Source organism: Bos indicus x Bos taurus, chromosome 29 (assembly GCF_003369695.1).
Source record: "Bos indicus x Bos taurus breed Angus x Brahman F1 hybrid chromosome 29, Bos_hybrid_MaternalHap_v2.0, whole genome shotgun sequence".
Taxonomy (NCBI): Eukaryota; Metazoa; Chordata; class Mammalia; order Artiodactyla; family Bovidae; genus Bos; species Bos indicus x Bos taurus.
Window position 1 is genome coordinate 46,437,942 of NC_040104.1, and position 72,089 is coordinate 46,510,030.

Genomic DNA, 72,089 nt, shown 5'->3' on the forward strand with positions numbered 1-72,089 from the left:
AAAACTTCCCAAACTATGTTGAATAGTAGTGGTGAAAGTGGGCACCCTTGTCTTGTTCCTGACTTTAGGGGAAATGCTTTGAATTTTTCACCATTGAGGATAATATTTGCTGTGGGTTTGTCATATATAGCTTTTATTATGTTGAGATATGTTCCTTCTATTCCTGCTTTCTGGAGAGTTTTTATCATAAATGGATGTTGAATTTTGTCAAAGGCTTTCTCTGCATCTATTGAGATAATCATATGTCTTCTATTTTTCAATTTGTTGATGTGGTGTATTACATTGATTGATTTGTGGATATTGAAGAATCCTTGCATCCCTGGGATAAAGTCCACTTGGTCATGGTGTATGATCTTTTTAATGTGTTGTTGGATTCTGATTGCTAGAATTTTGTTAAGGATTTTTGCATCTATGTTCATCGGTGAGGTTGGCCTGTAGTTTTCTTTTTTTGTGGCATCTTTGTCAGGTTTTGGTATTAGGGTAATGTTGGCCTCATAGAGTGAATTTGGAAGTTTACCTTCCTCTGCAGTTTTCTGGAAGAGTTTGAGTAGGATAGGTGTTAGCTCATCTCTAAATTTTTGGTAGAATTCAGCTGTGAAGCTGTCTGGACCTGGGCTTTTGTTTGCTGGAAGATTTTTGATTACAGTTTCAATTTCCGTGCTTGTGATGGGTCTGTCAAGATTTTCTATTTCTTCCTGGTTCAGTTTTGGAAAGTTGTACCTTTCTAAGAATTTTTCCATTTCTTCCATGTTGTCCATTTTATTGGCATATAATTGCTGATGGTAGTCTCTTATGATCCTTTGTATTTCTGTGTTGTCTGTTGTGATCTCTCCATTTTCATTTCTAATTTTATTGATTTGATTTTTCTCCCTTTGTTTCTTGCTGAGTCTGGCTAATGGTTTGTCAATTTTATTTATCCTTTCAAAGAACCAGCTTTTGGCTTTGTTGATTTTTGCTATGGTCTCCTTTGTTTCTTTTGCATTTATTTCTGCCCTAATTTTTTAAGATTTCTTTCCTTCTACTAACCCTGGGGTTCTTCATTTCTTCCTTTTCTAGTTGTTTAGGTGTAGAGTTAGGTTATTTATTTGACTTTTTTCTTGTTTCTTGAGGTTTTCATTTTCATTCATTTCTATGCATATTTTGATTTCTTTTTTTATTTCTTCTGTGATTTGTTGGTTATTCAGCAGCATGTTGTTCAGCCTCCAAGAGACGTGTTTTGATTTTCCAATGTCAAACAATTCTTTAGTGTCAGGGCTAGAACCCAAATCTCCTATTGCAGGATCATCTTGATCCTCACTTAACCTTTTAGTTTGTTTTTTTGAATATAGTCCTTCATGATGTATTTTTTAATTTATTTTTTTATTGAAGGATAATTGCTTTACAGAATTTTGCTGTTTTCTGTCAAACCTCAACATGAATCAGCCATGTGTGTTATGTATGTTATGTGTGGTTGTCACTTAGTCATGTCCGACTCTTTGCAACCCCCCAGAATGTATCCCAACAGGCTCTTCTGAATCAGCCATAGGTATACATATATTCCCTCCCTTTTGAAACTCCCTCCCATCTCCCTCCCCGTCACACCCCTCTAGGTTGATACAGAGCCCCTGTTTGAGTTTCCTGAGCCATTGCAGCACTATTTACAGTAGCTAGAACATGGAAGCAACCTAGATGTCCATTGACAGATGAATGGATAAAGAAATCATGGTACATATACAAAATGGAATATTCAGATTAGATCAGATCATTCGCTCAGTCGTGTCCGACTCTTTGCAACCCCATGAATCGCAGCAGGCCAGGCCTCCCTGTCCATCACCAACTCCCAGAGTTCACTCAGACTCACGTCCGTCGAGTCAGTGATGTCATCCAGCCATCTCATCCTCTGTCGTCCCCTTCTCCTCCTGCCCCCAATCCCTCCCAGCATCAGAGTCTTTTCCAGTGAGTCAACTCATACTCAGCCATAAAAAGGAACACATTTGAGTCAGTTCTAATGAGGTAGATGAACCTAAAACCTATTACACACAGTGAAGTGAGTTAGAGAGAGAAAGATAAATACCAGATTCTAACACATATATATGGAATCTAGAAAAATGGTGCTTCATGATATTTTAAATTAAGAAGCACTACACAGATACTGGGCTTCCCTGGTGGCTCAGTAGTAAAGAATCCACGTGTAATGCAGGATAAGAAAGAGAGGCAGGTTCAGTCCCAGGGTCAGGAAAATCCCTTGAAGGAGGGCATGGCAACTCACTCCAGTGTTCTTGCCTGGAGAATCCCATTGACAGAGGAGCCTGGTGGGCTGCAGTCCATAGGGTCGCAAAGAATTGGACCAACTGAACCCGCAAAAGTGAGCCCGCAAGCACACAGATATTAACAACTTCAACCTTTCAGAAGATTCCAACTGAGAATAGATATGGAGGGAACATGAAAGCCTAAAAGTCTCTCTAGGTAATAATAGCTAGTGATTTTAGCGTTCTTATGTGCAGATGTTTTGAACATAGTTTTGAACCCTAGTTATATTAAATCATTTCTCACAACAATTCAGTGAACTAAAACTATCTCCCCGATTTACAGATAAGAAAACTGAGGCACAGAGAGACTGTATAACTTGCCTTCTGTTTCATAGTGAGCAATAAATCTAAGGATTGAACCTAGGTGGTCTTCCTTCAGAACCCATGTTTTGCCCACTACACCTACTGTCTCTTAAAAACCTTTCCAGGAACCATATCAGACTTCATCTGCCTGAATTTCACATTTCTCAAAGATCTGATTGACGAGAAGTGAAATAAAAAGTGGCTATGATTACCTTATTCAATCGTACAATCGTTTCAACTGCTCAGGTAGGGAACGAGAGAGTTCTAGGTTCAAATGTCATAGGGATTTTTAAAAATTTCATGTGCCATGATTCAAACCATTCTTAATAAAGTAGGATTTGGGAAGTAGGAGATAATATTAAGGGGGGAGCTCAAATACCAAAAATAAATTCTCTCTTATGGTAACCGTTGTGATACTGTCTTAAGACATCCAATATCATGATTGGAGAAAAGCTTTTTATTCCTTTCCCCTCACTGCAGTCCCTGAGATCTCTCAATCCTGGTATCTCTACATGGATAATAAATGATGCCATCTAGGGAAAGGAGACAGTTGAGATTCCACATGTGAGTATTATTAATAGCGTTTTAATTTTTCCTGACAATGGACTCCAAGAAAGGTCTTGTTTGCAAACTTTCTGAATGCTGAATTTCAATTGTGGTCAGATATTAAGGCTTGGGATAGCAAGTCAGTTATGGGTCCTTAAGATTTTGGGATACGTTTAATCAACTACTCTGCAGGGATGAGCTCATCATCTGAGATGCCAAAAAGGAAGCTCAACTTTGTCCCAGCTGTCCAATCCTTTTACTTTTTAAACTGCCTTATTTTGGAAGAGCCCTCCAACAATGGAGGTAAATGCCATTTTATAATGGATTATGAAATGCCGTATGAGAAGAATTGGTGTGATAGTGTGAAGAACACTGACTTTGAATTTGGGTCGATCTGACACAAACCTTAGCACTGGTTCTTATTTCCTATGTGATGCCACTGTAGCTCATATTCTTGAGCTATAAAATGGAAATAATATCTTTTTTCTAAACTTTTCTGGGAATTAAATGCAGCAACTTTGACAAAATGCCTGCTGCTGCTGCTGCTAAGTCACTTCAGTCGTGTCCAACTCTGTGCGACCCCACAGATGGCAGCCCACCAGGCTCCCCTGTCCCTGGGATTCTCCAGGCAAGAACACTGGAGTGGGTTGCCATTTCCTTCTCCAGTGCATGCAAGTGAAAAGTGAAAGTGAATTTGCTCAGTCATGTGCGACTCTTAGCGACCCCATGGACTGCAGCCTACCAGGCTCCTGGGTCCATGGGATTTTCCAGGCAAGGGTACTGTAGTGGGGTGCCATTGCCTTCTCCCTGACAAAATGCCTACCACATGTTAATTTTTAGTATAAGATGTGCCTTGATTTAGGATTGTAAGAATGTTTTTTCTTCTTTAAAATTACTTTTCCTCCAGTTTTAAGGAGATATATTTGCCATATAACATTGTATTAGTTTAAAGTGTACAGCATAATGATTTGATATATGTTTATATTGAAAAATAATTACCACAATAAGTTTAACATCTATCACCTCACGGTTTGCAATTTTTCTTCTTATAAGGAGAACTCTATCTGCTGTTAATAGCCTAACATGTTAGAGATAATGGAATAAGAAGTCTTAACATAGATTTTAATATAATGAAGAAAACTGCAGATTTTGTCACTGAACTAATCTGATTAATTCTAAGCTAGGTAGCCCAGATATTTAGAGCTGTGTTTATCATTATTTAACTTAAATTTCTCCTGCTTATTTAACTTATATGCAGAGTACATCATGAGAAATGCTGGACTGGATGAAGCACAAGCTGGAATCAAGATAGCTGGGAGAAATATCAATAACCTCAGATGTGCAGATGACACTACCATTATGGCAGAAAGCAATGAAGAACTAAAGAGCCTCTTGATGAAAGTGAAAAAGGAGAGTGAAATAACTGGCTTAAAACTCAATATTCAGAAAACTAAGATCATGGCATCTGGTTCCATCACTTCATGGCAAATACGTGGGGAAACAGTGACAGACTTTATTTTTTGGGGCTTCAAAATCACTGCAGATGGTGACTGCAGCCATGAAATTAAAAGACACTTGTTCTTTGGAAGAAAAGTTATGACCAGCCTAGACAGCATATTAAAAAGAAGAGACATTACTTTGCCAACAAAGGTCCATCTAATCAAAACTATGGTTTTTGCAGTAGTAGTTCATGGATGGGAGAGTTGGACTATAAAGAAAGCTGAGCACAGAAGAATTGATGCTTTTGAACTGTGGTGTTGGAGAAGACTCTTGAGTCCCTTAGACTGTGAGGAGCTCCAACCAATTCATCCTAAAGGAAATCATTCCTGAATATTCATTGGAAGGACTGATGCTGAAGCTGAAACTCCAATGATGTCAAGAACTGACTCATTGGAAAAGACCCTGATGCTGGGAAAGATTGAAGGCAGGAGAAGAAGGGGACGACAGAGGATGAGATGGTTGGATGGCATCACGGACTCGATGGACATGAGTTTGAATAAACCCCAGGAGTTGGTGATGGGCAGGGAAGCCTGGTGTGCTGCAGTCCATGGGATCACAAAGAGTCGGACACGACTGAGTAACTGAACTTATCATTGCAAAGCTCCTCAAGTGGGATATATGCTCTCAAGGTTTGTTGCTGTTTTTGTTCTTTTTTCCTTTTCCTATATCAATGGTAGGCAGTGACAGTATTTTGGTTACTTCAGTGTTAGAATTTGTAGAATATTTAATAGTAAGGGTAGTGGAGAAACTATATGAAACACTATATGAGATAGTGTTTCAGGAAATCTGGAGAGGTAATTACCATAACAATAAGCTTCTGGAATTACTTACTCTACCTCATTTAATAAATTTCTAAATCTTTTCTTTTTCCAGATCATATTACATAGTGTCTATTTTTCTTTAATAACTATTTTAGTGACTTGTTTTGACTTAAAAAAAGACCTATTTTATGCCTTGATGTACAGTGTCTCAAAAGTGTTAACATCTGGAGCTAAATGTCATATCCTCAGAAACATGTATCCTGTGTGGCTCTTCTCTCTTATGTTTATTATCTACTTATCAAACTAGGATATATGGCCCTTGCTGCATCTGCTCTTTCCTGTGCAACTGTACTCTTTTATTTCCTACCCAGTTCAATTTTTTTCAATAAATATTTAGTGAGTGCCCATTTATCATTCAAAGTTAATAATCTGGGACAGAGTGAATAAAACTTAGTCAATGCCCATGAGAAAATTTTATTCTACTCTATGTTATTTTTATTTTTAAAGGTTTCATTTCATATTAGATCACAGTTGATTAACACTATTATGTTAGTTTCAGGTTTACAGTAAGGTGATCCAGTTACACACACACACACACACACACACACACACACACACATATATATATGTTTTTATTCTTTTTCAAATTCTTTCCCTATTTATGTTATTACAGAATATTGAGCAGAGTTTCCAGTGCTATGCAGTATGTCCTTGTTGGTTATCTATTTTAAATATAGTGGTGTGCACACATCAATTCCAAGTTCCCAGGCTATTCCTAGCCCCCCAACTCTTCCCCTTTGGTTTGTTCTCTAAGTCTGTGGGTCTGTTTCTGTTTTGTAAATAAGTTCATTTGTATAATTATTTTTAGATTCTACATATAAGCAATGTCATATGATACTTGTCTTTCTCTGTTGGACTTGCGTCACTCAGTATGATGACATCCAGTTCCACTCATGTTGCTGACATTATTTCATTCTTTTTAGTGGCTAAGTAATATTCCATTCTATACACGTACCACATCTTCTTTTCCATTCATCTGTCAGTGAACATCCATGCCTGGCTATTGTGAACGTTGGGGTACATGTATCCTTTGAAACCATGTTTTCTTCGGGTTATGCCCATATATGCCCAGGAATGGCACTGTTGTATCCTATGGTAGCTTTGTTTTTAGCTTTTTAGGGAACCTTTGTACTATTCTCCATAGTGGCTATACGAATTTACATTCCTGCCAACAGTGTAGGAGGGTTCCCTTTTCTCCACACCCTCTGCAGTGTTTATTCTTTGTAGATTTTTTGATGATGGCCGATTCTTACTGGTGTGAGATGGTATCTCATTGTCATTTCAATTTGCATTTCTATAATAATTAGCAATGAGGGAGACAAACAAAGAAAGAGGTAATCAAAATCTAGAGTGATGAATTGAGATACATCTTTTCTGCTTTTATTTTCTTTGCTGCTATGGTACCTAGTTCACACAATCAGTACAAATTCATCAAATTATAATGTAATAATGTATCCATTCCTTTGATGGGGACAGTAATGAATGAGATAAACACAGTCCCTACCCTTTAGGATTTACCTGACTAGTGAATAAAACAGAATTAAAACAAACAACTACAAATACTTAAATAGTTACAAATACTCTATGTCTTATAAAATGGAAGAAACCAACAGATATTAAATAAATGTTTAATTTTAAATCAATTGAATTTGACCAATAGAAAACAAAAGCTCACAAATAGCTGTTTATCTGTAATGTTATTTGTAACTGAGTTTTAGCCTGTAAAGTTAACACATTTGGCCAAAACACATTTTTCTCCTATTGAAAGCAGAAGTTTTTATTTAATGTTGATTATACTTCATGGGTATAAAACTTGTAGGCTTTTTCCTATTAAAATTCTGATTAAATGTTTCATCCCATTTTCTTAGTATAGAACCATCTCATTGGGTTTATAAATGTCATGACAAGTTCAATTTATTTCATATAGCACTTAGTTCTTCCCAAGTGCTCCGATGTTCTTGTGTAATTTGTGAATGGTTTTATATAACATAAAGGAAAAATAGTAACTATATTCAATTCCTGAGTTCCATGAATGGTGCATAGTAGGTTTTCAGTTACTGTGAAAAAAACTATGCCCACTCGATTTTGAATCTTTCCCACTTTTCTTCTATCTCTTATATTTCTAAGAACAGTAGGCATATTTTTAAAATATTCTATTTAAAATTTTTGCCAACAGTAGCTATATTTTTTGCCTTATAGTTTGTGTTATCAGTTTTTATGAATCCTCCATGCTTCCGGTGCTTGCTGTTTTAGAGGTAGCTGTGCTATCATGCCATCATGGAAAGAGAACTGGATTCAGTTTACAAATCAACATTGTAGTTCTGATTCTGTTACTTACCAGCTGTGTGACTTCAGAAAAGCAATTCTCCGGGCTTCAGGTTCATCATTAATAATATAGGCATGGCTATATCTACCATGTTGAGTGTGTTTATATGAGACTTGATTACCTGTAAAGCCAGGTCATCAGTTTCTTTTTTTTTAAATTACATTTCCTATAATGTCTTAAGAATGTTAATAGTTGGTACCACATAAAAAGAGGAAAGAGTGGTATTCCTTTGTATGCGGGACTGGGGTACATTTTAATTGAATTTTACTTTGTATATACATTTTGCAAAAGTTTATAAGAATTCTGTAGTGCTTATGAAGAAGTCATCTCAGAATTATTATTCATGGGTGATGTGTGTGTGTGCTAAGTCGCTTCAGTTGTTTCTGACTCTGTGCGACCCCATGGACTGTAGCCCGCCAGGCTCCTCTGTCCATGGGATTCTCCAGGCAAGAATACTGGAGTGGGTTGCCACGTTCTGGTCCAGGGATCTTCCCAACCCAGGGACTGAACCCATGTCTTTTGCACTGGCAGGAGGGTTCTTTAATACTGGGGCCACCTTGGAAGCCCTGCGTCATAATCATGTCCTGAAAGTGCAAAGAGAAATGTGCATGAACGTAGAGCTTCCTTTCTTCCTTTTGTCTCTCACTCACTTCCTCCTCCTCCTCTTCCTTCTTATTTTCCCTCTCTCTCTCTTTTTTCTCTCTCTTTGTTTCTCTCTTTTCTTAGTCTGTAAAGAAAGCCATTTTCTGCATAAGCATCCATGAGTTACCAAAACCAGTCTTATGCTCATGTGTCCAAGAGAAAGTACTCTTTAGAAAGATTTCTCTCTAGCTATTAGCATTTAAACTCTTATTAATATTAAAAATATAATGTCAAAGGGAATATCTATTATAACTGTGTTTTTGAATGAAAAAGATACAATATTTTTACAAGACTTTTGGGGCTGAGGAAAAAAATATCATGTTTATTCCACTACCTTAAACTACACAATTTTTGTAAATTTTGTGTTTCTTTATAGCACAAACATGCACATATACATATATAATGTGAAAATTTAAATTATTTTAAGCATAATTTACATAAACATTTATATCTTGGGATTTTTAATAAATATATAAAAAATTATATCTGATTTTTTAAAAAAAAATTGTATCCAAGAACCACTTTAATCTTCACAAGGGTTTCCCTTTCAACATGAGGTAATGTTGGAAAGATGAGCTGAAGCTGGATATTTGATAAAGTACTTTCCTAAGTTTAGGAGAGACACTTGACAGGGCACTGGCTTCTCATAGTGATAAATATTTACCTCAAAATATCTCTCTCTAACTTTGCACACTGTGATTATAGTTTAGTTAGACTGTGGTCTGTGTTACCATCACCTCTGATCTAGATAACTTGATTTGCTGCCTACCTGTTTTTTTGCTCTGATTTTTCATTCTTCACAGTATTTATTTCCATAAAGCAACTTATGCTATTTTTTTTTTAAGTTTTAATTGGACACTTTTCCCCCTACCCTCCTTCTGCTTAAAACTCTCTCATGGTTTGGCACCCTAATTAGAATAAATTAAACAGTCATTTCTTTAGTTTGACATGATTCAGCCACTTGTATTTTCTGGCGTCATTTCGTCACATTCTCGGGTATAACTCTACTTCTGCCACTCTGGCTTTTAATTTTTCTGCATGAACCCAACTTCCTCTCACCTCAAGCTGTTAACATTTGCTCTTCCTCCTGCCTTGAACCCTCTTCAGGAAGGTCTTCCCATGGTCTCCCTTGTCTTTTATTTCTCAGCATACAGGTAATTTTATCAGAAGCGTTTCTTGATAAAACAATTGAAAACTAATATCACCTTCATCTGCTACTCTTCCAAAGTATTGGTTTTCTTTCTTTTTTTTTTTTGCCCTGTTAAATTTTAGTTTCTTTGTTTTTCATGAAGAGACAAGTATCAGGTGAATCTTTAGAAAAACATATAATTCCAGATTAACTGAAATAATGATTAAGAGATAGGGACTCTGGACCCAGGCACTGGTTTTGCACTTTTTAGTTGTCTTCCCTAGACTGAATTATTTAACCTCCCTGTCGTATATTTTCCTTCTCTGCGGTCTTTGTAAAGACTGTAACTTTTTGAGTTACTATGAAAATAATACACTATTAAGACAGTGTTTGGGACATATAAGCACCCAGTATATATTGATAATAATTATTGTTGCTTCCTATTACTTAGTTACACTCTCTAGAGTATAAAATCTATGAAGATAACCATCTTGTCTACTTCAGCCCTGCTGTGTCCCCAGCACCTACAAGAGGGACTGGTACATCATAGTTGCTCCACAAATATTTGTTGAAGAAATGAAAAAAAAAAAAAAAAAAAAGATTGAATGATGTTTAGTATCTCAGAGGTTCCTACTAAATTTTGAGAGAATTGACTGGATTATTTATGAATCAGTTTCTTTTTCTCTTATTCTGTGGGAATTCATCATTTATTTTCAATCTGTAAAACTGCTTGCGTGCACGCTAAAGTCGCTTCAGTCGTGTCCGACTCTGTGCAACCCTATGGACTGTAGCCCGCCAGGCTCCTCTGTCCATGGGATTCTCCAGGCAAGAATACTGGAGTGGGTGCCATTCCCTCCTCCAGAGGAATCTCCCTGACTTAGGGATCAAACCACGTCTCTTATATCTCCTGCATTGGCAGGCAGGTTCTTTACCACTAGAGCCACCTGGGAAGCCTGTAAAATTGTTTGGTGCTCTTTTTGTTTTGTTTTTATTGAAGTATAATTGCTTTACAATGTTGTGTTAGTTTCTGCTGTACAACAAAGTGAACCAGCTATATGTGTACATATATCTCCTTCCTCTTGAACCTCCGTCCCAGAGGAATGGGGTCATCACAGAGCACTGAGCTGAGCTCCCTGTGCTATATAGCAGCTTCCCATTAGCTATCTATTTTGCACATAGTACTGTATATATCAGTTCTCCTCTCTTACTTTGCCCCACCCTCTCCTTCCCACTCTGCATCTTCAAGTTCTCTATGTCGAGTTCAGGTTCTTTGATGTATCACAACTGGTTATTTACTCTGTGTTGTTGGATAACTGACCCTCTGATGGTGACCAAGCCAAGCCTTGCAGTTTGCTTCACAGTGTGGTTTTAGCACTGGCTTCCGCAATTCCTGGTACTGAGTGTTGGCTCCACTGCATATACGTAGAATAATGTTGAGTCTTGAAGTTTTTCCTATGTAAAATGATGGTAAAATTTTTTACATAAGACTTATTGAGAAAACTGTCTTCATCACAGCGATTGATGTTTCTCTAAGGAGGGTTGAGTAAATCATTTCAGACAGAAAAAAATATACTACTCTTAAAAATCTACTGTGAAAGGGATATGAGCGCTTTTAAAAATTACCCAAAGTAGTGCTTACATCTTCTCAGGAAATTCTTTCCTTTGCCTGGAGGTGGTTTTGGCATATCCTTTATCAAGAAAGCATTTGTTTAGTAGACCACCCTCTATGTGCATACTCTCAGAGCCCCCAAAGCGGATTTTTTTTTTTTTTTTTTCAAATTCAGAGGGATCATGGATATTTTGAGATGCAGAATCTTTTGCTAAGAGTAGGGTGACCACATTTCCCTTAAGAACCATTTATCTCCTTCCACTCTCAAGTCTAACACTTCTTGTATGGGACTTAAATCCTTTCTAATGCAATTTAAGCCGATTTCCTGAGGTGTATCTTACTAGGGATGAAGAGGTGGCCACAGTTTTCTATATAATAAATCTCTGCATGCTTTAAGTTTGGTTTTTAATTTGCCACTCTTTTTCTAAGCAAACCATGACTGCATTGTTGCTTCCTCCCCCTGGTCTTCTGCCCCAGCAGTTCCAACCTTTTTGGTGCCAGGGACCAGGACAGTTTTCCCATGGACTGGGAATGAGGGGCTGACGGTGTCAGGATGATTCAAGGGCATTGCATTTTTGTGCACCTTATTTCTATCATTGTTGCATTGTGACATGTGATGAAATGATTTATACAGCTCACGATGGTGCAGAATCAGTGGGAGCCCCAAGCTTGTGGTCCTGTAGCTAGAGTCCATCTGCGGTGATGGAGGAGAGGGGCAATCCCTCCCGAAGGCCGGCGTCACTACCCCTCTTCCGCCTCAGATCTTCAGGCGTTAGATTCTCTTAAGCAGCACACAACCTAGATCCCCTGCGTTTGCAGTTCACGGTAGAGTTGGCACTCCTCTGACCACCTAATGCCATGGCTGATCCGACAGGAGCCGGCGTTCAGGCAGCCACGTGAGCGGTGCGGAGCCGCTGTAGATACAGAGAAAGTTTCGCTTGCTTGACCACAGCTTATCTCCAGCCGCGAGGCCAGGTACTGTCAGGCCACAGGCCAGTACTGGTCTGTGATCTGGGATTGCGAACCCTCCTTATACTTCCTGTAGACCTGGGGTTTTTACCTACTAATTTAACTAATTTACCTACTAGTTTAATCCTCATACATTGCCAAATTTACTACTGTGCCCAACAGCTATAGTATTCACATTATATGTGGGTACACACAGAACCTTTCCAAAATCGGCCATACATACTTTACAACAAAACAAAGTTTTAACAAATTTCAGAAGATTAAAAGCCCACAGAATGTATATCCTCTGCTGCTGCTGCTGCTGCTTAGTCGTTTCAGTTATGTCCGACCCGTGTGACCCCATGGACTGCAGCCTGCCAGGCTCCTGTGTTGATGGAATTCTCCAGACAAGAGTACTACAGTGGGTTGCCATGCCTTCCTCCAGGGACTCTTTCCAACCCAGGGATCAAACCTGGGTATCCTGCATTTCAGGCAGATTCTTTACCACTGAGTCATCAGGGAAGTTCCATATATCCTCTAACTATTATGTAATTAATCTAGAAATCAAGCACCAAAAAGCTAATTAGAAAATAAATCCTGAATCCCCAACATTTTGAAACTGTGATAAAAGGCTAACACTGAAGGTTAAATAAAATCACAATGAAAATTAGACAGTGAGAAAATGTACCAATGGATAGAATTTTCAAAATAAGTTGTCAAATAAGGAAGAAAAGTGTAAGTAAAATGGTAAGAATAAGGAAATATACCATATCTATTCACTTTTGCAACCCTCCCCAACAGAAAAAACCCCAAAACGAATCAGAAACAGTAAGTCACAAACATGCTGTTAGTTGTCCATAGAAGGTGTGTAGAAATAAGATCGCCCAGAGGAACAGAGCAGAGGAGGAGTGCTCTCTCACTCCTCTGAGTGAGACTTTTTGTACAATTTTGACTATTAGAGCCAAGTCATTTTTTTTTTTTAAGAAATTAAATCAACAAGGGATTACAAACAGAAACAGATGAATCAGATTGTGTTTCAAATGTATAAATTAGTCACATCTGTAAAGGATGAAGGAAAGACTTGCCCAAGTAACACTAGAGCAAATATTTTTACTATGTACCATTGAGCTAAAAAAGAAAAAGAATCAAACTGTAAACAACATCAAATTTTTAAATAGAGATATGGGTTAGGGATTCTCAAATTAAATATGTACTCTAAGGTGGAACATAGATTCTTATGTAGAAGGAACCGGATTTTTCACTGTTAGAAAAGGGGATTAGAAATATGCAAAGTCTAGAACAAATCTTTCTAGATTTGTGACAGCTAATTGAAAATTTAAGTATCCATATGAATTCATGCTTAGATTGTTAGGTAGATAGAATGATAAAGAGAGAGAGAACAATATAAAATTCTAAATTCCATTCTCTCACATAGGACATCCAAGCTCATTGGAAACAAGGCTGACTCCAGGGCTAGGCCTGGCAGAGTGCATGATGAATGTAGAACATCTTGCTTTATCAGAAAACAAGGAGGCATTTAAAATTATGGAAGCATGTCAAAAAGCACAGAAGCCAGACTTCAAGGGCCACCATTGATCAAATCAAGATCAAAAGAAATAGGTATATTAGTGGGTCATTACCCAGAATAAAAATAGTATAAGTCTATATTAATATAAATAAATGAATAACTAAATTAAATGTAGAGAAAGAAATATTCTCCTTACAATATAATGCAAATTATTAATTGCAGAAGAAATGATGGGACAAAAAAACCATCAGGATTGGCAACCACTATTGCAATACTGGGGCAAGTACTTGCTAAAACTAGAAAGTGAGAGTTTGATGAGAAAAAAGATATCCAAGTAATTTCAAAAGCACCTTCTGACAGGATATATATTAATTAAAAAAAGAAAAAGAGACATATTTTTATGATGGGAAAACTTGACCAATGTCACCTTGACCAAGTGACCGAATGTAACATCACCAGCCATGGGACAGATAGTGTAACACACGCCCCCGACACGTGCGGTCAAGGCACAACATCACTTCCATGGTTGGTATTCCTGCTAAAAATGCATAAAATGAATCTAATCATGAGAAAATTATAGACAGACCTAAATTAGGGAACATTCTATGAACTGTGTTTATCTCTTCAAAAATATCAAGGTCATGAAAGACAACAAGTGACCAAAGTATGTTTCCAGCTATAAGGAGACTAAGGATCTATAACCATTAAATGCAATACTATTTTTTATATAAAGGAAATTAATGGGTTGTCAAAAATTGAATACTATCTGTAGGGTGGAATATTGAACTATATCAATTACACTGTACTAACTTGATGTTCAGTGGTTATATAAAAGAATGTATTTTGCAATTAAAATATGTAGGGAGAAAGGGCATGATGTCTACAGCTTGGACTCAAGGTTTCTTACTTTGGGTATCTCTCTCTCTATTTTTCGTACTTTCTCTCCTGAAAAAACTAATGTGGTAGAATATTAACATGGGGAGAATGTGAATGAGGTATATATGAAACTTTTTATTACTACTTAAGATTGTTTCAAAATAAAAGTAACATATATATATATATTTCATACCTCTTGTAACAGAATCTGTTGTCATCCCTCCCTATATTCCAAAGGGAGTTTACATGTAAATGTAAAAGGGAAAGCAGTAACATTATATAAAAAAAAAAGAGAGTGATTTGCTATAAAAGATAAGATAATTATGACCTATGGAGATACAAGGGGTAGTAATTTGGATTCAAAAGAGGGGAGTTCTGAAGTCAGAAGGTCTCTGTTTCTTGTCCAAGGAGGTGTGTACATGGATGTTTAATTTGTGGTGATTATTTGTTCTACATGTTTTTGCTCAGCATGAATTTTTGTTTGTGTTCTGTAATTCACATTTGAAACTAAATAAACAACAACAAAAAAGAAGATAAAGACAGCATTTAGCATTTGATGCCAGCAGTACTGAAGCCATGGATGGTTCAGAAGCAGTCACTAATACTGCATTCTTACCGTCCACATTCATCCAGATGAATGCTCACATCTGAAAGCAACATGAGCTGAGCCCAAGAGCAAATGTTTAGGGTAGCATGCAACAGGGCTATGCCTTGTCATTTTTTTGATCCGTAGTCACAAATAAACAATCTCTATTAATCTTTTAAGAGCCCAGTATTGCGTGCTTGAATCAATTGGTCTCCTAAGAGGATCAGAAAGGCTTTGAACAAACTATTCCCCATGCTCCTTTTCTTTGAGAAATGAGAGGAGTAAGACTGCATTTCTGAACCCATGTTTTCCTGGTTCCTTCCTCTATGTCTTTTCTATCCCAACAAACCGAAGGTTTGTTAAGTTAGCTTAAAGCTCAACATTCAGAAAACTAAGATCATGGCATCTAGTCCCATCACTTCATGGTAAATAGATGGGGAAATAGTGGAAACAGTGACAGACTATTTTTGGGCTCCAAAATCACTGCAGATGGTGACTGCAGCCATGAAACAAAAAGATACTTGCTCCTTGGAAGAAATGTTATGACCAACCTAGACAGCATATTAAGAAGCAGAGACATTCCTTTGCCAGCAAAGGTCCGTCTAGTCAAAGGTATGGTTTTTCCAGTAGTCATGTTTGGATGTGAGAGTTGGACTAAAAAGAAAGCTGAGTGCAAATAATTGATGGTTTTGAACTATGGTGTTGGAGAAGACTCTTGAGAGTCCCTTGGACTGCAAGGAGATCCAACCAGTCCATCCTAAAGGAAATCAGTCCTAAATATTCATTGGAAGGACTGATGCGGAAGCTGGGGCTCCAATACTTTGGCCACCTGATGGGAAGAACTGACTTATTTGAAAAGACCCTGATGCTGGGAAAGACTGAAGGTGGGAGGAGAAGGGGACGACAGAGGATGAGATGGTTAGATGGCATCACTGACTTGATGGACATGAGTTTGAGTAAACTGTGGGAATTGGTGATGGACAGGGGAGCCTGTCATTTTGCAATCCATGGGGTCACAGAGTCAGACACAACTCAGCAACTGAACTGAACTGACAGATTTTTCACATATTAATGCTCAATGAAAAGGCAAGAAAAAAATTGTACACACATGTATATACACAGCTAACCCTTGATCAGAATGGCACGTGTCCACTTGTATGTGGATTTTTTTCAATAAATAAACACAGTACCACATGATCCATTTTGGTTGAATCTGAGGATTTGGAGCTACAGTGGGATGACTATGGAACTTGAGCATATATGGATTTTGGTATCCATGGTGGGTCTTGGAACCAGGCCCCCACAGACACCAAGGGAGGAATATATGAGTGTGTGTGTATATAATTTCGTAATGCTACCCATATTAGATGACTATACAAACCAAAGTATCCAGAAATTCCTGTTTGTATGTTGTTCAGTGGCTTCTAACCGATTTAGTGTTTGTCGTGAAAGTACCCCAATCTATGGAAAATTGTGACTCCTTCCCTCTATCTTTATGTCTTTAGTTATGCAAAATCTTTTCTGCCAGTTATCCAGTCATTCTTATTGATACTTGCTGTGTAAATAGTTGCAATTTTGGTGTGTGCATGGGAGGAGGTGAACTCAGGGTGTACTTCCCCCAACACCATATACTTGAGATACATAAAAAAATGTGTGCTTTTAATGAAATGACTTGAAGGCTAGAATTTGCTTCGGTTAAATATGAGTGTGAAAAGATGACGGGAGGAGAGATGAAACGAAACGTGCATGAGTTGATAATTGGTGAAGCTGGATGATGACTATATTGAAGTTCATGGTATTTTATCTATTTTGTATATTTGGAAATTCCCCATAGTATCACTTAAGAATCATAGATTGCAATTATCATTGAAAATAGTATTTCATTATTCTTTTAATTTGCTTTCCTCTGAATATTGTAAAATTTTATTTATTTTTCAATTAAAGGATAATTGCTTTATAAAATTTTGTTGTTTTCTGTCAAACCTCAACATGAATCAGCCATAGGTATACATATATCCCCTCTCTTTTGAACCTCCCTCCCATGTCCCCCCCATCCCACCCCTTTAGGTTGATATAGAGCCCGTGTTTGAATTTCCTGAGACACATAGCAAATTCCTGTTGGCTGTCTATTTTACATATGGTAATGTAAGTTTCCATGTTACTCTCAACATACATCTCACCCTCTCCTCCCCTCTCCCCATGTGCATAAGTCTATTCTCCATGTCTTTTTCTCCATCGCTGCCCTCCAAATAAATTCTTCAGTACCACTTTTCTAGATTCCATATATATATGCCTTAGCATACGATATTATCTTTCTCTTTCCGACTTACTTCACTCTATATAATAGGCTCTAGATTCCTCTATCTCATCCTCTGAATATTTTTGAAAATGAAGGTGTTAGTCACTCAGTTGTATCCAGCTCTTTGCGACCCCATGGACTGTAGCCCACCACGCTCCTTTGTCCACAGAATTCTTCAGGCAAGAATAGTGGAATGGGTAGCTATTTTCTTCTCCAGAGGATCTTCCCCATCCAGGGACTGACTTTTGTGTTACAAGCAGATTCTTTACCATCTGAGCCACTGGAGAATTAAGGGCATACGATTTTCTTAAATTATCAGCCACTTTAGGTGGTACTCTGAGGAAATACGTGGCAGATTTTTAATGTGTGTTTTCCTCATATGACTTTGTGTTTTATTCTTATGTTCCTATTTTTTTTAAACAATTGTAAACAGTTTTGAGCTTTTCATCACTGCTTAGAGTAAAATTCAAGAATATGTTTGTTAACTACTGAATATTCAAACTTATGTGTTTGGAGCATGCTAATATTTTATACTTCTGTTATGGTTTTTCCCTGGGTATGTTCTGACAAGCTTTTTGTTTTCTTAGAACCTTCTAAATATATTTCTCAGCAAGGAGTGTAGCAAGGGGACAGATTTCAACAAGTTTCTAAGCTTTATTGAATTATCTTCTCAGTTGGCCTGTTGAGAAATTGCTTTTTGACAACCTGAGGATTTGTACTCCTACCTTTTGTGGAACAAATTGTTCTGATTCATGGTCTAGTTCGTGACACCTAGATGGTCGTGATGAGATAAATAGACTATTCTGGATATGAGTTATCACTTTCATTGTTTTTACAACTAGAAAATTTTGAATTCACCAAAATTTTTTTTAAAATAAAACCATAGAGTTAATTTCAGGACTCAAAGACCTGGTGGTTCAGCATGTCTTACCTTTTCTCCTAAAAAAGCAGCAATTTATGAATTTGTCCCAGACAAAATGGAGGTAATGCAAGGGTCATTGGTTCATGAACCCAAGGAAGAGCAATTATGGATATTGTCCTAAAGAACAATAGAAATAAATATCTGGACAGGCTACACCACTGGACTGGAGAATTCGGTTAGGGTGAGGATATAGGTTTCAGGAAGCAAAACAGAAAGTACAGAAACCAGTTGGAAGGAACATTTCCTACTTGGAATGAGGAAAGAAATGGTTTCATTGAGATAATCTACCTTCCCATTCAAAGTGTGAATTATGGACACAGACCACAATCTCATGGCTACCCAAAGGGAAAGAGTGGGATGGGGAAGGATAAACTAGAAGCTTGGGTTTAACAGATACACACTACTATATATAAGTAAAAACAACAAGATTGACAGTATAGCACAGTGAACTATATTCAATATCTTCTAGTAATATATAATAGAAAATTATCTAAAAAAGAAGATATATAGGTATACACACACACACACACACATAACTGAATCACTCTGCTGTACACTTGAAACCAACACAGCATTGTGGATCAACTATATTTCAATACAAAATGTTTTAAAGTGTGAACTATTTTTTTCTTCTTATGAATAAGGAGTGGGACTTAACAGTAGAAAAGTCAATCTTTGTAATAATGATGATGATGGTGATAAGAAGAACATCTCTTGAGGGCTGATTTTAGAGCCTAGTATTGTGTGACAACTTTGTCAAACATATACTACTATAATTTTCATTCCTTTGAAGGTAAAATGCTGTGCTTATCCCCATTTTAGAAATGAGAAAACTGAGGCAGAGAGAGGTAAAGCAAATGTCTGAAGGTTACTGAATAAAAGAACCCAGATTTAAACTTGGGCAATACCAGTCTGACTCTGGACCCAGTACATCTATAACAGCTCTGTTAAATAACTGGATAATTATAGTTATTTAATAATACAGGATAATTATACAAAAATGCCCCTGAAGCAGTAACATCAAAATATCTTCAAAGAAGTTTAGATTCATCTATAACAGCTCTGTTAAATAACTGGATAATTATACAGTTATTTAACAATACAGGATAATTATACAAAAATGCCCCTGAAGCAGTAACATCAAAACATCTTTAAAGAAGTTTAGATTCAATCCATAGGTATAGAAACCTTTCCATGGGTCAAGTTCTACATTGGTAAATTTTCATATATTTTTGTTTTACTTAATCTCCATAAAATATTTATTAATAAATGGTAGCAACTAATAAGTAATAAGGCTTGATTTTGTATTATTTTTCTGAGTCTGTAATATCTCCATGCTGTCTTCCTCTAAGAAACTATCAAATTGTTTATATTGCTCTTTCTTTTAACTTGTTTCAAATTTTTTAGGGTGTTAAAATATGATGTAATTCAACTTTAGTGACAGTACATTTACAAAGTTGTACACCTATCACTACTATTTAATTCCAGAGTATTTTTCATCACTCCAATAGGAAACTTCACATATATTTAGCACTCCTCTTCAATACCTTCTACCTCCAAGCCTTTGCGACCACTAATCTGCTTCCTGTCTCTATGGATTTGCTTATTGTTAATATTTATATAAATGGAATCACACGTGTTGGCTTTTTCATCTGGTTTCTTTCACTTAGCCTAATGTTTACAAGGTTCATTCATTCTGTAATATGTATCAGTATTTCATTCTTTTTTATGGCTGAGTGATATTCCATTATCCGAATATCCCATGTTTGGCATATTCATTAATCAGTTGATGGACCTTTGGGTCATTTCCTTGATTTGGCTATAGTGCTGCTATGAACATTCATGTCCAAGTTTTTGTTTGAACACCTGTTTTCATTTCTCTTGGGTACACACTCAGAAGTGAAATTGCTGGAACACAAGGTAATTCTTTGTTTAAACAGGAATGACTAAAGTGTTTTCTGCAATAGCTGCATAACTTTACATTCCCACCAGTAATAAGAAAAGTTCCAGTTTTTCTGCATTCTCACTAATGCTTGCTATTTCCCATGTTTTCGTAGTTGTTCTACTGGGTGTGAAGTGGTATCTTATTATGGTTTTGATTTGCATTTGCTTAATGACTAAGGATGCTGCTGCTGCTGCTGCCAAGTCACTTCAATCATATCTGGCTCTATGTGACCCCATAGACCGTAGCCCACCAGGCTCCCCTGTCCTTGGGATTCTCCAGGCAAGAGTACTGGAGTGGGGTGCCATTACCTTCTCCGAATGACTAAGGATGTTGGGCCTCTTTTCATGAGCTTGTTGGATATTTGAATATCTTCAGAGAAAATATTTAACAACAGGACTATTCTGCTTTTTAGTGCACTGAATTGTACTTCAATGTATACTTATAGTAATTACTAATGAGAGGACTTCTGCCATTTTTCTATTTGCTTTCTTATATGTTTTTTGTTCCTGAATTTTCATTAATGCTTTTTGTTTTTCTAACTGACTTTTTCTAGTGTATCATTTTGATTTTATTCCCATTTGCTTTTAACTATCCATTTGTCTTCATTCTTTTATCTTTCTTCTCCTCAGCCTAGATAGTTTCAGTTGACCTATCCTCAAGTTTGTTGATTCTTTTGCCTGCCCAAATCTATTACTGGGCTCTTGTAATGAGATTTTCATTTCAGTTTTGTGTGTCTCAACTCTAGCATATTTATTTGGTTCTTTTTTTTAATTTGTACGTCTTCACTGATATTCCTCTCTGGTGGCTCAATAGTAAAGAATTCTCCTGCCAATGTAGTTGACCTGGGTTTGATCCTTGGGTTGGGAAGATCCCTTGGACAAGGAAATGGCAATCCACGTCAGTATTCTTGACTGGGAAACCTCATGGACAGAGGAGCCTGGCAGGCTATGTTCCATGGAATCACAGAACTGATTCTTAGTGACTACACAACAAATTGACATTCTCTATTAGTGATAAAGATTAGTATATTCTGTAATAGTTTTCCTATTTTCCTTTGATTTTTGTCCATGGTTTTCTTTAGCTCTTTGAGCATATTTAAGAGAGTTGTAACTTCAATGTCTCTGCTTCCTTGAGAATGGTTTCTGAAATTTCTTTGATTCTTGTTAATGAGCTCTATTGTCCTTGTCTCATAATTATTTTGTTTAAAAACTGGAGAATTTGAATATTACAATGTAATAACTAAAATTCAGATCTTCCCTCCTCCACCTACTCCCAGCAAGTTTGCTCTGTTGCTCTTTCTGTCTGCAGTCATCCAGATTTTCAGTGACTTTTCCAAACTGTTTGCAAGACAGTATTTCCTGTCATGATGTTATGGAGTCTCCAATCCATTAGCTTAGCAGTCAGCCAATGACTGGACAGAGATTTCTTTAAACTCCTGAAGCCAAAAAGTAAAACAAATAAAGCAAAAACTCCTCTCATTCTTTGTAGATTGGTTCTAAGTTATAGCACTCCAATGCTTAGCCAGGACAGTTATAACTCTGCCTCAGCCTTTTTCTTCTGCTTATTCAGTGCTAATATATCAGTCAGAAGTTGAGTCTAAGATCCCTTGAGGGCTTTTATGGGCCTATATTCATCCCTGAGCATGATTTTGCTCTCTGATTCCTTAGTAGATGCGGAAATCCCTCATTTCCCTGTGTGTCTTCTTCCTTAGCCTAATTTTCCTCAGTCTTTTTGTTCTGTCTCAGAATATCTTGCCCTATCGTCTCTGCCTTGCCACAGGTGGCTGTAATAATACACACTTTTAAATATTTTTGAAAAGTTCTTACCAAGAGGCCATTCTAGCAATGACAGAGTTCCAGGGGGTTGCAAATAAAGGCAAATCTCAGAGTGAATCTGCCAGCTAACCACCAAACAAGTCAAAATCATAATCACAATAATTCACAATTATTTGAGAACAAGGTTCAATTGATCCATGAGGTCACACTAGGAATGAAAGTTGTGTTCCAGTGGCTGCTGTCAATCTGAGGAATGGAGGAGGTAGGCTGGTGAGCAAAAAATGCCATAATAATCATTATACTTAATCTGTAAATTTGCAGTAAAAAATACCTTATAATTAGTAAGGAGAACTAAAGTAGATAATGTCTGACTAACTCTAAGTATGTCCAGTAATTGTTCAGTAAATGCATGGTATTATTACTATTGTTTATGAAAAGATTTTTTTTTTTTGATGCTATGTTGTAGGCAGAGAGCAGAGTAATTCTTTCTGAACACATTGAACAACTTTTTTTTTTTAAATCATTTTTTACCATTGACATACTCAATCAATAGTTATCAACTAATGACTTATGACTAGCCAGGAAGAATGCATTATTACCTCCATCCACCCTCTTATTCCTCATTATTATGCCTGTCACCATGGCTAGATATTCCCATTTATGAGTTAGTTACCTTGATAGAGAATTTTGAAGGACAAAAGATGGCTCCTAGCTGCCTGTAGCAGAGAAGGCAATGGCACCCCACTCCAGTACTCTTGCCTGGAAAATCCCATGGACGGAGGAGCCTGGTAGGCTGCAGTCCATGGGATCGCAAAGAGTCGGACACAACTGAGCGACTTCACTTTGACTTTTCACTTTCATGCATTGGAGAAGGAAATGGCAACCCACTCTGGTGTTCTTGCCTGGAGAATCCCAGGGATTGGGGAGCTTGGTGGGCTGCCGTCTATGGGGTCGCAGAGAATCGAACACGACTGAAGCGACTTAGCAGCAGCAGCAGCCACCTGTAGAGAAAGAACAACTGTAGATAAGATGGCGTGTTCAGATGCTCTTACCCCACGTTCTGTAAATAATGGCTATGTAACAGCTGAGATCATTTACAGCACTGCACATGTGCATCACAGGGTACTTGCTTGGTCCCGGACTACTTTGTGCTGCGTGCCTGTATGAGCTTCACCTGAAGAAATGGTGGCATCACTGCTGTGTCGTGGCTGCATCCACTGGGTCAGTCATGAGAGGAGAGAACCTAGGGTATCTATCATGAATTATAGTCAATGATTTGATGCATTCAGCTCTATGAAAGTTTTTCAAGTGGTCTCACCAGCTGTGAATGAAATCCCTGGAGCCAAGGTATTCAGTCCTGCTTCCTGGGTGTAGATTTAAGTCAGCTGATGTCATAGCTACTATTGTACACATTTTTAGGCCAAATCAATTAATTACTTGTGTTGACTGCATCTATTCTACTGACATTATCTCCCTGTAACTACATTTCAAACTTGAACCTCTTTATTGTACTGTAAAAGCAAGTTCAGAATGTAAACTCTCTGATCGCTTAAAAGGTATCATTTTTGCCTGAAGTATAGATGTAAGCATTTGAAGTCCCCATTGAGCTTCCCAGTGAGAACCCAGTACTTACTGACTACTGACATCTTGATTGTATTCCTGCAACTTAGCTGTGCCCAGAATCCTAATCCACAGGAAATGTTAGATAAATGTGAAATTGTTTTAAATTGTTTTAAACTGCTAAGTTTGTGGTAATTTACTATGCAGCATAGAAAACTAATTCAACAATTTAGTGTTAGCCTTATAATCATGCGGCTTTGGGAGCACAAGTTATGTGCACTGAAATCATGCTCTAGGGTCAGGAAGAATTCCTAGAGAATGCAAATCTTGAGCTAAAATTAAGAGGATATTAGTAAAAAAGAGTCATCAGAAAATTTAACTAGGAGTTAGCTAGAAGAAAGAGGAATAGCCTTTAAGATATTTTTGTGATATGGCAAAACTGATGGTATTTATTTTAGTGTAAAGAGAAATGAAAGGTAGTGAAGGATCAGAATTTATACAGACTTCTATCTTGGTCAGATGTTCTAATTTATATGATGGGAGACTGTTAATATAATTTAAACTAGGAAGGTGTGATCAGATTAATGTGCAAAGTCAGTTTAGCTTAGCAGTTGTAATATATGAGAGTCAAAAGCCAATTCTAGCTTTAAGAGCAAAGATTACAGGAATAAGAAGCAAGTGGCTCCTCTCTCCTTTCTCCCTCATTGTGCATCTGAGAATCTATACAAGGACCTCACCTCATTGTATTGAATTTATTTACCAGGCTCCCTAAGAGACTGTGAGTTTCCAGTGGGCAACCACCACGTCTTATTCACTTCTGTTTCTCTAGGGACTAAAACAGTACCAGGTACATGACTTACACCATTACAAGATAAATTGTTATTGGCTTAATAGACCATTCAGGAGTGGTTTTTGTGAAATTGAGAATAAGTTTAGAATAAATAAGAGAGAAAAAGAACAAATTAAAAGGTAAGAATTTCCACTTCAGAAAATCTGCTCAAGCATACCTGATATAAATTATAAAATAGTGGACTTTGCTTATTTTGCAAGCCTATTATATAATGTGTATACATTTTTATAGGCTTATTTAAAACACTGTTTTGAAATGAACAAAAAAAGAAGCAATAATATCCACTATGGAATTTAAATAGTCTTATTATATGCAACAAGCTTTTGAGTACATGTCAGGCTGTAATTTGGATTGGAAAGTGGGATTAGGGCAATAATTAGCAACCATATTTCTTGAATCAAATTGCGTTACAGACTTCTGTGGGTCACTGAGGTATATTGAGCCTTACCTTACTTTGAGTCATGCTGAAATATTCTTAGAAAACCCTTAGGATGAGCCATCATCCTTCCCTTATTCTTTGTCTTTCCAACTTGACTCATGTAGTCTAGCCACATTTTCTTCCACATCTGAATTATTGAACTACCTTCGTGGTTGATCTTTTGTGTCAAAACTAGACTAATAGTGAGGAAGGACAATGGATTTTTAAGTCAAATAGATTCAATATTGAAACTGAGCTCTTTATCCTTTTGTCAAATAATTTCTTTGACTCTTTTCGTTATGTGGAAAAAAAATCTATTCCCTATTTGTAAGGATTATTGGGAAGATTAAACAGGAAATCTTTATATGTTTATAATCACAGTAAGTAAAATTCTCAGATGCTATTATTTCTGATTTTTTACCAATTGAATAAGCCCAAATAAAATAAGTAGATTTTAATGAAAGGTATCATGGGACAGGGGAAAAACATGATCAGTTGGACCTCATCTACAATCCTGTCTTTATTTTCTTATTTTCACATATATGACCCTCAAATAGTGTGCAGCTGGCGAGCAAAACAAGTAATTAACCAACCAAAGTTGAGTGAAACTAGTCCTAGTATTGGCTAACCTCTCTGGATGAAACATAAGATGGGAAATTTGAGCTTTCTAGGTTACTATTCTGCTATGTTCATTAAAACAGTCTCAAAAGAGTAATAAATATAATAGTAGCATAAAATATATATACATATAATTAATATCCAGTTTATTCCAAGTGAATGGGGACTTCATGAAATGTGATAAAAGTTGTTTCCTTGTATATCTAAAAAGCGCTGTTATTATACACTTTGAAAATCTTTTTTGGCTGTAGTTCAATCTAAACTTGTCAAAAGTCAGGAGTAAGCTCTCCATCATCATCGTCATCAATTTTCTTAAGTTCTAGAAACAATATCATACACATGTGTAATTTAAACTTTTTTGACTATGGTAAATTTGAGAACAATTTAGCTGTCACAGCAGGAATCATGGGTAATATAGAATGAAAAAATGAGAACAATGACATACCATTATTACTGATAAGTATAGTCTAAAATTAGCTGATGTAGTGATTTCAGGTTTGAATGCACAGCTGTACCTTATACCTCTGAGAATTTTTTGCCAGGATTCAGTTTCAAGAGCTCAGCTTTAGCAATCACTTTTTGCAAACTTTAGTCATTATCTGTTAAGATTTATTTTTTCCCTGTATCAATTGTGAATCTAGAAACTCTAATAAGGTAACATTAAAAGATTTTATTCATTAGTAAATATTCAGATTTTAATAAATTATTATTGAATTAGACAATGTTTTTGAAAGTAATTTGCATTCTTTTAAGTGTTCTGTAAGGTAATACATGGTATCTCACACAGTAGGTGCTCAAAAAATGTTTTTCAATAAGTGAAAAATGTATTCCTCTGCCTTTCTTTCTTTTACTTTTTCTTTCATATATGCATTGAGCAATGTTTTCTTTCTCTCCAGCTCCCCAATATTCCTACCATGATGAACACTGCCTTACAACTAAGATGAAATTAAGTGTTTTTTGGAAAAATAAAAAATTTCCCTCAAAGAATTATTAAAATTTAAGAACTTGCACATATTCAAATATGCGGAAATTTGTATGTATTTTAAAGAAGTAAGTATCATCTTTCCCCCTACTCAAGTTCATTGTCAGGTTAAGACTGCAACGGATAGTATATTCTTTGGAAAGAAACACTGCATGGATATGAGAACCACCAATGGCAGCCCACTCCAGGACTCTTACCTGGAAAATCCCATGGACAGAGGAGCCTGGTGGGCTGCAGTCCATGCGGTCGCAAAGAGTCAGACACGACTGAGCGACTTTACTCTCACTTTTCACTTTCATGCATTGGAGAAGGAAATGGCAACCCACTCCAGTGTTCTTGCCTGGAAAATCCCAGGGACGGGGAAGCCTGGTGGGCTGCCTTCCATGGGGTCGCACAGAGTCCGACACGACTGAAGCGACTTAGCAGCAGCAGCAACAGAATGAGATACAGCATCTGAAGGTTTAATTTACAAAGGAATTAGAAAGCTGGTTATATTGGGAGATGAAACTGAAAAGTATTTGAACATTTAGAAACTTACGTGGCAGAGGAGTAAAGAAGTAGAGTGAATAAGTAGCTCAAGGTAGTTAAGCTGTTTTGGGTGCAGACCAAGAGATCTGATGATTAAACTTGTAACTCAGATGACAGTGAGTGAGAATCTACATATTGTTGGCTGGCTCATATACTGTGGAGTCCCATCCGGACAAATATTACAGACCAATTTCTCATCGTAGGTGACTCTTGGGTACTGACGTAATGGGAGGATTACCGGTCTTACGTTAGAAATCTCTAGTTCTGCTGTGTGTACTGGTGACTTTAGCCAACATATCGATACAAATTGATCTTGATTTCTTCATATTTATGTATATTTTAAACATTCTATTTGTTTGTTTTTGGCGGTGGTGTGCTTTGTTGCTGCGCAAGCTTCCTCTGTTGCCGTGGGCCGGGGCTGCGCTAGAGCTGCAGGAGTGCGGCTTTTCGCTGTGGGCGCGTCTCCTGCTGCAGAGCCGGGCTCTTGGGCACGTGGAGCTCGGTGGGTACTCCCGGCCTCTAGCGCGCAGGCTCAGTAGTGTGGGGGCACAGACTTAGCTGCTCCCCAGCAAGTGGGATCTTCCTGGATAAGGGATCACACCTGTGTCTCCTGCATTAGCATGCGGATTCTTTACCACCTAGCCACCAGGGAAGCCCAATTTCTTCATATTTAAACTGACAACAAAAGGACTCAACAACAATACCTCGTGGTATTGATATTGTAATAGTAATGTGAAAATGTTCTACTGCCCTGAATGGTTTTATTTTGATAACGTATATCAAAAGAGAGAAAAAAAATGTAGTTTTCTGGTGAATACAAAGCATCACGTTTTAGAATTTTTTTTTTAACATATGTGGGTTTTTAATTCTTTTGGCCCAATCCCTTTGAGTCAAAAGCAGAGATTGATTCTTTAATTAAATTTTATGTAATATATGGGAAATAGGTTATCTTTAATTAAATTCCTCTGAGGATTTTTCTTCAGAGACTAGGGCAAGATCCTAAATTCACTTTGTGGAAAGTACTGTTTAATTATTAAAATGTAAAGTATTTTGAATCAATTTAAAATTGCCCCCAAAGATTCTTGTCCTATTAAAACAATATTTGGGAAAGGAGAGTTAAACATCAGTTAAATTATATAAAACCTTCCACAAAAATAGATGAGGTTAATAAACAACTAGTTTAAGTCAATATATGCCTTGGAATTGAACTGCCTTATATCCTGATGTTGGGAAAGATTGAAGGCAAAAGGAAAAGAGGGCGGCAGAGGATAAGATAGGTTAGATAGCATCACTGACTCAATGGACATGAATTTGAGCAAACTCCAGGAGATACTGAAGGGAAGCCTGATATGCTGCAGTCCATGAGGTTACAGAAAGTCAGACACAACTTAATGACTGAGCAGCAAGAACAAATGGCCAAAAGAAGTTTAAGATATAGGCATACATGCTTTCCACGGGAGCTCTATTTGTCAGAAAAGCAATACATTGTTTCAGAATGAAGAAAGCAGAGTAATGGAAACCAGCAATGTCTCATATTGTTTTCATTTCATAGTGATTAAGGGAGGAGACAGAGAAAAGCAGACTCACTCCGCTAACAACAGCTTGACAGGAACAACCAATTGAGGGGAAGATTGACTCTGACAGCACTGTGATGGTTCAACCCCACATCGGGGAGGGAATGGGCAAGCCTAAAATTCCAGGACGAGAAGTCCTGGAAGTGCTGAAGTAAAGGGTGAGGACAGAAATTATTAATACTTATTTTAGGAAAAAGTGGCTCAATAAGAGGGTACTGTGGAAGATAACTGGGACTTGTGCAATGGCAAAGAAGTTCTTCTAAGATTTACACTTTACACTGACATCTCATTTACTATAAATTTTTAGTATATGTTCTGCCGAAGCAAGTACCACCATCAGTTTCTGAGACTCTCCATGGCCTCCCTGGTGGCTCAGTGGTAAAGAGTTTGCCTGCCAGTGGAGGAACCACAGGAGACCCAGGTTCGATCCTGGGTGGGGAAGATCCCCTGGAGAAGGACATGGCAACCCACTCCAGTATTCTTGCCTGGGAAATCCCATAGATGGAGGAGCCTGGAGAGGTACCGTCCACGGGGTCACAGTCAGTCAGTCATAACTGAAGCAACTGAGCACATGTTGAGCACATGGTGCCTTTCAGCTCTCAAGTTTCTTTGGCTTTAAGAAGTATGATGTTGCGATGAACATTGGGGTACACATGTCTTTCAATTCTGGTTTCCTTGGTGTGTATGCCCAGCAGTGGGATTGCTGGGTTGTATGGCAGTTCTATTTCCAGTTTTTTAAGGAATCTCCACACTGTTCTCCATAGTGGCTGTAATAGTTTGCATTCCCACCAACAGTGTAAGAGGGTTCCCTTTTCTCCACACCCTCTCCAGCAAACTGCTACAGCTACTGCTAAGTCGCTTCAGTCATGTCCGACTCTGTGTGACCCCATAGACGGCAGCCCACCAGGCTGCCCCGTCCCTGGGATTCTCCAGGCAAGAACACTGGAGTGGGTTGCTGTTTCCTTCTCCAGTGCATGAAAGTGAAAAGTGAAAGTGAAGTCACTCAGTCATGTCTGACTCTTAGCGATCCCATGGACTGCAGCCCACCTGGCTCCTCCGTCCATGGGATTTTCCAGGCAAGAGTACTGGAGTGGGGTGCCATTGCCTTCTCCGTCTCTAGCAAAACAAAACACAAATACAATATTATAAAGTAAAAAATAAATAAATAAATTAATTAATTAAAAAAAAGAAGTATGATGTTGATATTCTTGTAAATATCTAATTTTGTTTAAAAGAAATAAAATAGGCAACCTGATTGAATGTTTCTGAGCCTGACCATTTGTTTTGAGGTCTTTAACCTGAATTATTACGCTGGGCTTCCCAGGTGGCACCCAGCTGTCAATGTAGGAGATGTGGGTTCCATCCCTGGGGCAGGAAGATCCCCTTGAGTGGGAAATGGCAACTCACTCCAATATTCTTGCCTGGAAAATTCCATGGACAGAGGAGCCAGGTGGGCTACAGTCCATGGAGTCACAAAGAGTCAGTCATAACTGAGCGACTGAACACACACATATAAAATGACAGGGAAAGGAGTAGGACCACCCCTGAGATCCAGAGCAAACACCATGGAGAAAATTAAACCTTCCTGTAGGCTGGTCTATAGATGCGGTTTTACAAAATATTTAAACAATTCCACCTTTACAAATAAAATTTGGAATGACTTTTTAATGCTATTGCTGTTGTTTTTTCAGATTTCCTACTTACAACCCCAAGGAGTAGGTAAATTTTTTTCACACCATTGTCATCACAGAGAGATCAACGTTTTCAAAATGCGTCACAAGATAAAAATCACATCCTAGTTGAAGAGCAATGTTGGAAACCACTATATTAGACTTGTTTTTTCTGATATTTATCTATTTGGCTGCACCAGGTGAGTAGTGGGATGCGTGATGTTTAGTTGTGCCATGCAAACTCATAGTTGCAGCATGTGAGGTTTAGTTCCCTGATCATGGATTGAATCCGGGTCCTCTGCACTGGGAGCTCAGAGTCTTAACCACTGAACCACCAGCAAAGTTCCTAGACTTTCATTTAAGAGTAAAACATTTGATTAACCCATGTGATGGGATTTTATTTGATATTCTATAAACTTACTAGAGGGCTTCCCCAGTGACTCAGTGGTAAAGTGGTAAAGAATCCATGTGCAAGGGAGCAGCCACAGGAGACTCAGGTTCCATCCCTGAGTTGAGAAGATCCCCTGGAGGAGGGCGTGGCAACCCACTCCTTATTCTTGCCTGGAGAATCCCATGGGCAGAGGCACCTGGTGGGCTAGAGCCCATATCGTCACAAGAGTCAGACACAGCTGAAGCAACTTAGCAGGCACGCGCATGCAAACTCACTAGAAAAGAGGATGGAGCTGAAGGTCAAGATTTTTCCCCATTGTTCTGACACTCTGCCCACTCTCTATGGACATGTACTGTGAAATTGATCTATTTTTCAGAGTTGTGGGTTATATAGTGGCAATATTTCAAGTTCTTGTTGGTATTGAGAACATGCCTAAATCTTTTACAGTGCGTACATGCATGCTAAGTCATCTCAGTCCTGTCCAACTCTTTGAGACCCCATGGACTGTAGCCCACCAGGCTCCCCTGTCCCTAGGATTCTCCAGGCAAGAATACTGGAGTGGGTTGCCATGCCCTCCTCCAGGAGTTCTTTCCTACCCAGGGATCAAAACTATGTTTTTTATGTCTTCTGCATAGGTAGGTGGGCTCTTTACCACTTGTGCTACCTGGGAAGCCCAAAACTTTTTACAGTATTCCATTGTTATTCACTGGAGAAGGAAATGGCAACCCACTCCAGTTCTTGCCTAGAGAATCCCGTGGACAGAGGAGCCTGGTGGACTGCCGTCCTTGGGGTCACACAGTTTTTCTAAATAAACTAGTTTTTCTAAATAAACTAGTTTTTCTAAATAAACTAGTTTTTCCCCCTAGTTTATTGCTATTATAAAATTGACTTTGATTAACAAATATATATAGACACAGTTTTGTACATATATCTGGTTATTGCCTCTAAATATATTCTAGGAAGTAGGGTTGCTAAATTGGGGGATATGTTATTTTAAATAACTTTGATACATAAATTATATACTCAGTGTAGCAATCAACAGAGAATGAGAGCATTTTCTTACACCCATCCTCTCTAGACTTTCTAATAGGTTTTGTTGTTCCTTTAGATATTCCAAAACCTTATTGGCATTGAAGGGGATCGGAATATTCCACCTTCCAAAAAAATGCCATTTTGGCATAGGGATGAGCTGAAGGCGATTGGAAAACAACAAACACAAGCTTGCTACCCTCCATCCTCCTGCCTGAGAGCAGGACATAAATTTCCCCTTACAAAGGTATTATACATTTCCATTTGTAAAGGTGTTCCCTCTCCTGTATCAGGAAGACCCGAGATAGCACTGAAATGAGTTTGGAGGACGCCTCTTAGTAAACAACCCTTACTTATCTTACATTTCCTAGTCCTCTTCCACAACTTATTGCTCTTTTTTTTTTTTTTAATTTACACAAACTTCTAGCACACTTTATTGATTTAGGGGCCAAACAGGGCAGTATTTGGACAGTTAAGAAAATGCCTCCTTGAAAATGATACATCCCAGTGCTGTTGAGTGATGTCAGTCACAGGATTTGAGGATGAAAAGGACAGTCTTTGGATGATGTTGCTTAGGATACTTGTTCATTTATTAAAAAGGATCCTTTCGCATGACGTGGATGGAAGAAGGCAAGAGTGTAGGGCTGTGATGTGTGCTGGGTGGTTACCCTGAGCTTACCTACGAGGGCAGGTGGGCTGGTAAATCAGTGGGCTGGTAAATGAGTTGGGAAGGGAGAGACACCAGCCTGTCCCACCTGCCTCCTGATGCCAGGAAACTTGATTAGCTGAGCCACTGTCCCTGGAACACACTCTGTGTCCCTTTCCAGTGTGAAGATGACATTTTGATCTCATGCTATGGGGAACCAGTGTTAGTAGTCAACTTCCACCCTGATCCAGGCTACAGGATGACAAGGAGACAGTGTGACTTCCTGCATATCTAAGTTGGCAGGAGGCTCTGATAAAAGCTGAAGTCTTAGGGCACTGGCTTTGTGAAATATTGTCACCAGTCCAGAGTAAATGAAAATAATGCTACATCTCCATTTCTACCTATACCCTCCAGGTAGTGTTTTTTAAAATTAGTTTTCCCCTTTGTCTATACATTTTAAGTGGCTTCATGAAAGGAATTGCTTCACTGCGGCACGGCCGCTCTTCCCGTCTTGTACCCTCCATCTCCTCCCCTCCAGCCTTACCCTGACCACCCTCCCCTCTGCCCAGCATCTACAGGCAGGGACCAGGCCACGTGGTGATGAGCAGCTATGCAGTCCTGCCTAGCCTTCTGTTTCTGGGGTGTGGCTTTGGACAACATTGCTAGGATGCTGCAAACAGGACATCACGGGTCTGGGATGCATGGATGGCAGAGTGGAGCCCCTTTACTGTCTTATTCCACCAATGGGTGGTCAGTGTGGTAGGTGTCAGGGTGGATTTTCAAGGCCTTTTTATTATCATCTGATCGGCAGATCAAGGGTTCCTCTGTGATACCATCTTTCATGGATGCCTTTAGGGGATTGAACTCCTTGTGTATGAATGGCCATTCTGGGGGCCTTCCTGTGAGTCTCTGGATCAGCAGAGAGCCTGGGATGCTGAACTCAAGCACAGAATCAAGCTTCTCTTTCCTCTTCTCCATGAGGTCACCAAGCCTTTCTGCCTGCCTCACAGTCTGAGAGAAGCCATCTAGAAGAATACTATTTCTGCATGGAGAGATCTCCCAGTTCTCAGTGAGCTCCGTGGCCGTTTCATCACTCATCAGTTTTCCAGCATCCATAGCTGCCTTCAGCTTTTCTCCCAGATCTGAGCCAGAAGACCCTTAGCATGGCAGACACAGACGTTTTCAGTAGATTTGGGTGCCTGGGAATGCTTGCTGGCTCCAGGTAGCCCAGGTACCTTGGGATACTCTTGAGTTGGTGCTGCCTTAGGCACCTTGGTGGCCTCTGAAGCCTCTCACTGCTCATCCCACACCCCTGTTGCTCTTTTTAAAATGATAGATAAGCCCTCAGTCTAAACACTTCTTTGGGTTTTCACTTCTTTTCTGTAGATTCTCCATGTACATAAAATATGTATGCTTTTCTCCTCTTAAACTGTCTTTTGCAAGTTTAATTTGCATGTCTCAAATACAGAACCTAAGAGCATAGAGGAAAAGCTTTTCATTCCTTTTAGGATAAAATACCTTCTTGTGTGTGGTGTCATAAAGTTGAATGGAGAAGGTATTAAAGTTGAAAAAATTTAAACAGTTCTCAAAATAAATTTCACAGTATCTTGCTTATAGTAGAGAATGGATATCTAGAAATAGCTCTCAGATAGCTCTTATTCCAGCCCAGCAAAGCAAGATCCCTAAAGCTAATAATGAGTAAGAAATAATTACTTCCTTCTTTCTTATCTTCCTCCCTCCCCTCTCCCTCCTCTTTCTGTCTTCTATTCTGTTGAAAACCCCAACTGAAAACATACTTGATCCCTCAGTTGTCTTAGGTGCTGAAACCTAAAGTATGCATGTCTCTCTCTAGGAGTTTATAAATGATGGTGTGCAGATAGCTGCAATAAAACAAAAGGTCTTGATAATAGTGACTTCCTAAGATCATGGCATCTGGTCCCATCACTTCATGGGAAATAGATGGGGAAACAGTGGAAACAGTGTTAGACTTTATTTTTTGGGGCTCCAAAATCGCTGCAGATGGTGATTACAGCCATGAAATTAAAAGACGCTTACTCCTTGGAAGGGAAGTTATGACCAACCCAGATAGCATATTCAAAAGCAGAGACATTACTTTGCCAACAAAGGTCCGTCTAGTCAAGGCTATGGTTTTTCCTGTGGTCATGTATGGATGCGAGAGTTGGACTGTGAAGAAAGCTGAGCACCAAAGAATTGATGCTTTTGAACTGTGGTGTTGGAGAAGACTCTTGAGAGTCCCTTGGACTACAAGGAGATCCAACCAGTCCATTCTAAATGAGATCAATCCTGGGTGTTCTTTGGAAGGACTGATGCTAAAGCTGAAACTCCGATACTTTGGCCACCTAATGTGAAGAGTTGACTCATTGGAAAAGACCCTGATGCTGGGAGGGATTGGGGGCAGGAGGAGAAGGGGACGACAGAGGATGAGAAGGCTGGATGGCATCACTGACTCAATGGACATGAGTTTGAGTGAACTCCGGGAGTTGGTGATGGACAGGGAGGCCTGGCATGCTGGAATTCATGGGGTTGCAAAGAGTTGGACATGACAGAGCGACTGAACTGAACTGAATGGTGTAATTTCATAGGTGGCAAAAAGACTTTCCCATTATAGGAGTATTTCCTGGTGAAATGAGCAAAGTTTTTGAAGTTAGACGCCTGTGCTTGTTCAGTTATATCTGACTGTGGCTTCATGGACTCTAGCCCACCAGTCTCCTCTGTCCATGGAACTTTCTAGGCAAGAATACTGGAGTGGGTTGCCATTTCCTACTCCAGGGGATCTTCCTGACCCAGGGATGGAATCCTCATCTCTTGTATCTCCTGCACTGGCAGGTGGGGTCTTTACCACTGCTCCACCCGGAGAGTTAGATGAGTGTGAGTTTAAAGTTTGTCTCTTCTGCTTGTCAACGGAGGCAAGTCTCTTAACTCTTGCTAAACCTCAAGGTGCTCATTTGCAAATTAATCATGACTCAAAAATTCTTTGAGAATTAAAGATTTTTTAGATCACATAGCCCAGGTTTTGCATTTGGTAAATATTATTTCCATTCTTTATTATTGCTTGAGGTTTCACATAAAAACTACAGAAGGTTAGGGCTGGTAGAATTTACCTTTAAAGAAAACCAAATTTGGGTTCATCATGGTAAAGTTAAAAACAACAACAAGACAAAATAAAAAAAATATGAGGCTTAGAATGGGCAAGGATATATAGTGATTAGCTCAGGGTTACACAAGTTGAAAGTTAAAAGACTCAGGGTATAGTGCTTACAATGAGATCAATTCTTTAAGACTTTATCCCCTTTCAAAATTCAAATTACCTCAGAGAGAGATAACATCCTGAGTCTGGTTATCAGTTATAATTTAGTGCTACTGTTTACAGACCCAATAAAGCATTTCCTGAGATGATCATAACTTTTATATTTCATATAAAATCAGGAACTATAGATAAAGATGAAACAAATCACATACTCTGAGGAGAAAAAAAAAAAGGCAGGAAGAGGGCCCATAAATTCACCAACAGAGGGAGGGAGGATCTCTCTGCTAGGCATTTTCCTATGGTATTGCATTACCATTTGTTGTTGTTGTTGTTTTTACTCCTTTGAAAATATGAGATGGATGACATTATCTCCATTTTGAATAAAAGATCTGAAGTTCAGTGAGAAATTTGGTGATGAGCAATAGAATCTGTTCTCAGAAGTGTATCAGCTTGACTTCAAATCCCATGGTATTCCCAATGTAGCATAATGCCTTCAGCCAAGTCTAGCTTCCTAATTAACAGCTCTGAAGTGAAAGTGAAAGTGTTAAGTCAGTCAGTCCTGTCTGACTTTCTGTGACCCCATGGACTGTAGCCTGACAGGCTCCAGTGTCCATGGAATCCTCCAGGCAATAATACTGAAGTAAGGTCAACCTAGCTGCTCCATCCAGCTTGTTCCCAACATAAATTGATAGGCATTTTTTAGGGGAATTTAGAACAAAGTGACTTCTTTGATAGAAAGGATCATACCCAAAAGAAAACAGGAGCTTAAACTTATAACAAAAGTAGAAAAACTTAATTAGACCTAATACTTAAGAAAAGGGCTTCCTTTGTGGCTCAGCCGATAAAGAGTTAAACTGCAATGCGGAAGAGCTGGGTTTGATCCCTGAGTTGGACAGATTCCCTGGAGAAGAGAAAGGCTACCCACTCCAGTATTCTGGCCTGGAGACTTCCACGGACCGTATAGTCCATGGGATCACAAAGAGTCGGACACGACTGAGTGACTTTCGCTTCACTTCACTTAAGAAAAAAAGCAGGCTATATATATTTACTCTTACAACTATCAGATCAGAAGGGTACCCAAGTTTTGTCTCCCAAATCTCTTCTGTCCTCATTGCCCTCAATAGAGACACACTTCTTGGGGTTTGTCATAACAGTCATTCTTAAATTTATGTAGCACTTGACACTTTGCCACACTTTGTATCTCTTTGTTAGCACCTCTGCTGTCAGTGACAATCCCCAAAGACAAGATAGGAAGGCAACTGAGGCTTTTTATTTTCCAGGCTTCCAGATCTGGTTAGAGTTTTAGGAAGAGTGGTAGAGAGGATGAAAACAAAACGGAGGGGACTTAGGGGCATGGCATGGGCAGTTAGAAGGACAGTTTGTCTCCTATATCGATTTTTTACAGTAAGCCTTGTTGGGATGAATGAGTAGGAGAAAATCTAGATAGGCTCTACACTTAGGCCTTAGTAACCCAAGTGTTTGCTCTGTTCAACTTCATTGTAAAAGATTATTGTTTATTTTGTGATTATGTCTGTGAAGTAAACATAGTCATTGTCATTATCCACAATCATAGATTGAACAGATATTTTTTCTGTGGGGAGGACACAGAGAAGCAAGGTGATTCCCAATTCCCAGAAGGTGCTAATGATCAGCAATAGCTCAAGTTCATCTTGTTCACCTTGTAACTTGGTGCATCAGACCAAGTAAATTGCTGCATACTTGTAGAAGACTGTGTTACTTTTTAGTAACACCTTTTATAGACACTTTTTATATCCTGATTCGTTCCTGAAAGTGAAAGTCGCTCAGTCATGTCCGACTCTTTGTGACCCCAAGGACTATACAGTCCATGGAATTCTCCAGGCCAGAACACTGGAGAGGGTAGCCTTTCCTTTCTCCAGGGGATCTCCCCAACCCAGGGATCGAACCCAGGTCTCCCGCATTGCAGGCGGATTCTTTACCAGCTAAGCCACAAGGGAAGCCCGATTTGTTTCCTATGGTACCACAGATGTGGAGGGTTATATACCTTTGTCTATTGAACCCAGCCATATTCACATGACTTTCTTTGACCAATAAAATTTTGTCAGATGTGACATGCGGCATTCCATGAAATTGCTTTAGGAACTGGTATTTAGTTCATAACTATCTCTGTTTTCTCTGCATCTGTGATCATAGAAGAATAAGGTGAGATGAAATCTCTGTCAAATTGGTCAGTGAGTGTCCACAGTCAGCAGAACCCTCTTATGAGTCTGCCATAGAACCCTCTTATGCATATGCAGTAATAGTGTGAGTAAAAGATTTATTGTTTTAAGCCATTGAGTTTTCAGGCTGTTTATCTTTGTAGCATAACCTCATGAATCCTGACAGAGTGTCTAAGTAATATTTCTTGAGTAAATGAATAATAACCTAATTCCATGGACAGAGGAACCTGATGGGCTACAGTCCATGGGGTTGCAAAGAGTTGGAAATGACTGAGTAACTAATACACCACACACTCACACACACAACCTTTTTAAAATGTCTAATATTCACAGTTGACTCGCTATTTGCTATAGGAAGTTAAAAGTTGAATGCTACATTTTGCAAATAATTTATAAATATACTTAGCAAGCATAATTTATAAATTATAAATAATAATCCTATCTTCTGATCAGGAACAGTTTCATTGAGTAGTTACTAGGCAACAGGGTTTTTGTAAGATTACAACAAGCATGTGAAAGGAAAGGAATTAATTTGCTAATTCTTTAAATATTTACTGAGTACCTACTGTGAGTCAGACATTTTGTTTAACATTTCCCATTATTCAAATATATAATACATGAGCCCGTTGAGCAGTTATTTTTTAGTTTTCATAGGAAGCTGCCAGGTGAATTCAATCCGAGCATTTAGGGAAGACATTACATTTTAATCTATTGTATTGTTTCTCTCCCCCAAAGAGGAAACTGGGAGACATTTACACTTAAAGACACTCTGATTATTAAGGCAAACTTGATAGCTTAATGTTAGTGGAGAGGATCATTAAAATTTATACACCCATTGATAAGGGCCAGCCAGTTCCTTTCCAAGCAGAAGTTTATTGAATCAAGAAGTCAGAAAAAGTCAAGGCTGGGAAGAAGCAGAGGACACATCATTGATTATGAGGCTTGGGGAAAAGGAAAGCTCTGGTCCTGAATGGAACTGAAGTAGCAGAGGAGCACAGCAGCAGGAAAATAGACAATGTGGACCAATTAAGACATTTTGCAAATTTCAGCTTCCAAGACTGGATGCTGTTGAGCTGAGCAGGAATATGGAAATTGCTTTTCCTTAGAAATGGGGGAGGGGAGTAAATAATTCTGTAAGAGCAAGATGAGCAAGGTGAGCAAGGTGTTTGTGTTGGAAGTGACCCTGGAAATCCCTCAGATATCTCTGATTGAGAAACTTGCATAGTGAGCCCTGGTGAACTGGCCAGGCTCACTTAAGCAAACAGGTTTTTATGGTCATCCCTGCAACTAAAGACAACATCTCCCTCACAAGGCATGATGTATAGGATCTTTGTAGGAAATCCACTTGAGAAGATTAGTTATTTGGGTAATTATCAGAATATTTTAAGTAAAACTATATAACAAGATACAAAAAACCATGGAAAGCCATATAAATTATCTGGAGAGTCTCACTGCCTTTGATCCTGTCTTTATCTCCTCCATGAAGGACAGAGAACAACTGTACATACTGTATTCCACTGACTAAATTCTACCCACTCTTCTCAGCCTATTTTAAGTTTTACCCCCTTTAAGGATCTCTCCTGCTGCCTTAAACTGGGTATATTTCTTTCAGTAAACAATTGTAAAATTTGAAATATAACTTATCATGGATGCCCTTTACAACTGCATAGAAAGTCCAAAGATAGTAGAACCATTGTCTTACTTTATCCCACACAGAGCTCAGCGTAGTGCTGTGTATATAATAAGTGCTTCATTAATATTAATTGGCTCTAATTTTATGTTTTGTTTATAAGATTATAAATTTAAGGTTGTAGGAAATTTCTTTGGCTAATATATGATGCATTTTCTTAAAAAATGGAAATGTATTAAAATTTGATGGTCAAAATTTAAACCTACAAGTGGTACTTTTTGAATTTCAATGATACATACTGCTCAGTTCAGTTCAGTTCAGTCACTCAGTCATGTCTGACTTTTTGTGACCCCATGGACTGCAGCAAGCCAGGCTTCCCTGTCCATCACCAACTCCTGGAGCTTGCTCAAACTCATGTCCATCAAGTCGGTGATGTCATTCATCCATCTTAGCCTCTGTCATCCCCTTATCCTCCTACCTTCAATCTTTTCCAGCATCAAGGTCTTTTCCAATGAGTTGGCTCTTTACATTAGGTGTCCATAGTATTGGAGCTTCAGCTTCAGCATCAATCCTTCCAGTGAATATTCAGGCCTGATTTCATTTAGGATGGACTGGTTTGACCTCCTTTCAGTCCAGGGGATTCTCAAGAGTCTTCTCCAACATCACAGTTCAAAAGCATCAATTCTTCAACATTCGGCTTTCTTTATGGTCCAACTCTCACATCCATACCTGACTACTGGAAAAGCCATAGCTTTGACTATACAGACTTTATCAGTAAAGTAATGCTTTTTAATATGCTATGTAGGTTTGTCACAGCTTTTCTTCCAAGGAGTAGACATCTTTTAATTTCATGGGTGCAGTCACCATCTGCAGTGATTTTGACACCCAAAATAAAGTCAGCCATTGTTTCCACTGTTTCCCCATCTATTTGCCATGAAGTGATGGGACCAGATGCCATGATCTTAGTTTTCTGAATATTGAGTTTTAAGCCAGTTCTTTCACTCTCTTCTTTCACATTCATCAAGAGGCTCTTTAGTTCCTCTTTGCTTTCTGCCATAACGGTGGTGTCATCTGCATATCTGAGGTTATTGATAATTTCTCCTGGCAATCTTGAGTCAAACTTGTGCTTCATCCAGCCCGGCATTTTGCAAGATACACTCTTCATGTAAGTTAAATAATCAGGGTGACAATATACAGCTTTGACGTATTCCTTTCCTGATTTGGAAACAGTATGGTGTTCCATGTCTGGTTCTAACTGTTGCTTCTTGACCTGCATACAGGTTTCTCAGGAGGCAGGTAAGGTGGTCTGGTATTCCCATCTCTTTAACAATATTCCACAGTTTGTTGTGATCAACACGAAGGATTTAGTGTAGTCAATGAAGCGGAATTAGATGTTTTTCTGGAATTCCTTTGTTTTTCTATGATCCAACAGCTGTTGGCAATTTGATCTCTGGTTCCTCTGTCTTTTCTAAACTCAGTTTGAATCTCTAGAAGTTCTCGGTTCACGTACTTACTGTTGAAGCCTAGCTTGGAGAATTCTGAGCATTACTTTGCTAGCGTGTGAGATGAGTGCAATCGTGCGATAGTTTGAGCATTCTTTGGCATTGCCTTTCTTTGAGATTGGAATGAAAACTGACCTTTTCCAGTCCTATGGCCACTGCTGAGTTTTCCAAATTAGCTGGCATACTGAGTGCAACACTTTCACAGCATCATCTTTTAGGATTTGAAATAGCTCAACTGGAATTCCATCACATCCACTAGCTTTGTTTGTCGTGATGCTTCCTAAGGCCCAGTTGACTTCACATTCCAGGATGTCTGGATCTAGGTGAGTTATCATACCATTGTGGTTACCTGCGTCATGAAGATCTTTTTTGTGTTATTCTTCTTTCTTCTGTGTATTCTTGCCATCTCTTAACATTTTCTGCTTCTGTTAGGTCCATACCATTTCTGTCCTTTATTGTGCCCATCTTTGCATGAAATGTTCCCTTGTTATCTTTAATTTTCTTGAAGAGATCTCCTGTCTTTTCCATTCTCTTATTTTCCTCTGTTTCTTTGCACTGATCACTGAGAAAGGCTTTCTTATCTCTCCTTGCTATTCTCTGAAACTCTACCTTCAAATGAGTATATCTTTCCTTTTCTCCTTTGCTTTTTGCTTCTCTTCTTTTCTCAGCTTTTTGTAAGGCCTCCTCAGACAACCATTTTGCCTTTTTTACATTTCTTCTTCATGGGGATGGTTTTAATCATCGCCTCCTGTACGATGTCATAAACCTCTGTCCATAGTTCTTCAGGCACTCTATCAGATCTAATCCCTTGAATCTATTTGTCACTTCTACTGTATAATTGTAAGGGATTTGATTTAGGTCATACCTGAATGGTCTAGTGGTTTTCTCTTTCTTCAATTTAAGTCTGAATTTGGCAATAAGGAATTCATGATCTAAGCCACAGTAAGTTCCTGGTCTTGTTTTTTTTCTGACTGTATAGAGCTTCTCCATCTTTGGCTGCAAAGAATATAATCAATCTAGCTTTGGTATTGATCATTTGGTGATATCCATGTGTAGAGTCGTCTCTTGTGTTGTTGGAAGACGATGTTTGCTATGACCAGTACATTTTCTTGGTACAACTCTATAAGCCTTTGCCCTGCTTCGTTTTGTAGTCCAAGGTCAAACTCGCCTGTTACTACATGTATCTCCTGAATTCCTACTTTTGCATTCCAGTCCCCTGTGATGAAAATGACATCTTTTTTGTGTGCGTTAGTTCTAGAAATTCTTGAGGATATATACCGCTAGAGATGTTTTTTTAGGTTGCTATTTTTTCAGTAGAAATTTTATTTTCAGAAACAAAAATCAGCCTCTAGAAAATGCTCATCAGCCTTCAGAATGGTGACTTTAGTCTCTTTGCCAGTGTTTGTCTATGTATAAAAGAAAGTGCATCCTGGAGTTTCCATACTTGGTACCATAGCACTAAACTTTTAGGCATTTTCATTAGCTAAAATTCAAAGAAATGGTCAAAGAGACAGTTTGAAATGGGAACCCCTCTCATTTGGTCCCTGACAGTTGCTGAGGTTGTGGTTGCTATATTTGCTCTTCTTGCCTGCAATCATGGCATTGGCAGGACAAAAGTCATCTAAGTACTATAAGCTGAAAATAACATGGTTAAGAGCCATGTTTGATGTTCATATGTGTTTTTTTTTTTTTTTTGCATGTCTGTGCAGACCCATCTGTTTGATGGCAGAATACCTACACACAAGGTAGTGTGCCTGTCTCTTTGGAAAGTAATAAAGCTAATTAACAGTGGTTCTCAGTGGGCAAACTGCCAAATGTTACAAGGACCATCTCCTTGTTGAGGCTTCTCTTTTGTCTCTATATTTCCACATTGAATATAAAGACTCCTTGAATCAATCTAAAACCTGGATTTTCCTTTTTCTTCTATTTTTTGGCAGGAACTACTTGGACATGGGCTATAAATTCAAAATTGAGGGATATATCAAAAGGACATCTTTAAAGGATACTATGGGCAGTGTATATTAATCACACTCATTCTGAAAGAAAATTATCAATGAAATCAGATACAGTTTAGAAAGATAAAGTCATTTTTCTTTAGATTCATCTTTTCTTACTCAATTTATTTCAGCAGAAGCAGTACTCAAGCACATATAAATAAAACAAGCTATGAAATGCATAAAGACATACAGACCAATGAATAATCAGTAGTGTAATTAAATCATTACAGGTACAAAATTGATCAGGTGAAAATGTAACACACTGGAGACCAGATTTCTAAGCCATAGATCACGAGGTCAGAAAGAAATCTAGTGAGATGTCAGTGACCAAAGGAAAGATAATCATAAAAGCACCTGCAGATAGATAGTGAAGGCCAAATGTTATGAAATTACTCATCTTTGTTAGGAGTTTTAGAAATTAAACTGAAATCAATGTATATTTATAAACCATTTATTCATGCTGGATGATGGCAGTGGGGACTATTGGAGGATACTAGAATAAACCTCAACATTGGCCCTTAAGGACCTTATAATCTAATAAAGTCAGCTAAAACAATTACTTTTGATGTAAGATAGAGCAATCTATGCATGCTAAATAATGGAAAATAATACTTTTGGAAACACAAAGGAGGAAATATTTATGATCATTTCACCATGGAAGACTTCCAAAGAAGAGGTCACAGATGAGTTGAGTTTTTAAGGAAACAATGTTTTCCAGTTAGCAAAGAATAAATGGGAACCAGGAGGAAATACTAAGCTAAAGGTCACTGTGAGTAAAGGAATGGAGGTTAAGGTTTGCTCTTGAAGGGTTAAAAGATGCTTGCTCCTTAGAAGAAAAGCAATGACAAACATAGACAGTGTATTAAAAAGCAGAGACATCACTTTGCCAACAAAGGTCTGTATGGTCAAAGCTATGGGTTTTCCAGTAGTCGTGTATGAATGTGAGAGCTAGACAATTAAAAAGACTGAGCACCGAAGAATTGATGGTTTTGAACTGTGGTGCTGGAGAAGACTCTTGAGAGTCCCTTGGACAGCAAGATCAAACCAGTGCATCCTAAAGGAAATCAGTCCTGAAAATTCATTGGAAGGACTGATGCTGAAGCTGAAGCTCCAGTACTTTGGCCACCTGATGGGAGGAGCCAACTCACTGGAAAAGACCCTGAGGCTGGGAAAGATTGAAGGCAGGAGAAGGGGAGGACAGAGGATGAGATGGTTTGTGGCATCACTGACTCAATGGACATGAGTTTGACAAACTCCAGGTGATTCTGAAGGACAGGGAGGCCTGGTGTGCTGCAGTGCATGGGGTCACAAAGAGTCGGACACGACTGAGTGACTGAACAACAGGAGGAAATACTAAGCTAAAGGCCATCATGAGTAAAGGAATGGAGGTTAAGGTTTGCTTTTGAAGGGTTTTCACCATGAGAAATCTTGAAAGTGTTACCAAATCAAACTTGGGTCTACTCACCAATTCACAGTAAAGTCAGTCTGAGGATATCAGGTTGTAGTCAAAGAGAGTATAGTGTTTATTGTAAAGTGCCTAACCAGGAGTCTGGGGCAGCTAATCCTGGAAAAACTCAAACTCCCCAGTGGGTTTCAGGGAAACATTTTTAAAGGCAAGGTGAAGAGGGGAGTCTTGGGTATGTGATGTGCTTGTGCACAGCTCTGATTGGTGGATGGTGAGATATCAGGGTGGTATCGTAGAGCTTAACATTACGAGTCCTCTGGTTTCAGAGAGTGTGGCATCTATGTGCTCATGGTCATCAAGTAGCTAATTTTGGACATTTGGTGGGGGTTTTAGCATCATAAACTTAGAAAATGTACATCAGATACTTATCTAGGTACTTTTCAGAGGAACTAATGATTCTATGACTTCCATATGGCTGATGTACTGTTTAAATCCTTACCAGAGCCCTGACCCAACTGCTATTTTTGTTTCTACATGTCCATGTCCTTTCAATCCTTAATTCTTGAGCCAGGCTTTTGTGACTCAGAGAAGGCCTGGCAGATAGTAGTTTTCTACAAACAGGAGACAGGCAGAGGACGTGGGAGGAAGGGTGTCCCAGGAAGGCCCCGAAGGGTCCTGCTCAGTTCCCAAAGCAGTGGGAATACAGCGCAGGCTCAGTGTGAACAGTGGACAATCAGAACAGTTATTTTAGAAAGGTAACTTTGGCAGCAGCATGAAACATGTTTAGGAGAGGTGAGAAACTCGAATTATAGGTGACTGTTTTAGGGGAAAGTTACTGTGACAAAATCCCTCTTTGGTACTATCTGCCACTTGGAAGGTATAAAGCTCTTTAAAACCATCCAGTCCAGTTCGTGTGGGCAGACAAGAAATTTGAACTTTAGGTGCAGATTGATTAGCTGAATAGATCTTAATAGAAGAGCAAGAGTTGTAAACATTGTATACACTTTACATACCATGAAATGAAATAGAGGAGCTTTATATAAGATATAGATAGTAATAATATAAAAGTCAATATATGAGTTATATTTCTATATTTCTTAAACATTTTTTCCTGTAGTGAATGGTAAGTAAAGAAAACTAGGTTTTCTTCTACTTTACTTCTTAGAATAATTTGCATAATGGGCTTATGGAAGAGGAGAGACATAAAAAAAATAAAAAGACTTAAGTAATGAAAAATAAATCTGATCACCCAACCATCAGAAATAAGGGAAAGGAGATTTAAAAGCAGGCAGCAGTACTTGTAGGCGTATCTGATAGCGATTGAAAGAAGGTCCTTTTAACTTCACTTTACCATTTACCACATTTCAAGATGAAATTTGCCAGTGACATCACCCTACTCAAAAGTGGTTATATTGCCTCGGGGAGCTTATCTGAGCCTGAGGTTGCCCAGTGGAGACTAGAACGGAAAGATTAGATAAGTGTGCTTGTTTTAGCAATGTATAATTCTGTGAAAATTCAAGGTCTTCTAGTACTGTTAATTAATAGCTTCATGAATTCCACTTCAGCCTTTTTCCCATAGGTTTTACTCCTTTGTGCTTCTGTACTCTCATCCCAGGTAACCCAAGTGTATTAACATTTAATGCATGGTGGATGTGTATCCATGGAGAAGCCTATTTGGAGTAAGCAGATTTGAATTACAAGAACCCAGAACTGTATTATGCAAATGTCCCATTAAAATTACCCTAAAATTGAATTTAAATTACACCTTTCCACATAGAATTAGGCTTTGAAAATGAGGATAGATGTGAAATGCACTGGGTATTGAAAGATCTCTGTGGCTCTCTGCCTTTGCAGCCAGAAGAAAGGTAGTGGGCAACAAGACAATTCAAAGAAAAAGAGACAGAAGTGCATGGAAAGAGCCTAATAGAAACAGGAGACCAAAGAATCATTAACGGCTGATGCAACATTTTAAAGCACAAACTTTTCCTACATATTTCATTAACAGTAATCTTATTACATTGCTGTAATGCCTTTATATTTCTTCCCTCGGAGAATATGTTGCCAGTAAGCACTTTGAGTATAGTAGTATAGCAATTACAGTCTTTCTATTATACTTATCAAGACCCTTTACTTGGTCTTCTGAAAGAGGCTTAATTTACCTGAAGATAATTACTTGTCTAATGTTTGGGGAAAATCTCCATTATTCAAAGGGCAAATATTTTCATTGTTATGAAGGACAAAAATAAAGATACCTTATTTAGGAGTAAATCATGGGTATGGAAGGTAATAATAGCCTTTAAACCTCACTGTTCTTAAATCATTGGAATTATGCAAATATTTAAATGCTATAAATTGGATGAAAGGTTTCATTTCAGTTAGATATGGATAGCACACTTTGTCTGATAAAGAGATGCAGCCTTCCAGAGCATAATCAACTTCTTGGGAAGAACTTCTTTTCCTGCTCTTTCTCCGTCATCTCTGAATATGCCTTTAAGGGCAATCCAGTCAATAAAGTCCTATCTGGTCTGTTGGGGTAGTACAGGGCACCTGCAGCAGTTGCCTCCAATTTCCTGTCACTGGATGCTACTATTCTTACCTTCCATTGATTAATGATCTTATAATCAGTATTATTGACAGAAAGCGAAGAAGAAGTAAAGAGCCTCTTGATGAAAGTGAAAGAGGAGAGTGAAAAAGCTGGCTTAAAGCTCAATATTCAGAAAACTAAGATCATGGTATCCGATCCCATCACTTCATGGCAAATAGATGGGGAAACAGTGGAAACAGTGGCTGACTTTATTTTTTGGGGCTCCAAAATCACTGCAGATGGTGACTGCAGCCAGTAAATTAAAAGATGCTTGCTCCTTGGGAGAAAAACTATGACCAACCTAGACAGCATATTCAAAAGCAGAGACATTACTTTGCCAACAAAGGTCCGTCTAGTCAAGGCTATGGTTTTTCCAGTAATCATGTATGGATGTGAGAGTTGGACAGTGAAGAAAGCTGAAGGTTGAATAATTGATGGTTTTGAACTGTGGTGTTGCAGAAAACTGTTGAGAGTCCCTTGGATTGCAAGGAGATCCAACCAGTCCATCCTAAAGGAAATCAGTCCTGGGTGTTCATTGGAAGGACTGATGCAGCAGCTGAAGCTCCAATACTTTGGCCACCTGATGTGAAGAGCCGACTCATCTGAAAGGACCCTGATGCTGGGAAAGATTGAAGGCAGGAGGAAAAGGGAAGACAGAGGATGAGATGGCCAGATGACATCACCAACTCAATGGACATGAGTTTGAGTAAACTCCAGGAGATGGTGATGGACAGGGAAGCCTGGCGTGCTGCAGTCCATGGGGTCACAAAAAGTCAGACATGACTGAGTGACTGAACTCAACTGAATCAGTGTTACTGTTGGGGTGGGCATGCTTATCTGGAAACCTCAAAGTGGGAAAATAGTGTGGGAGTGATTGACATTTTACCACTCTATTTTTGTTCAGGGTAGACATTAATAATCAATCACAGCAGTCTTTTCCATTGAGTTAGGGTGTGGCTTCAGATCCTACTTAACGCAGAATTTTGGAGAGCCTCACTAGTCAACAAAATTTTCCATGAAAGAAAAAACCTGTGTTTTTTTTTTTTTAATATATGCATAGATTTTAAAATCAGAAAACCTGGATTCTGGTCCCTGTTCTGCCACTTGGGCAAGCCTTTTCTGACTATACATGAGGTCAAATGGGATACAGTTTTGCAAGCTGTAGAGTGCTATTTAGACAGAAGGTATCTATTCATTTTCAACCAGATTGGAAACGCATAACACAATGCTTGCTTCACAGCAGACACTTTTCCACCTTCCCTTCTTAGCCTTATTTAAGAATGAGTTGGGGAGCTTTCTGCTAACTTACGGTCCTTTCTTCTCCCATTCAAAGGGCAATTTAGAAAAACGTTTTCATAAAGATTTAAGGGGTCCAAAATGTGACAACATTCCAAGTCTCCTCTCAATAGCTCTTGCTGCCAGTTGCTGTTCAGTCACTCAGTCGTGTCTGACTCTTTGCGACCCCATGGACTGTACCCGGAGCTTGCTCAAACTCATGTCCATAGAGCCAATGATGCCATCCAACCACCTCATTCTCTGTTGTCTGACCCCTTCTCCTCCTGTCTTCAATCTTTCCCAGCATCAGGGTCTTTTCCAATGAGTCAGCTCTTCTCATCAGGTGGCCAAAGTATTCAGCTTCAGCATCAGTCCTTCCCAGTAATACTACATAATTAATCATCCATATGACCATGGTGGAGATTCCAACATTTATGATGGTGTAGCCTTTCTATCGATAAGATCAGCATCTTGCTTTTGAAGATGCTTGGTGTTTGGAGACTGGTGATACAAACTTGGGATGTGTATACTTCCAAAAGGATTCACAAAATTAGAAGCAAGTTAGATAGTGGCATTGAAGGAATATTTTTAAGGTTTAAATGAAATATTAAATCTTTCAAGTTCTTTTAGTTAAAGGGAGTTCCAACAAATGGGATTTCTTGATTATAGTATCAGGTCACCATATAGTTATTAATCTTATACCTCAAAAACATTTATTTTCTACCTCAGTATGATGGCAAGTATACAAATAACAGCTAACTTGTGAATATGTGATTTTATTTCATCTGTAGACTTCCCTGGTGGCTCTGGTTGCTCAGATGGTAAAGAATCTGCCTGCAATGCAGGAGAACTGGGTTCAGTCCCTAGGTCAGGAAGATCCCCTGGAGAAGGGAACGGCAACCCACTCCAGTATTCTTGCCTGGAGAATTCCATGGACAGAGGAGCCTGCAGGCTGTAGTCTATGGGGTCCCAAAGAGTTGGACATGACTGAATGACTAACACTTCCATGTTCTTTCATTTTCTAAAATAAGAGAAAGATATACTTTAGTTTTAGGTACTGTTTATTCATTTGTTAACAGCTATTGAGAAGGCAATGGCACCCCACTCCAGTACTCTTGCCTGGAAAATCCCATGGACCGAGGAGCCTGGTGGGCTGCAGTCCATGGGGTCACTAAGAGTCAGACACGACTGAGTGACTTCACTTTCACTTTTTGCTTTCATGCATTGGAGAAGGAAATGGCAACCCACTCCAGTGTTCTTGCCTGGAGAATCCCAGGGGGAGCCTGGTGGTTTGCCGTCTATGGGGTCGCACAGAGTCAGACACAACTGAAGCGACACAGCAGCAGCAGCAGCATTGAGCCTTCCAAGTGCCAGGCTCTGTACTGGAAACTGTGTATATCTGCCTTCAAGAAGCTTAAGTTCTGATGAGGGAAAGAGATGTGTTATACACACCACTGTTTTGTGTGGAAATACTAGAGATAAGTTATAGATACTTTGGAGCATTGGAGAGGAGGATGATTTGTTTTGTCTTTTTACTTTCTTTTCTCTATATTTTTCCATCATCTGTGCTCTCAAATCTCTCACCACTGTCAGTTGTACTAAATCTCTCAGTAGCTTCTCTAAGAATGTTGAGTTACTAGGAAAATAGTCTCTTTAGTCATGCTTAGGGGACTCTATTTTGAAAAAAATGATTGTACTTATTACTTCCAGTTTTTGAAGGACAACATCATATTTATTACTCAGAAACTACTTTCAAAATACCTTGGCAACTTCATGATCAGAGTTAAGAGAAAATAAAGGTGACTGTCTGCTATTCCTTTGAGCCTTCCCTTTCAGTTCTGGGTTCCAGCTTGAGAAAACTCTCATTTTCAGGATGTTGGCACAGAGTATGACCTCACTATTCAAGTGTAATCCTATTCTCTTTCACAGCACAGGGAGTTAATGTTTGAACTTTTAAGAGTATAATTGCCATAGAATTCCACAACTACAACTATCATATAATAAAAACTCCAAAATCCAGTTATCATATTAGTATTCCCTCTCTCTCTATTTATAAACATGGAGCGATTTTCTGATTACTTGAGTCTCCTTGCAAATTTCTTTTATTCCTGGTTTCTTGATGAAGTCTCTTAACCTAGTTAGAAATGTATTTTCTAGCATGGAAGTAAAGTTTCAAATACTTTTTGCCACATAAATGAGTGACACATACACAGAGACACATATTCACAAAGGCACTGATATTAAATGAATAGAGTCCAGTTTTCTCAGATTGTCCCATTTCAACAGTTAGCAAAACCTCCATCTTACATAGCCTGTTGGTTGCAGAACTAATTATTTTGAGATTAGCCAGCATCTGGAGTCTGAGTTGCTCAAGAAGCTGGAGGATTAACTATTGAGAGGCTCAGCTGCAAAAGCAGGAATAATCTACTAGCCCTTGTAAAAGCTGCAGTAAAACACAGCTCCAGGGACTTTTATGACAGTCCAGTGTTTAGCACTCCACACTTTCACTGCAGGGGACACAGGTTCAATCTCTGGTCAGGAAACTAAGGCCCTGCATGCGGTGCGGTGCAGCCAAAAAAAAAAAAAGCTGGTCAAAATAGAGTATTGATCAGTAATTCATACCAAATATCATTTCAAAACTTTGTAAGTCAAATTTCTATCCATAGCCTGTGATAGTTTTGAGACCAAAAATTAATAGCTCACTACAAAGTAATATTTTCTCGAAGGGATGTCAAGTGAGGAGATTGGCCTGGACGCCTTAATGAACATGTGTGCCTTTCCAGTATGTCTTTCCTAACTTGATGGAAGAAATCCACTCATAACACTCAACCTGACCTCCTCGGTCCTTGTCAGTATTTAACATGGAATAACTGTCTTGGCAGGCTTAGTTTATTGGTTCACTCATAGAAGGTCATGTTGTATTATAGTCATTTACGTACATGGCAGCCCACTCAATGATGAACCGTGCCTCACTGCTTATTCTCAAGCACATTTCACAGGACCAGGTATATAGTCTGTTATAATCCATTTGGTCTCTTGACTATTATGGTCAAGAGAATCTTAATTGTCCCTACACCAAATCTTAACACTCCCCATTTCATATTTTCTTCTGCTCAGTTCCTTTATTCATTCAGTGACTATATTTTTTGGCTTCTTTTCATAGTCTTATCAAACTCATAAGTTATTAAATATACATACACAGCTGTCTTCATTTAACTGAAATTATATTTATTATTGGAATCTAAAAATAAAAATATAATAAATAATATTTGTCTTGAATGTACATCACTTTCCCCATCATAAGGCATTTAATATAGACGTTTCTTTTTTTGGGGTGTCAAATCATTATGATATCTTGTTATTTTTTTCTCTCAACCTCATCTCCACTTGAAAGAATATTACCAATTATAAACTTAGAATTGGTAGTAGGAATAGTATAGCAAGCAGAATAAACCAAATGAATTGGGATTGTAGCTTTGAGGCTAATACTTAATATTATGTTTATAAACTAAAGGGATGTTTTAATTTTCTGAAAGAATATGCTTATAGAATCATCATGTAGCTATGGGAGAAAAAATATCTTTAGTGCTTCCTTCATTATTACTTTCTAAAATATGACTTTGAATTAATCTTACGTGGGTTTACTTTCTTCTCTCTCTCACTATAGCTCATTCCCTTATACTTAACCTCTCATTTGTTTTCCTCATTTCTAAAGTAGGAATGCAAGTAATAATAGCTATGTTTCAAGGGCAATGTGAAGATGCAAAGCAAATTCTTCTAACTGTACAATGATATACAAGTATATTTCTGTTATTTCCATTGTAGGAATGCTTAGGTATTATAAGATACACAAGGGACAAGTCTTATTTGGCAGCTGTCTTATAACTCCAAATAAATTTATTTGTCATGTATTTATTGAGAGATTTACAGCCTCTAGAGAATTTTTTCTGTGAGAGTGATGCTTTTGAATTTTCTTTTGTTCTTTTCCCCTCACTCTGGCTAGTTGAAATCTCCAAAGACAAATAATGTCCTTGGCTGGGCAGCTAAGATGTAACTGAAGTTTCCAGGGATTTCTATAGTATGGATTCAGCACTTATGGAAATTCAATTTAAAAATGGAAAATATCCCTTAACTAGAGAAATATCTGCTTAAAGTTTCCGGTTTAGAAATGATGACTGTCCTGAGGTCTGACATGCATTACTGCCTTTGCTTTCTGTATGTTTTTCTATGTTTTAGGTCTCTTTTCTTGGTCTAATGAGATTGCAAGCTCCCCTAGTGTCATTTTTGTTTCTAGTATGTTGGTCTCTGCAAGATGTTTTGATTTTGTTTAGTGACAATGAAATAATAGCAATGATAATGAAAGTCTTAGTTTAAATGTTGTCAAGTGGTACAGTTGAGAATTTAATTGATAGAAATGATATTTTTATCACCGTGAAATAAATTATGCACAGGGAGATCTATTTTAGAAATAACCTTCCATAATAGAAAGGCTCTTTTGGACAGTACTCTTCAAAATTGGTTGACAATCACTCGAGGACACCAAAGAAAAAAAAGTTTCTTTAGAATAAAGCTTTATTTTTATTTCATTTCATATGGTCTATTGAATAGCCTTGTCACATCTGAGTGGTGTATTTTTAAAACTACTAACAATACATATATAGACCTATGATATGAAGTGTATATGGATATTTGAAATAGAGAAAAGCAGTAATTATTTAACTTAAAGAAATGACAGAGTTGTATAGTGCTTGCTATAAAGTAACAAACTATATCCAGTCATATCCAGAGACCATTATTTAAAAGTTATTATCATACCATCATGATCTCTTCGGTACTTGCATTATTTTGCCACAAAACTCTAAAAAAAAGTTTTTAAGTTTCATGGCAGGCAGTACATAATGATTATATTCAAGAATAAGAAGTATTTGAAATTGATTTGCGTACAGACTTGTAGTGATCAAAATGAGTGTGAGGTCTCCAGTTTTACCTTGTTACTTTGGAGGTTTTCAGAACAACTGCTCTCAGATATTCACATTTAAACTGAAACACAGCATGATTGATTAGTCATTGAGTTGTTCATGCTGGGCCAGAAGATTTATCATGGAGACTTAGTTCTGAAATGAAGTTGAGCAAGAAATGCCTTTCAGAAATTTATAAGAAAATATTTTGACAGCTTTTCTTTGAGAAATGAGAATATCAAGCTGTAAACTTGTTAATGACAGACATGAAATGCCATGCCTAACCAGATCAGTACTTATAATTGCTCATAACATTTTCACTTTGAGCGTACTCAGACCTAAAGTTATTTTTCCCCAGTCAAGTTTTGATTTAAATGGAAATTTACATTTTACAATGTGAAAAACATCCCACATACTTTTGAGCTCCATTGATCAAAATCTCAACATATAGTTTATTACATTTTCATGACAATAACTGTATGTAGCTGCAATTTTTCATGTATTCTTTCAGCATTTTTAGTCACAGATATTTGTATGAATTTTATGTAAAATATTGCATGAAGTCATACATATATGGAATGTACACTATTCATTGTAGGAACTTGGTACCAATAGAAAGAGATTCTCCAGTGGCTCAGCTGGTAAGAATCCGCCTGCAATGTTGGAGACCTGGGCTGGATCCCTGGTTTGGGAAGATCCCCTGGAGAAGGCAACAGCTACCCACTCCAGTTTTCTGGCCTGGAGAATTCCATGGACTGCATAGTCTATGGACTTGCAAAGAGTTGGACACAACTGAGCGACTTTATTTTCACTTTCAGATCCCCTGTGGATAAACTGTTACTCTTACTATTAGAAAGATAGCTATTTTAAATAATCATCTCTGACGCTGCTGCTGCTAAGTCACTTCAGTCATGTCCAACTGTGCGACCCCAGAGACGGCAGCCCACCAGGCTCCCCTGTCCCTGGGATTCTCCAGGCAAGAACATTGGAGTGGGTTGCCATTTCCTTCTCCAATGCATGAAAGTGAAAAGTGAAAGTGAAGTTGCTCAGTCGTGTCCGACTCCTAGCAACCCCATGGAGCCTACCAGGCTCCTCTGTCCATGGGATTTTCCAGGCAAGAGTACTAGAGTGGGTTGCCATTGCCTTCTCCAATGCATTAAAGTGAAAAGTGAAAGTGAAATCAACCATCTCTAGTAGTTAACTCTTATGTGTTTAACTATTTAACACATAACTATAAGTGTTTAGAAGAGCATAGTAAAAGAGGAAACGGAGATAGGGAAAATAGATAAATCTTGGAAGAGTTTTGTTTTAAGCTTACTCATAAGCCACTGAACAATAACAAAAAGATAAATATAAAATTGTGAAAATGAAAGTCACTCAGTCATGTCCAACTCTTTGCAACCCCATGGACTGTAACCTGCCCTGGTCCTCTGTCAGAATACTGGATTGGGATCAAACCCAGGTCTCCTGTATTGCAGGTGGATTCTTTACCATCTGAGTCACCAAGGAAGCCCAAAATATAAAATTAATTTAAGCTAATTTATGGAATAATATTGCAGTGGATATTGAGTAGAGTTAAAGTGTACATTTAGACTTTCAACACATGATGCTGGAAAAATGACATTTGTAGAGAAGAAATGAACCTTGACCCATACCACATACCACATTAAAAATTATCATGAAATACCAAGTACCAGAGTGCTTGCTAAGTCACTTCAGTCATATCTAACTCTTTATGATCTTATGGACTATAGCCCACCAGGCTCCTCTGTCCATGGCATTCTCCCGTCAAGAATGTTAGAGTGGGTTGCCATGTCCTCCTCCAGGGGATCTTTCCAACCCAGGGATCAAACTCACATCTCTTATGTCTTCCTCATTGACAGGTGGGTTCTTTACCTCTAGTGCTACCTGGGAAGCCCCAAGTACCAGAGGCCTAGATGTAAAACTTTAAAACTATAAGCATCAAAGGAGAAAATCTTTGTATATTTGGCTAAGGTAAAGATGCATTAGACACTAAACCCAAAGTATGATCCATAAAAGAAATCAGTCCTTATCAAAGGTAAAAAAGAAATCTACTCATAAAGGAACTGTTAGTATAATAAAAAGACAAGCCCAGATTAGAAGACAGTATTTGTACAACTTATATCTGATAAGGGGCTTCTATGCAGAATATGCAAACTCTGGGAGTTGGTAATAGACAGGGAGGCCTGGTGTGCTACAGTCCATGGAGTTACAAAGAGTCAGACATGACTGAGAGACTGAACTGAACTGATGCAGAATATATATACTGTAGATAACTCCAAAATAATAATAAGAAAGTGAACAAAAAAACCCACAATGAAAATGGGAAAGAATTTGAACAGACATTCACCAAAACAATACACAAATGGCAAACAAGCACATGAAAAAAAATGCTAAACACAGTCATTACAAAAATGTAAATGAGATATCTCTACATACCAATTAGATCAAATAAACATACCAGACAATACATAAAGCTGATGATAATGTAGAATAAATAAAACTCGCATACATTGTTGGTATAAATAAAAATTGCACAGCCACTTTAGAAAAGAGTTTGGCAGGTTTGCATAAAGTTAAGCATATACCCCCATCCATCCTACATTCAAGTATTTAACTAAGAGAAATGAAAAGTTACGATCATCCTAAAACCTGTACATGAACCTTATGGCAGTTTTATTCATGACTATCAAAAACTGCAAACAACTCAAGTTCCTTCCACTGATAAATGGATAAACAGTAACATATCCTTTAATGGAAGGCTGCTCAGAAAAATAAACAAAATAAAATGAAAACAAACTGATACGCAACATCACAGATAAATCTCTAAATATGGTATGTGAAAGAAGCCATACTCATAAGGCCACATAGCATATGATTCCATTTGTGTAACATTCTGACAAAAAAATATGTGAATAAAAAAAAAAAAAAAAAAACAGATCCGTGGTTGCCAGGGGCTGAGCGTGGAAAGGTGTTGACTCTAAAGGGTACAAGAGAATTTGGGGGGATGATGTAAATGATCTATATTTTCATTGTAGAGATGATTCCCTGAGTTCAGGCATTGGCCACAACTGATCGAGCTATATGTTTGAAAGGGTGAACTCCACTGCATTCCTCAATAAGCCTGAATCTCTCTCCTCCAAAAGAAAACGGACTTGGTTATCATTGGTATATCCAGGGATATAGCTAGTTATCTTGATAACTGCTGAACCATATCACTTGGACACAAAATAGCTGTTGATAGTAGTTTCTCTTCATAGACTTACTCCAGTTAGTAGATACAAAATGAATGATAGGACAATTGTGTTTTGCAAATGTTTGCAGATCTAACCAAGAGGGTTAACAGCCTTGGTAGGAAGGCCAGAGGTCCCCAGGTGGCAGGGGGAAATGAACTCAAGTGGCAGAGTTTTCTCTTTTTCTTTTCTCTTCTCATCCTGTGTTGCCATGACGACACCTGGTTCTGCCTGAACTTAACTTTATCTCAAACCTTGAGCTAACCAATGTGTTTTTCTTATGGAAATGTTTTTTTCTTAAGCTATATTAACGAAACCCTATTTGCTTGGAAATCTGCCTTTCTTCAAGACTCATGTCAATTGTTTTACGGCCCATGACTCCCCTTGTGCCTTTCTATCTCAGAATGCCCGTTGTGGGAGAGGGGCCTGGTGCCACTCTCTCAGGCTTGACATATGTCTTTTGTCTGATTAGCAGCCTTGCTAAAAAATAGCAAGGGAGCACTCTTTTTGTCCCCTTCTGATGTCAATGTGAGAAGCTTTCTCGGTCTCTTTTTACACTTTAATAAAACTTTGCTATACAAAAACTCTGAGTGTTCAAGCCTCGCCTCTGGATCGAATTTCTCTCCTCTGGAGGCCACAGATCCTGGTGTCATTCACAGCTTGCAGCAGCAACCTTTCATAATCATTGATGGCTTCTAACAGCACATAAAGAGAATACACCAAATATAATCACTTCCTGAAAGAAGAATACACATCCTCTATTAAGACATCTTGCCAAAAAAAAAGTGAAATCAAATTAAGCCTTTCTATGCAAATACCCAATTTATGGGAAACATGGAGGAGAGAAAAACACATTAAACTTCATCTTGAAGACATGATAAACAAACTTCATACTCTGGAAACTCTACAGGAAAGCTGTAGATTAAAAGAGACCTAGAGACACGAAGGACAGATTAACCAATTTCAATGCATCAACCTTATTTGGACCCTGATTCAGACATACAAATTAAAAAAAATAAAGACTTTCAAGAGATAATGGAAATTTGATGAACACAAGATGGCCAAACTTTTAAAATGTGATAATGATGTCTTTTTTTTTTTAAGTTTTATCATATGGAGATAAACACTGGATTATCCACAAATGAAATAATCAGTTCAGTTCAGTTGCTCAGTCTTGTCTGACTCTTTGCAACCCCATGGACTACAGCACACCAGGCTTCCATGTCCTCCACCAACTCCAGTAAGCTCTGGCTTACTCAAACTCATGTCCATCGAATCAGTGATGCCATCCAACCATCTCATCCTCTGTTATCCCCTTCTCCTCCTGCCTTCAATCTTTCCCAGGTTCAGGGTCTTTTCCAATGAGTCAGTTCTTTGCATCAGGTGGCCAAAGTATGGAGTTTTGGCTTCAGCTTGAGTCCTTCTAATCAATATTCAGGACTGATTTCCTTTAGGATGGACTGGTTGGATCTCCTTAAAGTCCAAGGGACTCTCAACAGTCTTCTCCAACACCACAGTTCAAAAGCATAAGTTCTTCAGTGCTTAGTTTTCTTTATAGTACAACTCTCACATCCATACATGACTACTGGAAAAACCATAGCCTTGACTAGAGAGACCTTTGTTGGCAAAGTAATGTCTCTGCTTTTTAATATGCTGTCCACATTGGTCATAACTTTTCCTCCAAGGAGCAAGTGTCTTTTAATTTTGTGGGTGCAGCCACCATCTACAATGATTTTGGGGCATAAGAAAATAAAGTCTGTCACTGTATCCATTGTTTCTCCATCTATTTACCATGAAGTGATGGGACCAGATGTCATGATCTTAGATTTTTTAATGTTGAGTTTTTTTTTTTTTCTCTCTCAAATGGCTGTTGAATTTATTTGCTTGATCAATAATGGTCCTGGCAAAAATTAGTTTACCAATGCTGAGACTAATGTTGAGTTTTAAGCCAACTTTTACTCTCTTCTTTCACTTTCATCAAGAGGCTCTTTAAGTCTTCTTTGCTTTCTGCCGTAAGGGTGGTGTCATTTGCATATCTGAGGTTATTGATATTTTTCCTGGCAATCTTGACTCCAGCTTGTGCTTCATCCAGCCCAATAAAATAATATGATTGATTTTCTGGATTTGCATCAGAACAACTAGGAAATGGGGGAAATGGGTCTAGGAAACAATAAATGAAATTCACTATGAGGATATAGTGTTGAGGTTGAGTGATGGATTGCAAGGATTCCTTCATATAATCTTTTAATTTTATTTTTTTAATTAATTTATTTTTTTAAATTTTATTTTTTAACTTTACAATATTGTATTGGTTTTGCCATATATCAACATGAATCTGCCACAGGTATACACGTATATAATCTTATTTCTTGTTGTATATGTTTAAAATTTTCCATAATAAAACTTAAAAAAAAAAGAAAAGGAGTGAAAGAAAAGGAGAAATGCAGGAAGAGAGGAGAGAATTGTTTGGAAAAAAGAAGAATACTATTGGATTTCCTTGGTGATCTAGTTGCCAATGCAGGAATCCAGTTGCCAATGCATGTGACATGGGTTTGATCTCTGGCCAGAAATATTCCACATGCTGCAAGACAACTGAGCCTGTGCACGGCAATTACCGAGCCCGTGCTCTAGAGTCCGTGAGCCACGACTGATGAAGTCTGTGTGTCCCAGAGCCTGTGTTCCTCAGCAGGAGAAGCCAGTGCGATGAGAAGCCAGAGCACTGCAGCAAAAAAGTAGCCCCTGCTCACTGCACCTGGAGAAAGCCCTTGCACAGCAGCAAAACCCAACACAGCCAAAGATAAAATGAATGAATAATTTAATTAAAATAAAAAGAATAATTTTTTAAAAATTTAATAAGCAAATATTGCTGCTGATCCCAGCTCAAAAAGATGACCTGGCTCTCAGTTTCTTTCCTAACCACTTTTCTGCAGGACACAGGATACCTGCATAGGTTGATACCAAGTAAGACAAACATGAAAGACACTCGGTAAACATTCATCAAAAGATGAAAACAGGATACAGGAAGGGAGATTAAATTTAGGTAATATGAGAGCAGTCCTTTTGCTGAGACAGATAAAACATGAATGACACATATAAAGTTAGGGAGTATTTTTGAGGCAGTTGTGAGGAGTGGCTCTTTGGTGTGGTGTGGAGATGCTGGCTGTCTGTACATGGGATGGAGGTTGGATGTGGCAGAAGAACAGAATGGGGAGCTTGACTGGAATGGGGATATTTGTTATGGATGAGTTTGTGGATTCACTAGGAATATCCCGGGAGGAAATAGAGATTCATTAGTGTCAAGGCGCTTTAAAATTGTTCTGTTTACCTTGTTCATAGAAGGGCGTATTTCCTGGGGCAGATTTGACCAGTCTGCACTTCTTTACATCTCATTTTACTTCACGTGATTACTAGTGGCATGCTCTCTTTCCACCCACCCTACTTTCAATGATCAATAAACATCTAATTTAGTTTTTCTTTCTAGTAAAACTTTGGATAGATCTATCGATGAGAATATAGTTGTTAAGTCATTGCCAAATACTGTTAAAAATCTGTGGAAAAATATAACAATATACTCATGTTAGATGGCAAGAGATAGATGCAGGAACAATTATCATTGGAACTTAGGTTTGCTTTATGAGTATTAGCTCAGATTTTTAAAAAAGATTAATTCATTTGGAGAAAACAAATAAGTGAAATAAGCCAAACCAAAACTAAGAAGACAATGCCTGCATGCTCAGTTGCTTCAGTTGTATCCAACTCTTTGTGACCCTATGGACTGTAGCTGCTCAGGCTCCTCTGTCCATGAGATTTCCAGGCAAGAATACTGGAATGGGCTGCCATTCCTCCTCCAGGGGATCTTTCCTGACAGAGGGATAGAACCTGCATCTTTTGCATTGCAGGCAGATTCCTTAGCCACTGAGTCAGCTGGGAAGTCCAAGAAGCCAGTAGAGACTGGCAGATTCTAATATTTCAGCATGGATGGCAGAGGGGTTTTCATGAAGGGCCACAAGCCTATTTGGTGGTAGGTGTTATACATCAAACTTTGGAGCTGGGCAGACAAACTCCTCCAGCAGTACTGATTTGGGCAAATCATTTAAATTTTTTGACACCCTTTATACATACCCAAACATGAAAACTACCCCAGGTTGATGGGGGAAAATAAATGATTTTAGAGCTAGGAAATACTCTGATATGCTCAATACACACAAAGGCAAAATGGCCTCTATCAGTTGCAGGGAAATGGGATTATTTCATAATAGCAAAGGCAACAGTACGATGATACATGATCCATATTAGAGGGTCAGTCAGACAACCATGTCAATTTGGATTAAATGTTTCTTGGATCCTGCTTCAATTTTTTAATGACAAAATATTAAATATCAAATTTATAGATTAAGACTTGAACTTAAATTTTCTGATCTATAAATAGTGATTAGTGTGAGGATTGAAGTAGTTAAGATGGCATTTAACTTTGTATGTGTGTATGTGTTAGTGGCACAGTTGTGTCCGACTCTTTGCAACATTGTAGACTGTAGCCCACCAGACTCCTCTGTCCATGGAATTCTCCAGGCAATAATACTGGAGTGGGTATCCATTACTCATTGTAATGAAGTAACTAGCCTTCTCCAGGGGATCTTCCCACTCCAGAGATCGAAACAGGGTCTCCTGCATTGCAGGCAAACTCTACCATCTGAGTCACTTACTTTGTATACCATGAATGCATACTGTTTTAATCCTTGCATTGCGTACATGCTCAGTCATATCCAACTCTTTGCAACCCCACGGGCTGTAGCTCACCAGACTCCTCTGTCCATGGGACTTTTCCTGGTAAGCATACTGATATTACAAATATGATGATATACCTGCTGGTTGCTGCCAAGCTTTTCAGGTCAGTAGGGTCCTATTGCCCATAGGGGATTAGGAGAGCAACCAAAAAGAGCTGTGTAATTACAACAAAGTGTGGACAATTCTGAAACAGATGGGAATACCAGACCACCTGACCTGCCTCCTGAGAAACCTGTATGCAGATCAGGAAGCAACAGTTAGAACTGGACATGGGATGACAGACTGGTCCCAAATAGATAAAGGAGTACGTCAAGGCTGTATATTGTCACTCTGCTTATTTAACTTATATGCAGAGTATATCATGCAAAATGCCAGGCTGGATGAAGAAAACAAGCTGGAATCAAGATTGTTGGGAGAAATATCAATAACCTCAGATATGCAGATGACACAACTCTTACGGAAGAAAGTGAAGAGGAATTAGAGAGCCTCTTGATAAAGGTGAAAGAGCAGAATGAAAAAGTTGGCTTAAAACTCAGCATTCGAGAAATGAAGATCATAACATCTGGTCCCATCATTTCATGTCAAATAGGTGGGGAAACAATGGAAATGGTTATAGACTTGATTTTCTTGGGTTCCAAAATCACTGCAGATGGTGACTGCAGCCATGAAATTAAAAGACGCTTGCTCCTTAGAAGAAAAGCTATGACAAACCTAAGTGAAAGTTAAATTGTTAGTCACCCAGTTGTGTCTGACTCTTTGTGACCCCATGAACTATAGCCACAAGGCTCCTCTGTCCATGGGATTCTCCAGGCAAGGATACTGTAATGGGTTGTCATTTCCTTCTCCAGGGGAACTTCCCAACCCAGGGGTTGAACCCAGCTCTCTTGCATTACAGGCAGATTCTTTACCAACTGAGTCACCAGGGTCCATATGACAAACCTAGACAGCATTAAAAAAAAAAAAAAAAAAAAGCAGAGACATTACTTTGCCAACAAAGGTCCATACAGTCAAAGCAATGGTTTTTTCAGTAGTCATGTACGGATGTGAGAGTTGAACCATAAAAACAAAAAAATCTGAGTGCCAAAGAATTGATGCTTTTGAACTGCAGTGTTGTAGAAGGCTCTTGAGAGTCCCTTGGACTGGAAGGAAATCCAACCAGTCCATCCTAAGGGAGATCAGTCCTGAATGATAATTGGAAAGACTGATGCTGAAACTTCAATACTTTGGCCACCTGATGCAAAAAGCCGACTCATTGTAAAAGACACTGATGCTGGGAAAGATAGAAGGCAAGAGAAGAAGGGGATGACAGAGGATGAGATGGTTGGATGGCATCACAGACTCAATGGACATGAGTTTGAACAAGCTCCATGAGATGGTGAAGGACATGGAACCCTGGAGTGCTGCAGTCCATGGAGTTGCAAAGAGTCTGACGTGACTGAACAGCTGAACAACAAAAAGAGCTTGAACAGCTTTTTCCCCAGAGGAAATTTCTCTAATACTTTCTGTTGCACTCAGGTCCTTTCATGTGAGACCCGACTTTCTCATCCAAGTGCTAAGATAACACAATGATACCTAAGTGACTGATAATAGCTCTTTCTCTGAGAACAAATTTTGATAAGGAAAGAGAAGTTAGAAAACTGAGAATACTGTGTCTTGAAGGAGTGGTAACACTCCTCCTCCACCCAATGCACTCCCCACCTACCCCCAGAAAGAGACTGGGCAAGGAAGAAGAGACTATTAAAGGAAACACTACCTAGTCACTGGGGACATCAAGGTATTTCCAAAGATCTAGGGGAGAGGCATTAGCTGCCTGGAATTACTTTAGCTGCTGTTTCAGCAGAACAAGCGAGGAGGTAACCATATGCTTCATGTCTATTATGCCCTTTCCCTGGCTTTGCTAAGGCATTGGGCAGAAATATCGGGCTTCTCTGGTGGCTCAGATGGTAAAGAATCCACCTGCAGTTCAGGAAACCCAGGTTTGATCCCTGGGTCAGAAAGGTCCCCTGGAGAAGAAAATGGCAACCCACTCCAGTGTTCTTGCCTGGAGAATCTCATGGACAGAGGAGCCTGGCAGGCTACAGTCCATGGGCTCAAAAAGAGTCAGACACAACAGAGCAATTAAAGCTTTCACTTTTCTTGGGCAGAAATATTAGTACTAGTTTTCAAATGACGTCTTAAAACTTGCAGCCCTACTTATGAACTAAAAGAGCAAAAAAGAAAAAAACAAAACAAAACAAAAAAAACCTCCTATCTAGATTTGTTCACACTTGAACTCTCAGAGTTGTACTAACTTTGAGACAGATTTGAGTCCTCACACAACCAAAATGTCAATCAGAAAATATTTCGCCAACTTATGGATTCTGATTTCAAGACAGGCTAAAGCAGATTGGCATCATACTTTGTGACCCACATTTCATGCATATTGATTAACTGCCCTTGCTTAAATTCCTTTCTAAAAATAATTTCTAACATATACTAAAAATGGTAGTCACTGTGGGAAGATTAGAATTTCCTTTCTCCTTAAAAGAAAGGGCAGTTTTTTTTTTTTTTTTTCTTTTCTAAATGGTACTAATTAGTTGCATATAATTTCAAACTCATCAGAGTTAAAATATTCTCTACCAACAGAAAATGCAATTCACCATATGTGTTGGAAATATGCAAGAAAGGGTTTTCCTGTGCTATTTTCTGCAATTGGAGTTTGGCCTTAGATTATTTGTGGGTTTCCAAGTATTTGAATTATGCAAGCTGGTTGACTGAGTGGCCTCAAGCATTCAGGAGACAAGCTTTTTCAGCTCATAATAAAAAATGAGTTTCTCTGCAAATGTATATCAAAATTTGCAGTTTCAATTTTCAGCAATTTTGGGGAATGTAAGAAACTTTTTTCCGTTAAATTTATATGCTCAGAGCTACTTAACATGGAGATTGCCTGAGGCTTAAAAAGAAAAAAAAATGAAGATAGAAATCTTGAAAATGGTCTTCAAATTAAAAAATAACTCAAGAATAATGTCAGATGAACATAGTTTTGCATATTCATTCATCTTGTTATAATTTTAAGCATGTGTCTGTAAGCCTCTGATTAGCAGATGCCTAATGTAGAAAATAATCGATGAACAGAACAATAGACACTTAACATGTTCAAAAACATTTCGTAGTTCTCAGTGAAGACCTGTTCTAAAGGTAGCCTATCAAAAAAATAGAATAGAGAATGAAGATTGGAAATGTATTTCCTCATTTCTTATTGTTATTTTTACAAAACCTATATTTAAAATATTTGCCCAGTATTTCTTGCTCTGAAACCTCATGTCTTATGTCAGAGTTTTATATTTCTGAGTTAATGTTCTTAAACTCTTTTAAGTTGTCTTGCTATAAAATATTCCTTTAGGTAACCAAACCAAGGCTTTAGAGACTTCATTGAAATTAAAAGTCTTTTTGTCTCTAAATCTAAAACCATTATTTTTTTTATTTTAGGTTGCATATTTAATCTAGTTATAGCTACTGCTTTAAGTAGCTATCTGTGGGTAAGAACTACTTAAATGACAGTTGTGTTGTTAGAACTCATATATTTTCCATGATTATAATAGTAATTAACATGAAGTTTAAACTTCTGAATAAAAATATGCATTCATATCAAGACCAAAGAGACTTTCAAAATCTCTCAGGTTTTCATCCATTTTATCAAAGGGTTATATTTATTCTGAGAATTGCATTCTCCAAAATGGTTTGGATTGTTTTCTTTAACTCAATAGAAACATTGTCATGTTTTTACTTTACTTTTAATCAAGGCTGAATCAAAGATTTGACAATATAACATTTGGTCCAAAAGTCATAGAATTCTCCCTGGAGCACTACTTCAGCTTTATATTACTTACAGCTCTTTAGGTCGAATGTGACAGAAAATCCAACTGAAACTGCTTTCAGCCAAAAACTAGTCTTGTGACTTATGTTACTGTTAAGTCTCAAGGGTGGTGTTGCATTCAAAGGAGCCTGAGTAGGGCTCAAACATTTTCCAAAGAACCTAGTTTTTGTCTCATTACTTCTCTACCCACCTCTGTAAGTGAGCTTTCTGGTGCTACCAGCTTGGGCTTATGGTCTCATCAACTCTAGCCTATACTCACTTCACTCCAGTCTTGTAGAAAAAAGATTGTCTGGTTTTATTTCATAAGTTTCAGCAAAAACCTCCTTGGTCTTAGGGTTTTTGGTTCAATCATATGGACATTCTTGAAACAGTTGCCCTGGCCAGAAGAATGTAAAATATAGATGGGTTTAACTTAACAAGGACATATTTCTGAAGCTATGTTTCAACTTCTTCAAAAGTCATAGACTAAAAATATAGGAGTGGTGACAGTCACCATGAGAATAGGGAATACATGCTCAGTTGCCAAAAGGGCATACATTCATGAAAGCTCTATCTTACATGTTTTTATAAGCTGTACTTTAATTATATTGCTTTCAATATGTTCTACACTTTTGATTTTTGTTTGTCTCTAATGCAAAGTGTATTTATTAAGAGTTTTAAAATATCCAGGTGGTGTGGTGTATTAGTCTGCTCAGGCTACCGCAACAAAGACCGGGCAGTTTAAACAACAGAGACTTTTTTTTTTTTTACTGTTTTCTTACTGTTTACTGTCGGCAATTTGACCCAGAGATCAAATTGTCAACATCCATTGGATCATAGAAAAGGCAAGAGGTTTACAGAAAGACATCTACTTCTGCTTCATTGACTACTCTAAAGCCTTTGACCATGTGGATCACAACAAACTGTGGATAATTCTTACAGAGATGGGAATACCAGACCACCTTACCTGCCTCCTGAGAAACCTGTATGGAAGTCAAGAAGCAACAGTAAGAATTGGACATGGAACAATGGATTCGTTCAAAATTGGGAAAGGAGTATGTCAAGGCTGTATATTACCACCCTGTTTATTTAACTTATATGTAGAGACATTATGAGAAATGCTGGGCTGGATGAAGCACAAGCTGGAATCAAGATTGCCGGGAGAAATAGCAATAACCTCAGATATGCAGATGACACCACCCTTATGGTAGAAAGTGAAGAGGAATTAGAGAGCCTCTTGATAAAGGTGAAAGAGGAGAATGAAACAGTTGGCTTAAAATTCAACATTTAAAAAACTAAGATCATGGCATCTGGTTCCAACACTTCATGGCAAATAGATGGGCAAACAATGGAAACAGTGACAGATTTTATTTTCTTGGCCTCCAAAATCACTGTGGATTGTGACTGTAGCCATGAAAACCATGAAATTAAAAGACACTTACTCCTTGGAAGAAAAGCTTTGACAAACATAGACAGTGCATTAAAAAGCAGAGACATTACTTTGCCAACAAAGGTACATATAGTTAAAGCAATGTTTTTTCCAGTAGTCATGTATGGATGTGAGAGCTGGACCGTAAAGAAGACTGAGATCCAAGGAACTGATGCTTTTGAACTGTGGTGATGGAGACAAGTCTTGAGAGTCTCTTGGACTGCAAGGAGATCAAACCAGTCAATCCCAAAGGAAATCAACCCTGAATATTCATTGGAAGAGTTGATACTGAAGCTGAATCTCCAATACTTTGGCTACCTAATGTGAAGAGCTGACTCATTGGAAAAGACTCTGATGCTGGGAAAGACTGAAGGCAGGAGGAGAAGAGGATGACAGAAGATGAGATGGTTGGAAGGCATCACCGCCTCAATGGACATGAATTTGAGCAAGCTCTGGGAGATGGTGAAGGACAAGGAAGACTGGCATTCTGCAGTCCATGGCGTTGCAAAGAGTTGGACACAATTGAGTGACTGAACAACAACAACTGTTTTCTTACAGTTCTGGAGACTGGAAGGCAAAAGTCAAGCTGCCAGAGGGTTGATAACTGGTTAAGTCTCTCCCCTTGGGTTGTAGGCGGCTGCCTTCTCTCTCTGTGTTCACACAGTCTTCCTTGGTGTGTGTGGCGCATGTGAAATGAGAGGTACATGGGTTCCCTGATGTCTCTTCTTATAAGGATAGGATCAGGGTCCCACCTTCTGACCTTGTTTAACCTAATTCCTTCCTTAGAGGGCCCATCTCCAAATATAGATAAACTGGGGGCTCAAACTTCAGTCTATGACCTTTGGAAAACATTTGATTCATAACGTGGAAAGTACCCAGGTGATACAGTGGTAAAGAATCTTCCTGCCAATATAAGAGATGCAGGTTCAATCCATGGGTTGTGGATATCCCCTGGAGTAGGAAATGGCAACACACTCCAGTATTCTTGCCTGAAAAATTCCATGGATGGAGGAGCCTTGCTTCCAGTTCATGGGGTCGCAAAGAGTCAGATACAAGTGAGCATGAATGCATGTTTATTATTAATTTTTATTTTTTTCAGGGTAAATACAAAATGGTGGTTAAAAAGACAAATTCTGGAGCTAAGCTGTTTTGATGTACTATTTACTATTTGTGCATTTTACTTGAATATTTCACTTAATATCACTGTGTTCAAATTCTCTTATCATAAAATATTGATAATAACAGTGAATGCCTCATTGGGTTTTAGAGGATTCAATTGTACTTGAAACTGTTCCTGGTATATAGAAGAGCTTAAAAATGTTGCTTTCCTTTTTCATTCTCCTCCTTGTCTTTCCTCTTCCTCTTCTACCTCCTTCTCCTTCTTCATCTTCCTTGGATCTACTTTTTCTCCTTTTTAAAGATTTGTTGAGTTTTCCTTTAGAGTGTCGACATTTGGTAATGTTTGCAAATAATTGATGGACTATTCAAAGAAAAGTGTACTCATTTGTCAGTGATGATTTTGATAAATTTAAATTAATAGCCTTATCAATTATATTTTTAAGATAATAGTTATATGAATTTCTGGTAGATTTTGCTTTATATATTTTGGTTCTGTATTGTTTGGCACCTGAATGGTTCTGTCAGTTTAAGAAAATAAAAACGATGGTTAACAGCATCTAATGAGATGCTCAGAAAGGAGGAAGTATCTTGTCAAAAGTCTCCTATAAGCTGATAACCAGATCTGATTGACATAGTAATGTGATTACCAGTGAAAAGATAATAGAAAGTGATTTTCTATGAAATGATTTTAAGAGAATATACCTGTTCTTGTAGGCGTAGTAATGGCTCATCAAAGATATTCATGTCTTAATATCTGGAATCTATGTTACATCGAAAATGGGGCTCACATTAATTGTAATGAATAATCACATAGTTAAGACTATAAATAAGGCACTTAGCCTGGATTATCTGGGTGGGCCCAATCTAATCATAGGAGCCCTTGAAAGCAGAAAACTGTCTTTTGGCTGGAGCCAGAGAGATACAGCAGAAGGAGGCAGTTATGATGCAACATAAACAAAAATTAGATTTCAAGTGTGAGAAGAATATGATGCATCATTGTGAGTTTTGAAATATGGTGGCTATGTGGGAGGACTGGAGAGTTGCCTCTGGGAGCTATGGGATATTCCTTCCTGACAGAGAGCAAATAAAATTGGGGACCTTAGTCCTACAACCACAAGAAATTAAAATTGACCAACCATCTGAGTGGGCTTGGAAAGGATTCTTCCCTGGAGCTTCTGGTAAGAAACTTGTCCATGTGACACCTTGATTTTAGCCCTGTAGACCCTTGGATTTCTGACCTATACAAAATGTGAGATAATATATTTGTATTTAAAGTTCCTAAATTTGGAGTACTTTGTTACCACAGTAATAGAAAGCTAATATACCTGGCTTATCTATGTTGCTTAATTTTAAATGGTAGAATTATGGGAGCAGAATTGGCTGGAGAATGGGATTATAAAATGGAGAAGTTTATAAGCAAATTTTATTCCCCTATGTAAACAATACATCCACATACATTTCTCAAAATAAAAACTGTGTACGTTAACTCTGAAACCAGAATGTATGATAATGAGGGAGAAAAAGGACTTTAATTGGGTACTGAGTCTCACAGTGTGACTTCTCCCAGGGAAGAATGTTTGCTGCCTTGCGCTTGCTGTATCTTTTCATTTATTAGTAAAATTGGTACTGAGATTCATGTGAATCTGATTTGACAATTAAACCATTTACTCTCCCAAACAGCTACATCTTCCATTTTCACAGTAGCTCTTTTCATTGTAAATCATCTCTATTTTTATCATATAATAGATTGAATAATATTCCATAGATTGAAATTCATTTCAAATTCATATTTAAACCTGTTTTAGTCCTATTGATTTTATTACTGATATTTTTCAGATATATCTTTATCCATCCTTGTATTTTTGATATTTCTAAGGCACTAGTTTCAAATGTCTCATGCATGGCATGTAATTGCTTTATTTTCAATGCAATATTATGTTTTTCTGTTAATATATGTTTTTTACTGTTTGCATGTACTTGTATAATAAATGTTTTGCCAAATACGTCATCTTGATTTGTTTTCTGTTTTCCTTGCTATCACTTTGTTTTGAATCTGTAGTTTTATTGTCATTTAACAAATTTCTATTTCCCTCTATTTAAGATAACTTTTAGGTTTACAGTTTTTTAAAGCATGAATTTTGTAATTTTAAATAAAATATGCAAGCCGTTATGTCTTTTTAAAAATCTACATTTGAAACAGTGACTATTGACTCTGCAGGAAAAGATGAAAGAATTTTCTTTTGACAATATTGAAATGGATCAGTTCCCTGTGGTCCTTGCCCTGCAAGTCCTCTGTCTGCCTATCGTCTGTGGAAAAACTTTAGCCAAACAATTTGAATCAGAGAAGTGAGAAAACACAGAAACAAAAGAAAACAGTCAAAGGAGACCAAATAATGATAACGTAGTCACTAAGCACAGTCAAGGACATTTAGTTCCTCCTCAAGGCTATAGACAGGAGAAGGCAATGGCACCCCACTCCAGTACTCTTGCCCGGAAAATCCCATGGATGGAGGAGCCTGGTAGGCTACAGTCCATAGGGTCCCTAAGAGTCGGACACGACTGAGCGACTTCACTTTCACTTTTCTCTTTCATGCATTGGAGAAGGAAGTGGCAACCCACTCCAGTGTTCTTACCTGGAGAATCCGAGGGACGGAGAAGCCTGGTGGGCTGCCCTCTGTAGGGTCACACAGAGTCAGACATGACTGAAGCGACTTAGCAGCAGCAAGGCTATACACAGTATTCTGCGCTATATCCTAAGAGCTGTCTTACGGATACTGAAACTCCCACCAAGGTGGATGAAGCTAACCAGGTGATGAGCACAATTGCCATGACATAAGCTGCCACTATTCTGAGAATTGACCTTCAAGAAATGGGAATAAACCTACCCTGGAATTGAAAATTAATTGTACTTAAAACAATCAAGATGATATTGGTCAGACCACCACATGACCAATTTAAAGACAACTGTCAGAGATAACTGTGCTGTTTCTGCATGCAGCCTCCTCCCTTCACCTATGAAAACTCTTGCCCCTTGATTGTTCATGGAGGGAGTCAGCCTTTGGACAGGAGTCCACCCGCCCCATCAGTTACTGGCATCCAAAATAAGGCAAACTTTCCTTTTCACCAGCCTTGTCTTTTTATTGGCTTTCAAGAGGCAAGCATTTGGTCCCCACTTTCAGTTACAGTATTACAAACTATATTGGCATAAAATTGTTTTACTAGAGATGCAATTTGAGTAGAATATCTTGACTTTCATATTTCTCAATGTCAGTTACTCCAACTTATTTTTCTAAAAAAACAAAAGCAAGTGAAAACAGCTTTCAAGGTAACCACATGACATGGAGTTTTCCATTGCCAATATATTGACATAATACCTCATTTCTTATCACGAGGAAAGGAGAAATAACAATGTGGTAATGTGTAAGTTGGCTCCTTTTCAATGCATCAAATGAAAGGCAGATTCTGAATTTCCTTTGGCATTAAGGAAACGTTTCTAGACTACATTAACACACTAGATTGACTTTCCTGACTCTTGGTTTCCATACGATCAACCTCTCAGGTGATAAGAGTTATCAGAAAATGTGAAAAAGCTGGGTTAACTTATTATCTACAATTTCCATGCCAAAAAGTTGTCTTTCAGGATGTAGTTCATATAATTTTTTTTATAGCCTCCACCTGCTCAGCTTATGGATGCCAAAGGAAGGCACTATAATTTACTAAAAGTAACTTTTCAGAGAAAGTCTAAATAAAATTCCAAAACACAGATGATGTTTAGAAACCTGAAATGTTTTCTCATTGCACATAAGATAAAATTGAAAGTTCTTAATACATTTTAAAGGTACATTTAAAAAGGATATCTCATTCACATTCTCAGTTATTCCCACTTATGTGTTTCAAAATTCCACTGGATCAAACTACCCACCCTTTCTTTTCACACATTTTCACACCCCTCAGCCTTTATCCAAGCTATTTCCTTCCTGTTTAATGCCCTTTTCTCTTTCTCTTCATGTGGTGAATTCCTATACCTTCTTTAAGAGCCAAGCTGTGAAATCTTAGTGCTCCTTACCCAAAATTAATTCATTTTTTCCTTTATGCATTCATAGCACCTTTCATATGCTTCACTTTAATGCACATATTTATTCTACGTCTCTCTCATTGCAATATAGGGAAAAACCTGTGTGTATCACATTTTTGTCTCCATCACAACAATGAAGAACCTATCCCTGGTATATACTTCTTACTTAAGTTGAATACACAAGTGTGTTTATTGTGTTATCACTTTTCTCTCTGATCTATGCCCCTGGAGCCAAAACATTTTTGACCATATCAATTGGCTCCATTTCTTTCTAATATCTACCTTGATTCTCTGACTAAAGAATGAAGAAGAGAGTGAGAATTAGGTTTTCAGTCACTTTTTTTGTTTCATTCAGACCCTCAATGGGGTTGGGAGTTGACAATACTAATTTGGGACAGATGGCATAATAACACCAGCAACAACCATTTACTGACTCCTTATGTCATTGTCTAGTTTCATTTTTATC

At 38.2% G+C, this 72,089-nt stretch overlaps 1 pseudogene; it reads right to left on the reverse strand.

Moving 5' to 3' along the window:
• Positions 1-33,041: 33,041 nt before the first annotated feature.
• LOC113885763 lies at positions 33,042-33,425 on the reverse strand (annotated as a pseudogene).
• Between the last annotated feature and the right edge of the window lie 38,664 nt (positions 33,426-72,089).